This window comes from Pyrus communis, chromosome 2 (assembly GCF_963583255.1).
Source record: "Pyrus communis chromosome 2, drPyrComm1.1, whole genome shotgun sequence".
Lineage (NCBI taxonomy): Eukaryota > Viridiplantae > Streptophyta > Magnoliopsida > Rosales > Rosaceae > Pyrus > Pyrus communis.
In genome coordinates this window covers 14,718,229-14,790,317 of record NC_084804.1, presented here as the reverse complement: position 1 = coordinate 14,790,317, position 72,089 = coordinate 14,718,229, and the positions used below count along the sequence as shown (strand labels likewise).

Genomic DNA, 72,089 nt, shown 5'->3' with positions numbered 1-72,089 from the left:
TACCCAATAAGGCATATCAAAGCCTCATTGCTCTAAGGCCCATGTTTCTTGGGGCACTTTGTTTTTAGATTAAAGATGAAAATGAAATTTGAACTTGATTGACAAAATTCAAACTCAAAATCTCTTTTAAATATTAGAGAGAGAAATACTATTATATTAAAGGGAATTATTATTGGCACTCTAAAAATTTCATTCTACACTCCTCACAGGTATATTTTTCTTTCTAAATATAGAAAGTTTGGAATGTAGAATGAGAAATTTGGAGTGCCAATAACAATTCCCTATACTAAATGCTAGATGTTTCTAGCGACACCTTTTAAGTTGATTAGTCAATGAAATTGAATTCATTTATTTAGCTTTCCAAATTCTTTACCTTTGATGACTATTTTGTTTCACAATACATATTATGAGCTTTGTTAGGCAATATGGTAAGTCCAAATTTCATGAATGATAGTTGTTGCCATTATACCATATGTAGATACGGCATTGAATTTCTTGAAAAGTAACACGGTGTTAAAAAACCTTGTTAATACAGAGTCCTCTCTGACTTCAACTTAGTTATAGGCTGCATGATTATCTTTACATTTTGTAATCATGATAGGACTTGTATTAGATGTTATACAGTCCTTGTACCCTTGTAGGACTCTCTATAACGTCAGCATATCTTGTATATTTATACCTGATTATGAGCAGTGGAAAAACATAACTTCCATCAATATTATTATTCTATAATTACTGTGTTCTTCCTCTTATTATATATTTCTACATGGTATCATCCTTTTGCCCGGCTTAACCACCCTCTTCGATCCTGCTTTTCTTCATGTCCTCTTCCTCCTCGCTTCCCGGCCTTGTTGTGGCGCAATTTCTCAAACTCAATGATTCTAACTATCTCACCTGGCTTCTCCAAATCAAGCCCTTTCTCATTGGCCATGACTTATGGAAATTTGTTGATGGCTCCTACCCACCCCCGGCGGCTACCCTTACCGTCACTGTCCATCATCCCACTATTGCATCTGAATCCAACAGCTCCTCGGCTGTCACTGCTTCCACCACTCCCAACCCTATTTTCGCCCAATAGTACCAACAAGATCAATTGTTCGTCAGCTACATCACCGTCACCTTGACAAAGCCTGTTCTTGCTCTCACCGTTGGCCATGACTCAGTTTATGCTGTCTGGGCATGTCTCCAAAGACGCTTTACTCACGGCTCTGTCACCAACTCCGCTACCCTGCGTTATCAACTTCTTGATCTCTCCAAATGTTCTAAGCCTGTTAATGAATACCTCCAACATGCCAAATCCCTCACTGACAAACTTGCAACCATTGGTCGTCCCGTCGACCCCGAGGACTTCATCATTGCCATTCTTCGTGGCCTTGGTTCTGAGTACCTTACCCTCACCACTGCCATCATCAACGTCACTCATCTTCCTACCTTTAAAAAGCTGCGCTCCAAAATTGAAGCCTTTGATCTTCAAAACTCTCTCCCTTCCCTAACTTCTACCGCTACCTAAACTGCACTCATCACAACCCAGCAACCTCGTGCTTCATCTCAGCCTTCTGGTACTCGTAGTGGCACTTGGACTAATCGCTCCCAACACAACTCTGGTGGTCAGCAACTTGGCTGGCGTCCTGGCCGCAATCAGCAATCCCGCAATTCCCAACCTTAGAATGGACCCCCTCCTCATTCTCAGCAATCTTGGCCTAGGCAGACTGCTCAACACCATTAGCCCGACCCACGTGGCTTCTCTAGTCATCCCACCTCAGGCTTATTGGGCCCCGGCTCGTGGTGCCCCACTTGCTCCACCTTGCAGCACAGTGTTACCCACTGTCCACACCGCTATGGAGGCCCAGATTCCTTTCTTCCTTTTGCAGGCTCTCAGGTGGCTTACTACCAGGATCCCAATACTTGGTTTCCCGACACCGGCGCTACCCACCACATGACGGGCGATCCCAAAGCTCTTATCCATCCTCAACCTCATCGTGGTCCTAATTCCGTTCAATTGGGTAATGGTGATTCTCTTAACATTACATCCACTGGTACTATTCCTATTTCTCTCAACTCTATTCTGTTTACTCTTCGTCATGTTTTTCTTGTTCCGTCTCTCCGTAGATACCTTTTGTTTGTTGCTCGCTTTACATATGACAACAATGTTGCTATTTGTTTCTTTCCTTTCTTCTATCGTATTTATGATTTACGCACCGGTTCCTTATTGTTTTAGGGCCCATATATAGATGATCGTTATCCATTGTCGCTTCCATCACCCCAAGCCCTTGCTGCGTCATCCTCCATACTCTGGCACCAACGTCTCAGTCATCCTTCGTCCTCGGTTGTGTCTCGTCTTAGCTCTAGTTTAGGTTCTAAGTCGCTTTCTTCTAAGTATTTTTGTACAAGTTGTGCTTTAGGCAAGTCCACACAACTTCCTTTTCCATTGAATAATACAAGGACTACTCATCCTATTTTTATTATACGTTCTAATGTTTGGATGTCCACTACTACCTCCACTTCTGGTTTTCGTTACTATGTCTTGTTCACTGACAATTATTCTCGCTATTCTTGGATATATCCCATGAAAAATAAGTCTGAAGTTTTTACCCATTTTCAAACATTTGTTGCAATGGCTCACAACCTGTTTAACGTTTCCATCAAATATTTTCAAAGTGATGGTGGCACTGAGTATGTTAATCACTCATTCTCTATTTTTCTTCGCCAATTAGGTATCCAACACCATCTTTCTTGCCCACACACACCTTAACAAAATGGATTTGCTGAGTGCAAGCATCGTCATATTGCTGATATAACTCACACACTGCTTGCCGCAACTTCTACCCCGCTCACCTTGTGGGTTAAAGCTGCGCTTACCTCTGTCCACCTCATCAATCTTCTTCCCACATCTACCCTTCAATGGTCCACTCCCTACACTCTTCTCTTTGGTCGCCCACCCATCTACTCCCACTTGCGTACCTTTGGATGTATATGTTTTCTATACCTTGGGCTTTATGTTCATGATAAACTAATGCCACGTTCTATTAAGTGTGTTTTTGTGGGTTACAGTGCTTCTCATAAAGGTTACAGGTGCCTTGATCGTGCCACTGGTCGTGTCTATATTTCTTGTCATGTGGTGTTCAATGAATAAGCTTTCCTCTTTGCCACTCCTCTCGGCTAGCACCCAAATGCATATATGGAGCTCGACATTCATCCCGTCGTTGCTCCCTCGCCAAGTAACCCACTGCCCGTTCCTGCCACTATTAACCCTGTGGGCTCTCCCATTTCTGCAGGCCCGTCCATGCCCCACGACACTGGGCCCAGTCCTTCACCTCCTGCAGCCAAGTCTCCAGCATAGGGGTGGGTTCAAAAAATCGAAAACAGAAAAAAACCGACAACCGAACCAGACCGAGGTCGAAAAAAATTGAACCGCAAAAAAATCGAATCGAAATTGTCAAACCGAACCGAACCGAATCTGGCCAGTTCGGTTTCGGTTTTTGAGGTTCGGAAACCGAACCGAACCAAACCGATATATATATATTTTTAATATTTATAAATAGTTTAGTCATACAATCATAACAAAACAGAACTTGTTGCCAAGTTGGTTTTATTGAAACTTTATAAGCTGGAGGCATGGGTTCGAACCCTCATGCCTCCAGGATTTCTGAGATTTTTTTTAATTTTTATGAGGAAATTAACAAAACCCTGTAACGGTGTAACCCTCCTCCTTATTTTTCATTCCCTTGGCCTCTTTTCTCTCGTTCCCTGCCTTCAGTTCAGAGTTCTTTCATGAACCCTAGGGCCTAAACCTAGTAGTAACCCTCTCACACAGCCTGAGCCTCCTCTCTCTCTCTCTCACTCTATCTCTCTCAATCTCTCAGGCGACCTGCGACGGCGCGACCCTTTTCACTCTTAATCTCTCACACCTCACCCTCATCGTCAGTCTCTCTCTCATCTCGCTGTCAGATTTTTCTTGCCGTTTCAAGTCTCGACAGCAAAAGGTTAGCCTCTTCTCTCTCTCTCTTTCGGTCTTCAACTTCAATCACTATCTGTCTCTCTCAAACTCTCTGTCTCTCTCAATCTTAAATCCCAGGTGATCCGCGAGTTCGCGATCGGCGAACCTTTCTCACTCTCAATCTTTCACACCTTGCCCTTGCCGCCAGTCTTTGATCTCTCTGTGAGCTTTTTCTTGCCGTTTCGAGTCTCGACTGCAAAAGGTTGGTCTCATACTCTCATATCTGGGCTTTTGCTTCTGCTTACCGATTCTGGGTTTATTGAATTGTGAATTTCACACGGTGTGCTTATTTTCAGTGTGATTGTTTCTGGGTTTCTTTCTAACTATGAAGGCGTCCATTTCTCTTCCGTCAAGGCCATAACATATCTTTAGGTCTTTACTAAAACAATCATTAAAACTGCATGCAGAATCAGAGAATACCCATGTTTCAGAAATTGTAATATTTGATTAATTATTCTTTGTCGTGATTGAAGATTTTGATGGTTTTCTGGGATTTTGAGAACCTATTTGTGGTTGTGGCTATTGCTTTGAATTTCAGAGAATACCCATGTTTCAGAAATTGTAATATTCGATATGTTCTTTCCTTGTTGGTTATACATGTTGATTTTGATTTGATGTTAAAGTTATTAACTGCATCAGAATGAATGGTTGGTTTGGGATAAACTAAGTCATTAATTGCATCAGTAAAACTGTGCTTGTTGTAAAACTGTGCATCAGAATGAATGGTTCTTTCCTCTTCATGTAAAACTGTGCTTGTTGTGTCTGTCTGGTAGATATGTTAAACCAGACTGGATATCACAAATTCCACATAGAAAATTAAAAAGAACATAAATGTAAACCAGACTGGATATTACCATCCTCAGATATTGTAGAGTAGAAGATAGAGATGGAGAGAGAGAGATGGATGTTGGAGCCTGGAGATGCGGAGAAGATGGGGAGAAGACGCGGAAATGTTTTCATTGATTTGTGTACGGATGTACATGTCAATATTTGATGTTAGTTTTTGTTTGCAGTTATTTTTGGGTTGATGAGGTTTTGATAATGGTCAACGGTCAGATTTTGTGAGGTGGTTTTAGTGTTAAGTGGATTTTACATATCATTTGATATATGCTTGATTTCATTTGGTTTATCATGGTATACACCTCATAGGCCTGTTCTGTCTTATTCTTGCTGCATTTTTGTATCATTGGCCTTGAAAAATGATCACATAAGATTAAATCATAATTTTTTAACTTTTATACCAAGGGAACCGAATTTGCACCAATTTACTTTTGTATAAGTTTGTAGTACTAACTACTATCCTTTTATTATTTTGTGTGAATTAGACGAAGTCAAAGGCGTCAAAGGTCTCAAGGGCCTCAAGCTTAAGTTCAAACTCAATGAGATCAAAATCAAATAGCCCTCAGGATCAAACAAACTCATCTTCGAGTATACCATTGGAAGTAAGTAGTCCTATCTTTCTATTACTTTTGCCCTTGTGTTTAATAATTAATTCATTAATTGTGATGAATCTCCTATTTGAAAAATTAATTGTATGATTCTCTTATTTTAGATGGACATTGTTGGTGAATCAACTCCGTCTCAAAACACCATGGTGGCACCTCGACAAACTCCTAGTTGTCTTGGTGGATCCGGAAATCCCGCCGATGCAACTCCAAAAGAAGGTGACCAATGTGACCAAGTAAGTAAAGAAGAAGCTCTTTTAGAATCATTAAAAAGTCATGAAAGGTCTACAGTTTGGGAGCACTTTGAAAGAAAAATTGAGGGTGGTAGAGTTAAAGGGTTGTGCAAGTATTGCGCTCAATCATATATGGCCGACCCAGATAAAAATGGTACAACTAATTTAAGAAACCATACAGCAAGATGTAGAAGCTATGGTCCTAATAAGGAAATATTTGCCGCAAATAGGCAAAAGATCTAAACCTTTGCCGGCACGAAAAATAAGTTGGAAGCTATAGGATTTTCTCAAGAGGAAGTAGCTAAGGCTTGTGTTGAGATGATAATTATAGATGAGTTGCCTTTTACTTTTGTTGAAGGAGAAAGTTTTCGCCGTTTTTGCATGCAAGCATGTCCTATGTGGAGAGTGCCTAGTCGTAAGACAATTGCTAAGGATGTACTTAGCTTGTTTTATTCCGAAAATGATAAATTGAAGAGTCAATTGAAGACATTTAGGGTGTGTCTAACAACGGACACATGAACTTCTATTCAACAAACCAATTATATGGTTCTCACCGCCCATTTTATTGATGATGATTGGATGTTACATAAAAAATTTTTGAATTTTTGTGTCATTCCAAATCATAAAGGAGAATTCATCGCTCAACTTTTAGAGGAATGTTTAGTGGAGTGGGGTATAGAGAATGTGTTAACCATTACGGTTGATAATGCTTCCGCAAATGATTCCGGTTTAAGGGACTTGGTGCACCGAATAAGTGGGTGGGGGATTCCTAATACTCTCTTGCATGATGGAAAATACTTGCATATGAGGTGTGTTGCTCATATCCTCAATTTGGTTGTGAATGATGGGATAAAATTGTTGAATACGGCTATACAAAGCATTTGAAATGCGGTTAGGTACATAAGATCTTCCCCTCAAAAGTTGGAAAGCTTTAAAAGGTGTGTTGAGAAAGTGAGAATAGAGAGCAAAGGGCTTGTGATTTTGGATGTCCCTACTGGGTGGAATTCCACATTTTTAATGTTGGAATCGGCTTTAAAGTTCAAGATGGCTTTTGATAGATTAAAAGTAGATGATGGTCATTACCTTCCGTACTTTGTTAAAGACAATCATGATAATATGAGGAAGGGGCCACCTTCGATGGATGTTTGGAGTGAGGCGGGGATATTTGCAGTCTTTTTGAGACCTTTGTAGGAAGTCACTTTAAAAGTATGTTGTTCTAATACTCCAACTGTTCATACTACTTTTGGTGATTTGTTTAAGATCAAAAGTCTCTTGCATGAAAACAAAGATGATGAACTTTTGTCTATGATCTCCAAGTTGATGCAAGAAAAATATGACAAGTATTGGGGTTCACTTGAGGACATGAATCAATATCTTTTTATAGCACTTGTGCTTGATCCTTGCCACAAATTAGAGAAAGTCGTTGATTATTTTGAGATACAATTTGGTGAGGATGAAGAAAAGGTTGAAAGTGCCACAAATGGGGTGAAGGACTTGTTGATTGATCTTTACAAGATTCATGAAGATATGTCTTTGAGTACACAACAAAGTATAAGTAGTGGTGGTAGTTCTCAAACGATAAGAGGAGACTCTTCATCAAGCATGACCGAAATAGAAAGAAAGTTGAAAGAAAAAAGTGAAATGAGAAAAGCAAAGAGAGCTCGGGTTGTGCATAATGATGTAGACAAGTATCTTTCCGATCCTAATGAAGGAGAAGAAGAAGAGAACTTTGATGTATTGAATTGGTGGAGAGTGAATGGGGTTTCTAAGTACCCAATTTTGGCACGTGTTACAAGAGAGATTTTAGCTATTCCCGTATCAACCATTGCTTCAGAATCCTCCTTTAGTACAAGTGGACGGATAATTGACCCATATCGTAGTTCTTTAAGTCCAAAAATGGTGGAGGCTTTGATAGGTACTCAAAATTGGCTTAGGTCCATTCATGTTGCATTACATCATAAGCCAACCATTGAGGAGATGGAGTTTTGTGAAGAAGTTGAGAAAGGTAATTTTATTTATTGCATTTGATTTTGTTAGATTATTTTAAATAACATTTTAATTAGTATCTTTTCTTTTATTATTTGTATGTAGAAATGGCAAGTGGAAGTTCAAAAAAAGGTGATATGTTGCCCCCTAGGCCACCCAAGCGTTAGCAAGCAAATTGTCATTGAAAAAGCACGTGGATCACTCTCATTGTGGGGCACCTTCCAAAATCACTTCAGCACATAAAGAATGCTATTTTAGGTGTGGAAGACTTGAAATTTGGAATGTTTATTTTAGATGTGGAATACTTGAACTTTGATGTTTATTTTAAGTTTGGACTTTTGGAAGATTTAAACTTTGATGTTTATTTAACTTTGGACTTTGGAACACTTGATTATAATTGACCTTTGAATTGAATGTTTATTTTCATTGTCTTTGATTATATTAGAAATTTGGTGAAATAGGACTTATTACAAAATGGCTGCAAGTTGTTTTCATATACTTTTTTTAAGCTACTTGGAAAAAAAAAAAAAAAAAAAAAAGACCGAACCGGGCCGAAACCGAACCGAATACAAACCGATAGAAAATCGAACCGAACCGATCCGAACAGTAATTTCGGTTCAGTTTCCAGTTTTGGCAAAAAACCGAACCGAACCCACCCCTACTCCAGCGCAACCTCTCACTGCCCAGTCACAACCACCGCCACATATGCTTCCCTCCCATCCCATAGTCACCCGATCCAAAGACGGCACCTAGAAACCTAAGACTTGGAATGATGACTCCATTCGGTATCCTCTCCATCATGCTCTTTCCGTTTCGCTTCTTGCTGATGAACCTACATGTTTTACACAGGCTAATCGCAAACCCGAATGGCGGGCTGCCATGGCAGAAGAAATTAATGCCCTTCTTAAGAACAACACTTAGGTCCTCATTCCCTCATTCCTAACCCAAAACAAAGTCGGTTGTAAGTGGGTTTACCGTATCAAAGGCAACACTGATGGAAGCATTGAACGTTACAAAGCACGCTTGGTGGCCAAGGGCTTTCATCAACAACCGGGAATTGACTATGGTGAAACTTTCAGCCCTGTCGTAAAACCGGCAACTATACGCACTGTTCTTAGTCTTGCTGTTTCCAACCATTGGTTCGTTCGTCAACTCGATGTGAAGAATGCCTTTCTGCATGGTCACTTACAGGAGGAGGTGTATATGTCTCAACCCCCGGGCTTTGTTGATCCCCAACGGCCCAATCATGTTTATCATCTCACCAAGGCACTCTATGGTCTTAAGCAGGCTCCCCGAGCCTGGTTCCACCGCTTTAGCTCTTATCTTTTTCACTATGGCTTTCTTCAAAGTAAAGCAGATAGCTCCCTCTTCATTTATCACAATGGTTCTTCTCGTATGTGGTTATTATTGTATGTTGATGACATTGTCCTGACTAGTAACAACCCTTCTCTATTGCAACATTTTATCACGGCATTAGGACATGTCTTTGAATTAAAGGATCTTGGACCCCTTCACTATTTCTTGGGTCTTCAAGCTAGCACCAGTGCACACGACATGCACCTCACTCAGGCCAAATATGCTTATGATTTATTAACCAAAGCCAACATGTTGGAGTGCAAGCCGTGTTCCACTTATGTTGCTGCCAAACTGTCCTTATATGTCCATGATGGTGTCCCTTTATCATCCCCAACTGAGTATCGCATGTTAGTGGGTTGTCTACAATAACTCACACTAACACGTCCGGACATCTCCTTTGCTGTCAATAATGTTGCTCAATACATGAGCAACCCCCTTTCGACTCACCTGATGGCCGTTAAACGCATTTTACGTTACATCAAAGGCACCATTAGTCAAGGCTTATTACTCTGCCCCCAGCCCACCTCCTCTCGCATCTCCGCATTTTCAGACGCGGATTAGGCCGGGTGTGTTGACACACGCCGCTCCACCATCGGTTACCTGATCTATCATGGGGCAAACTTAGTGTCCTGGTGTTCCAAGAAGCAACCAACTGTATCGCGTTCCAGCGCCAAATTTGAATATCGGGCCTTGTCTCATGCCTGTGTCGAAACCACCTGGCTCATCTACTTGCTCCATGAGCTTGGCGTTACCACTCAGTTCCCTGTCTATCTTCACTGTGATAATCTCAGTGCGACATACATGGCTGCCAACCCTGTTTTCCATGCTCGCACCCGTCACATCGAACTTGACTATCATTTCGTACATGAAAAGGTTGCTCTCGGCAACCACTAGGTTCGCTTTGTCCCCTCTGTTGATCAACCTGCCGACCTGTTGACGAAATGGTTGCTCAAAGTGTGCCACATCTTGCTACGATCCAAACTTGTTCATCCTGGGATGCCCAGTTTCCCGGGGGGGGGAGTGTTAATACAGAGTCCTCTCCGACTTCAACTTAGTTATAGGCTGCATGATTATCTTTACATTTTGTAATCATGATAGGACTTGTATTAGATGTTATACAGTCTTTGTATGACTCTCTGTAACGTCAGCATATCTTGTGTATTTATACCTGATTATGAGCAATGGAAAAACATAACTTCCATCAATATTATTATGCTATACTTACTGTGTTCTTCCTTTTATTATATATTTCTACAAACCTAATACAAATACCACTTGATTACTCTTTCTTCTTGTCATTTTCTAATCAATCAAGACGGGAAATTGGAACTTGAGATCTCTTCTAATATTGGGAAGACAAAGTCACTGGACATATTGTAAGAAATGTGAACTGAAATCATTACAAATCTTGATGTTCTTGTGTTCTAATTTCTAACTTCTATGTGTTTACTATGACAAACGGAATTGAAAAAAAAAGGGTTTGGATTTCACCTCAAGGCTCGTAATTAAATACCTAAAAATTAGGATGAGATTAACTAAAAGTACCGGTTGATTCAATTTATATTTATTTTTAGTTTTCTCAATTCGTGTCTTCTCACGTAGCATTGGACGTAAAAACAAAATCAATCATTTCAATTAAATCCCCTTTTTGTAGAAAAAAAAATAATTCCAATTAAATTGCGCCTAACGTAAGTACCACTTCCCATTCTCATTTGGTTTTGGTTTTGAGGCAATCACAATATATATCCAAGACAAATAACATAAATATTTACATATAAATCACTTACAAAATACACAAGTGGAAGATTGTCTTGATGAATACAACATTCTATTTCGACCTGCTGAATTTCGAATCCATACATTTTCCTCTCCACATATGGATTCGAGTAAAATATCAAAGAGGGAACGAATAAAACAAGAAGCAAAGGCCAAGCCACCATCTTCTTGTTCTTTCTTTTCACTAAGTCTTTCCCACTCCTTCCAATTCAAATTATAGAGTTTTAATGAAAATGGCCTAGCACTATTCATTCTTAACCAAAATGACGTTTTGTGTATGAAAATGCCCATAATGGGTCAAGTTTTTTTTTATATATTTACTCTTATGCCATTAAAAGTGGTCTACAATGATGTTGACATTTATGTCTGGAAATACATTATTTTACTTGATGCTATTCAACTTATACTAATTTGCTGCCAGCTCTTCATGCTTTCATCATGTTGTCGATGTTGTGTAGCTCTTTTTCTGTCAAATTATTCCAGTACTGTTCATCGCCTTCTACTAGCTCTGCATCTCTTCCTCTATCTTCTTTCAACTTGTAATACATATCTTCTGTTTCTCCTTTGAGATTTTGAGGCTTCCAGTATGGCTGATGACGGGCTTTTGACTTTCTGTAAATATGAATTTTTTCTTCTTCTGCTACTAATATCATATCATACCTAAAATCTTCAAACTCATATAAGGAAAACATTTGGATCCCTCGAAATTTTAGAATATTGTTGTATGAAGGAGTTCATCTATGTAGAGAGATAGGGGATTGTCAAAAGGACTTTTCATTAATCATGGACATATGCCTAACTTTCTCCTTATGCATATGTACATACCAATTTAGAGGCCTACTAATAAAACTTATACAAATTTCCTTCCACTTTTCTAGATAATCTTCTACCACTTTTATAAGTTTTTCAGGAAATAATTCTAGTTGGGAAACATGGTTAATGAATATTTTATCAAGATAGCCAAACTCTAATAGTAAGGTTGGGGTAACTTCTACCATATTATGCTTTTTCTAATGCTCATAACTAAAATGTCATGATCTAAAATCTCTCATATTAATCCTGGCCACAGCTATGCTAACCTCTGGTTTACAAATACAATTCTCTGTACTATCACAAAGACATGGTGAATACATCTTTGTAATAAAATTCATCCCTGGTTTTGGATCAAAGATTGATTGATACAAAGCACATTGTAATTGTAATTGTAATTCTTTTATGAACTGTGATGCTCTGCTCAGAATTTCATTTTGCATGTCTGATGGCATTATTCTTAATTTCACTTTTGAAATTTCTTCTAATAAAATATCATCTAATATTAAATCTAAAGGTAAATTCCTAAGAAAACTTTCATGTTTTTCTTGTTTTTCTTTGTCACTCAGATACTGATGCTACTCATTATTTTGATGCTGCTCCATTTCGATGTCTTCTTCTAAGAGCTCAATCTTAATCTCTTCCATGGGCTCATTAGTCTTTTGTCTTATGGGTTCAATAACCTCTTTTTCTTTATTCTTATGTTGATCAGTTGTTTCCAAACCTATTTTCAATTTTCTTTTCAGGGTGTCACTTGTCTTTTGCTGCATTATAAGAGATTGGAGTTCTTGGTTCATTTTGGTAAACTTACTAAGTAATGACTTATGGTCTCTAGAAATGACCTAAAGGTTGTGCTCAATGGAATGAATATGATGCTGGCTTTGATGGAAATTGAAATTAAAACTATCAAACTCCTGTTCAAATGCTCTAATTAGTTTTTCACGACCTAATCTCATGCTTAACTGTAACATCTCGTCCCGGAATTATTAAAACGTACATGGAAAATTACAATTTTACCCCTAATCTATTCGTTTACGTGTAGTTTTGTGTTGTGTGGTGTGTAGGACCACACACACACACTCCTACACCTCGTCTCACTCCCCCGGGATTCCCTCATTTCCTGTCTCTTCCTTGTCTCTCTCTCTCACTCTCCCCGAGTTCTTCTTCTTCTTCCTTCTGCAAACACACGGACACACACACAAATCTACTCAAACCTTCACCAATCGAGAAACCAAGACCACCATCGTGTTCGTGGAGCTGAGAGGAGTCCAGTGGTGCCATTTTCAGGTAAGGATATAGTCGTTTTCACGTCGATATCACCATGGCCGAATTTGAACACTGTTCATGCAAGATTAATCTAGCTTGTTTTAGGAAATTCTAAGCTTGTAGTTGTGTTTGTGAGGTTCCTAGGAGCTTGGGAGTGTTTCGTTGGACGAGTTTGGACGTCGGGAAGGCTAGGTTCGAAGTTGGCCGAACTTGGATCGTTGTTGCAGGTGAGATTCTTTGATTTTTAGGCCTTAAAACTAGTCTATCGTTGTTCTACTAGTCCTAAGCTTCATTTTGGCTTTTGAATCGTGAGAAATGGTTGAAAAACGAAGGAGAAAACAAAGTTTGAAAATTTCCCAGTTTTCCGGCGACGGCGACGGCGACTGGCCGGAGAAGGAAGGGGAATATTCCGTTAAGTTTAACGGAATATTCCTAACGGTAGTGACGGCGTCAGTTAACGGCGTCAGTTAAGGTTAACGGAATATTCCGTCAGGTTAACGGAATATTCCTGACGGCGTCTGTTGACACCGTCAGTGTGCAGTGCACGTGGCTGCGCGTGGGGGCGCGTGGGTCCGTGACTGTTCAGGCGCGTGGGGGCGCGTGCGTGGTCCAAAAATTATTTTAAAATTATGGGTGTGATCCTGAGGTTGTGTAGATCACGTTGGTATATTCAATTGTCCAATTTGAGCAATGTATGAGAAGTTATTACGAGAAGTTGCTTAGGTGCTTTTAAATTAATGTTTTCGTAACTTTGTCGCGTATAGGTGATTCGTTTTCCGAAGACGAGCGTTCTTACTCAAGGCAGGGGGGCTACGACCCTTCTAATTATCAGTGAGTGGGCTTTTGTTTTCCGTATATACCTATATACATATTAATTCCCAGAAATTAAATAGAAAAGGTTAATTGTTTTATGCCATGCATCATATGAATATTGTTTACTCATCATCGCATGTATTAGTAACGGCATACCTTTATATATGTGTATTTGGTGCTGTGGACGCACAGGTAAGTGCCAGGTAAGTGGTATTTATGTTTGTATGCAATGGTAGTTTGAGAGGTTTAGAGAACTCATAATCTGCACCCCCGGTGTTAGTGCTCCCGCCCGAGGCCAGGGCCCAGCCTTCACGTGTATGTTCACCAGCACCGCATGCTCGCCTTGGATCCAAGATAGGTGCAAGCCTGTCGTACAGACTACATTAGGTGGTTCCGACTTGTAGGTGACCCGCGATTTATCGCCCAGCTTCACGTGATCGTAGCACTAGAGCATACATATATATTACACCCAGCTTGTCGTACAGACCACAATAGGTGGTTCCGACTCGTGTGCAGATTCAGTATTGAGTTGAGCGTGGAGCTCTAGATGCAGCCGTACAGGTCACGTTAGGTGACTCCCGGCCGCTAGATTATATGTTATTGATGTGATTTACGCTTGAGCATTTATATTTGATTATGAGATTCTGATGTGGTATATTCTCAAGCATGAATGGCATATTGTGAATATGAATGGCATATCATGGAGCATGATTGACATATCTATACATACGTATATATGTTCATTTTCTGGGAAGTATACAGGTTTTACGGCGAGGGGTTAGAATGTATTTTGCTAAAAAGTTTTCAAAGAACTTTGTTTTTGCCCACTCACGCTTTTGTTTTTGCGCCCCTCCAGGTTCTAGTGGTCTAGCAAGTTCGGTGGTTTATCCCAGAGGGCGTCCCGGCATTTCTGACAGACATTCACCATTGTAGGGTCACCTTCGGGTGTAAATACGTCGTATCTTTCCTTTTGGACTGTAGTAGACTTGCTCTGAATTGTGTCTCACATACACTAGTACTTTGTATGCTTTTAGGTTTTTAATTATTCGTACTTTTATATTACTATCTTAATAGCTTCCGCACGCGCACATGGTTACGTCACCTTCGTGTGACGGCCAGCACGCCCTGATCTCGGTCGGGGTGTGTCAGCTTGGTATCAGAGCCTAGGTTTGGCAGTCCTGTGTCTTTGTGAGTATTCTAATAGTTGGTGTCTTCTGTCAGAATCATGCCGCCTCGTCGGGAACCACGTCGCTCAGATGAGCCTAATTTCCCTGATCTTACTCAGTTGGGGGAAGTGATTGCTACAGCCCTTCAAACTGTGATGCGCCCTCCCCAGAGGACTCCTCTGGAGACTATGTATAACTTGAAGTTGGATAAGTTTAAAGGTAATGAGGGTCATGAAGGCGCAGAACGTTGGTTAGAACACATAGAGAAGACTTTCCGTGTGTTGCATAACCAAAGGAACCTTCCTATGGAAAGGTGGGTCGAGACAACGTCATGGTTTCTGGAGATGGAGTCTGCAGCTTGGTGGGAGCAAGAACTTCGTGTATTGACTCCAGCTCAGAGGACCGATTGGAATGTTTTCAAGGATGTGTTTCAGAGGAGATTTGTACCCCCTGAGTATATCGACCGTAAGAAACAGGAATTCACTGAGTTGAAACAGCGAAAGTTGACGGCTAACGAGTATTATCGTAAGTTCACTGATTTGTCTCGTTACTATCCTGATGTCGCTGGTAATCCGGCGGAGATGCTTCGTCGTTTTCGCTTGGGCACTAAGAAGAAATGGCGTTCTATGGTGACTACTACTCACTGTGAGTCCTACCAGGAGTTCTATGAGATATTGTTGAGGGTAGATGACTCTGAGAATATGTCAAGTGATAGTGACGAAGAGAAAAACGGCAATCAGAAGAAAGACGACAAAGGAAAAGGTCAAACATCGCTGGGGCCTCGCCAAACTCAGAACTTCAAAAGGGGTGGTGCGAGTTCGAGTTCGTCTAGTGGTGGTTTCAGTGCCTCTGGACAAGGACGTGGAGGTAGGTTTTATGGAGGTGCTCGAGGCCAGAGACAAGGTGATGGTGGCCGAAACCGAATTCCATTTTGCCGTAGGTGTAATAACCGACACTTCGGCGAGTGCAGGCAGATTAGCAGTAATTGTTTCACTTGTGGACAGGTGGGACATAGAGCGGTGAATTGTCCCCAGGGTCAGCAGCAGAAGCCGCAGCAGACCTTTATGCCGCCACCTGCACCGATTCGGCAAATCCAGGGTCCGAGTAATTATGGTCAAGCAGGTAGAGGTGGTGCCTATCACTATCAGGGTGATGCTGTTCCCTATGCCCCGGGACCGTATCAGTACCCTCAGGAACCGTATTCACAAGGTGGTTATCCCTCGTATCCCAGCAACTACATGCCGTATCCTCCAGCTCCGATGGGTGGTTCTCAGTGGTACCAAGGAGGACAGTATCAGCAGAGTGAGAATGCTACTAGTAGTGCAGGGTCTTCGAGACAGATGGGTCAGCCCAGTCAGGGGCGTGGAGCTCAAGGTCGCGGTGTTCATGCGAGCAGAGGTCGTGGCGGACGACAGCAGGGGCAGGGGCGTATTCACAATATTTCCCTGCAGGATGCTCAGAACAACCCGGATTTAATAATGGGTACGTTAAATATTCTTGGTTATTTTGCTAGAGTCTTAATTGATTGTGGAGCTACACATTCCGTTATTTCTCATACATTTGCTCAAGTAACGCAACCTCGCCCCACACCTCTAGGGTACGATTTAGAATTCGCTATGCCTAGAGGAGAGAGATGTGTTGTAGATTGTATGTACCCAGGATGTCCAGTGATAGTAGAGGGTGTTGTTATGTCAGCTGATCTTATCCCGTTAGATATTGTCGATTTTGATGTGATTTTGGGCACGAATTGGTTGCACTTCTATCGTGCTAACATTGATTGTTACGGGAAAGTAGTTACGTTTCACCGTCCTGGATTACCTGAGGTTACTTTTGCGGGTGAGCAGAGCGGAGTAAGACACGGTGTTATTTCGGCTTTGCGAGCGAAGAAGTTGTTGTCTAAAGGTTGTCAGGGGTATCTAGCTCATGTGGTGCTAGAGGAGACTGTTCCTAGCAGAATTGAGGATGTGAGAGTGGTTAGACACTTCCCTGATGTTTTTCCTGAGGATTTACCTGGTTTACCCCCGGATCGAGATGTGGAGTTTAATGTTGAGTTGCTTCCAGGTACCAATCCTATTTCTTTAACTCCTTATCGTATGGCTCCTGCTGAGTTAAGGGAATTGAAGGTTCAGTTACAAGAATTAGTGGATAAGGGATTCATTCAACCTAGTACTTCACCTTGGGGAGCTCCAGTGTTGTTTGTGAGAAAGAAAGATGGGACTTTGAGGCTGTGTATCGACTACAGACAATTGAATCGGGTGACGATTAAAAACCGTTATCCATTGCCTCGTATCGACGATTTGTTTGATCAGCTGAGAGGTGCTTGTGTATTTTCTAAGATAGACTTGAGGTCTGGGTACTATCAGCTGAAGATTAGTAGGGATGATGTTCCTAAGACAGCGTTCAGGACTCGTTACGGTCATTACGAGTTTCTGGTTATGCCATTTGGGTTGACGAATGCACCAGCAGCTTTTATGGATTTGATGAACCGGGTATTCCAGCCTTACCTGGATAGATTTGTCATTGTCTTCATTGACGATATTCTGGTGTATTCTAAGTCCAAAGCGGAGCATGTTCGACATCTTACTTTGGTGTTGAAGAGGTTGAGAGAACACCAATTGTATGCTAAGTTTACCAAGTGCCAGTTCTGGTTAGATCAAGTCGCGTTTTTGGGGCACATTATTTCTGCTCAAGGTATTCTTGTTGATCCTCAAAAGGTTGCAGCTGTGGAGAGTTGGGAGCAACCACGAACCGTCACTGAGGTAAGAAGTTTCATTGGTTTGGCGGGATATTATCGGAGATTCGTTAAGGATTTTTCGGTGATTGCCTTGCCACTGACGAGGTTAACAAGGAAGGACGTTAAGTTTGAGTGGAATGATAAGTGTGAGCAAAGTTTCCAGCAGTTGAAGCATTGTCTTACTAATGCACCTGTTTTGGCACTCCCGGACGATAGTGGTGATTTCGAGGTTTATAGCGATGCTTCCTTGAATGGTCTGGGATGTGTATTGATGCAGCATGGTAGGGTGATTGCTTATGCTTCGCGGCAGTTGAAACCCCATGAGATGAATTACCCTACACATGATTTGGAGTTGGCTGCTATCATCGTTGCGTTGAAGTTGTGGAGACATTATCTTTACGGAGAGAAGTGTAGGATCTTCACAGACCACAAGAGTCTTCAGTATCTCTTCACCCAGAAGGAACTTAATCTTCGTCAACGGAGGTGGTTGGAGTTGCTCAGCGATTACGATTGCACGATTGATTATCACCCAGGTCGTGCGAACGTAGTGGCCGATGCACTTAGCAGGAAGTCACAGGGCCGTATTAATGCGTTGTACGCTAGTCGTATTCCTCTTTTGATGGACTTGCGTGCTACGGGAGTAAGGTTAGAAGCAGAAGATCGAGAAGTGGCATTACTTGCTAATTTTCAAATTAGACCAATCTTGGTTGATCGGGTGCTTGAAGCTCAGGTAGCTGATGAACAGACTCGAGAACTAATTCGAGCTCGAGATCAAGGAAGGAGGCGAGATCTCAGAGTTCGTGATTCTGATGGCATGTTGATGTTAGAGGGTAGAATGTTCGTGCCTAGTAATGCGGATTTGAAAAAGGAAATTCTCGATGAAGCACATATCTCGGCTTATGCTATGCACCCAGGGGCAACTAAAATGTATCATACCATTCGACCATTTTACTATTGGCCGGGTATAAAAAGGGAGATAGCTGAGTATGTGAGCAGTTGTGCTGTTTGTCAGCAGGTTAAAGCAGAAAGAAAGAAGCCGTTTGGATTGTTGCAACCGCTTCCCGTTCCAGAATGGAAATGGGAAAATATCACTATGGATTTTGTGTACAAGTTGCCGCGTACACATAATGGCTTTGATGGCATTTGGGTGATCGTTGATCGGCTCACTAAATCGGCACATTTCATTCCAGTGAGAGAGAAGTACTCTTTGAGCCGGTTAGCAGAATTGTTTATTTCGAAGATTGTAAAGTACCATGGTGTCCCTGTAAGTATCGTCTCAGATCGTGATCCACGATTCACATCGAAGTTTTGGGTAGCTTTTCAAGAAGCTTTGGGTACGAGACTACTTTACAGTACGGCATATCATCCACAGACGGACGGACAGTCCGAGAGAACTATTCAGACTTTGGAAGATATGTTGCGAGCATCGGTGTTACAGTTCAGTGATGCTTGGCACCAGCGGTTAGATTTGATGGAATTTGCTTACAACAATAGTTTCCATTCGAGCATTGGCATGGCGCCATTTGAAGCCTTGTATGGTAGATCTTGTCGCACTCCGTTGTGTTGGTCAGAGGTTGGCGAAAGAGTCTTGGTAGGTCCGGAGATTGTCGAGGAGACTACCCAAAATGTTCAGGTAATTAGGTCTAACCTGAAAGCAGCTCAGGACAGGCAGAAAAGTTTAGCCGATCGACATGCTACGGACAGAACGTATGAGGTCGGAGATTGGGTGTTTCTGAAGCTTTCACCGTGGAGAGGTGTTGTGCGGTTTAGAAAGAAGGGGAAGTTGAGTCCCAGGTACATCGGACCGTACATAGTCATAGAAAGAGTTGGTGAGGTAGCTTACAGGTTGGAGTTGCCTCCGGAGTTGGCTAAAGTACATAACGTTTTTCACGTGTCTATGCTCCGACACTATGTTGCTGATCCATTGCATGTGATACCTCCTCAACCGTTAGAGATAAATCCAGATTTAACGTACGACGAGGAACCGTTAACGATCTTGGATTGGAAAGAGAAGGTTCTGAGGAACAAAACGGTGAATTTGGTGAAAGTTTTGTGGAGGAATCACTCGGTTGAAGAAGCGACATGGGAGACGGAAAATAGGATGAGGGATTTATATCCTAGATTGTTCTTTGACCGTTAGGGGTGTAATTAGTTGTTTTGAATTTCGGGACGAAATTCTTTTAAGGTGGGTAGGTTGTAACATCCCGTCCCGGAATTATTAAAACGTACATGGAAAATTACAATTTTACCCCTAATCTATTCGTTTACGTGTAGTTTTGTGTTGTGTGGTGTGTAGGACCACACACACACACTCCTACACCTCGTCTCACTCCCCCGGGATTCCCTCATTTCCTGTCTCTTCCTTGTCTCTCTCTCTCACTCTCCCCGAGTTCTTCTTCTTCTTCCTTCTGCAAACACACGGACACACACACAAATCTACTCAAACCTTCACCAATCGAGAAACCAAGACCACCATCGTGTTCGTGGAGCTGAGAGGAGTCCAGTGGTGCCATTTTCAGGTAAGGATATAGTTGTTTTCACGTCGATATCACCATGGCCGAATTTGAACACTGTTCATGCAAGATTAATCTAGCTTGTTTTAGGAAATTCTAAGCTTGTAGTTGTGTTTGTGAGGTTCCCAGGAGCTTGGGAGTGTTTCGTTGGACGAGTTTGGACGTCGGGAAGGCTAGGTTCGAAGTTGGCCGAACTTGGATCGTTGTTGCAGGTGAGATTCTTTGATTTTTAGGCCTTAAAACTAGTCTATCGTTGTTCTACTAGTCCTAAGCTTCATTTTGGCTTTTGAATCGTGAGAAATGGTTGAAAAACGAAGGAGAAAACAAAGTTTGAAAATTTCCCAGTTTTCCGGCGACGGCGCCGGCGACGGCGACGGCGACGGCGCCGGCGACGGCGACGGCGACTGGCCGGAGAAGGAAGGGGAATATTCCGTTAAGTTTAACGGAATATTCCTAACGGTAGTGACGGCGTCAGTTAACGGCGTCAGTTAAGGTTAACGGAATATTCCGTCAGGTTAACGGAATATTCCTGACGGCGTCTGTTGACACCGTCAGTGTGCAGTGCACGTGGCTGCGCGTGGGGGCGCGTGGGTCCGTGACTGTTCAGGCGCGTGGGGGCGCGTGCGTGGTCCAAAAATTATTTTAAAATTATGGGTGTGATCCTGAGGTTGTGTAGATCACGTTGGTATATTCAATTGTCCAATTTGAGCAATGTATGAGAAGTTATTACGAGAAGTTGCTTAGGTGCTTTTAAATTAATGTTTTCGTAACTTTGTCGCGTATAGGTGATTCGTTTTCCGAAGACGAGCGTTCTTACTCAAGGCAGGGGGGCTACGACCCTTCTAATTATCAGTGAGTGGGCTTTTGTTTTCCGTATATACCTATATACATATTAATTCCCAGAAATTAAATAGAAAAGGTTAATTGTTTTATGCCATGCATCATATGAATATTGTTTACTCATCATCGCATGTATTAGTAACGGCATACCTTTATATATGTGTATTTGGTGCTGTGGACGCACAGGTAAGTGCCAGGTAAGTGGTATTTATGTTTGTATGCAATGGTAGTTTGAGAGGTTTAGAGAACTCATAATCTGCACCCCCGGTGTTAGTGCTCCCGCCCGAGGCCAAGGCCCAGCCTTCACGTGTATGTTCACCAGCACCGCATGCTCGCCTTGGATCCAAGATAGGTGCAAGCCTGTCGTACAGACTACATTAGGTGGTTCCGACTTGTAGGTGACCCGCGATTTATCGCCCAGCTTCACGTGATCGTAGCACTAGAGCATACATATATATTACACCCAGCTTGTCGTACAGACCACAATAGGTGGTTCCGACTCGTGTGCAGATTCAGTATTGAGTTGAGCGTGGAGCTCTAGATGCAGCCGTACAGGTCACGTTAGGTGACTCCCGGCCGCTAGATTATATGTTATTGATGTGATTTACGCTTGAGCATTTATATTTGATTATGAGATTCTGATGTGGTATATTCTCAAGCATGAATGGCATATTGTGAATATGAATGGCATATCATGGAGCATGATTGACATATCTATACATACGTATATATGTTCATTTTCTGGGAAGTATACAGGTTTTACGGCGAGGGGTTAGAATGTATTTTGCTAAAGAGTTTTCAAAGAACTTTGTTTTTGCCCACTCACGCTTTTGTTTTTGCGCCCCTCCAGGTTCTAGTGGTCTAGCAAGTTCGGTGGTTTATCCCAGAGGGCGTCCCGGCATTTCTGACAGACATTCACCATTGTAGGGTCACCTTCGGGTGTAAATACGTCGTATCTTTCCTTTTGGACTGTAGTAGACTTGCTCTGAATTGTGTCTCACATACACTAGTACTTTGTATGCTTTTAGGTTTTTAATTATTCGTACTTTTATATTACTATCTTAATAGCTTCCGCACGCGCACATGGTTACGTCACCTTCGTGTGACGGCCAGCACGCCCTGATCTCGGTCGGGGTGTGTCATTAACTGTTTGATTTGGATGTTCTAAAAATTATTTAAGAGAACATGTTGCTTATCAGAGAGTTTTGGTACCCTTGTCCTATACCTCAGAGTTGGATTTATGATTCCTTCAACAATGTTGTCATTAAAATTGAAAGTGGGTACTGGTGGTGATGTTGGTCTGCTTATGCTATTTTGGAATCCATTGAATGGTGGAGGTCTATGGTGCATCATTATGCTATTGAAAGGTGCTCTTCTGCCTTGTGATCTTGTGCTATTTGAGGATGATGGTCCATCATATTTCATTCTTGTTCAAAGAATTAATCTTGATAAGATATCAGCTAATGTATTGTCGTTACCTTTTATATGTTCAAAAATTGGTTTAAAACTATTTCATGTAATTGAATCAACAAAATTAACCCATCTTCGGGCTGCCTGTTTATTAGCATGTATTTTGTTATAATGAGAAACTATATTTTGACAATATATTCTAATCATAAATACTTCATTATGTAAAAATAAAGAGAATACTTCAAGTGAGTTAATTATTCCTAAAATTCCTAAGTCTGTTGATAGTAATCTTGACTGTACATCACTAAATTTTCCTGATGAATATTTACAAACTTGTTCGTCAGACTTTGGTAAATCTTTATGCTTTTTCTGGTATAGTATATCTGCCCATCCTAATGATAAAGCATTTGTTTCAACTATTTTGTAACTATTATCTAATGGTAATATTAATGGCTTAAGTTGAATAATTTATTCCTTTATATTTTTAACTAATTTAATATCTTCATCATTAAAATATTTTTGTCTAGTTTTGCTAGTTTTACTGTGTAATACTGCTATTTTTTTTCCTAAATCAGGGATAAAATTTCTTGCATAATTTAACAATCCTAAAAATGCTTATAACTGTTTTTTGTCTTCTAACTTATCTAGAAATTCTAAGACCTTTTTAGTTATATGATCTTGTAATTGTATTGTACCTGACTTGATATACATTTCTAAAAATTCTATATCTTGCTTTTCTAATGCTATTTTATTTTTGCTAATCACAATTCCATTATTGATAAATTCTTGTAAAACTATCTCTAAGTGCTTCCTATGTTCATTTCTATTTTTACTATGTACTAAAATATCATCTACATAAACACTGCAAAATTTCTCATATTTCTTGAAAATTTGGTCCATATTTCTTTGAAAGATTGATGGAGCATTTTTAAGTCCAAATGACATAACCAGCCACTCAAAATATCCTTCTTGACAAGTAAAAGTTGTACACTCAATTGATTCTTCTGCTAATCGTATTTGCCAAAATCCTAATTTGCAATCAAATTTGCTAAAATATTTACTCTCTTGAATTTTATTTATGAGCCCATCCTTATTTGGTAACTTATAACTATCTTCGTATGTATTATCATTTAATCTCTTGTAATTATAAACTATTCTAGTCTTTCCTTTCTTTAATTCTAAATGTTTTCTCACAATAAATGTTGTCGATCTATATCTAGACTTGGAAGGTCTAATTACTTTTAAATTTAACAACTATTTTATTTGATGCTCAAACTCTTGTTTATCCAATAAACTACAAGACATATCAGCTGTCTTAATGGTTAAATCTAGATTAATTATATCTAATTTTGTTAATATTTTATTTTTATTCCAATGCAACTGAGGGTCTTCCTCTATAATTCTAGTTTGTTCTGCTAATTTTAATAATTCTTCTAAACTCTTTGGTCTATCTAACTGTAATATTTCTATACGGGCTTTTTCTTCTAAAATCGGATATTCATGTTCAAATATTTATTCATCAAACTCTTCTATATTATTATGCTCATCATCTTCTTTTGAGTTTTCTAAATAATAACCATCTTGACTACTAACTTCTTTTATACTTATGCTTTTATATGTTTCTACAGTATTACTTTGGTCAATTATTGTAATATCTCTTTTGAAAAATGTTATGCTAGGATTTATAAATAAAAAACCTTGTAAACTTGTCAAAAAATTCAAACCTAAAATGAATGGATATGATTCTACTAGTGAAATAAATGTTAATGGTAAATTAAATTGTTGTTTTTCTACTTTAATAGACTCATTATTAATGCAATGTGTTAAGTAAACTGGTCTCTCATCAAATTGTGTTATTCTCACTGGTTTTGCTAATTTTTGTCTATATTTTTTTGGTACTAATTATTCTCTTATGACACTCTTTTTACTAACTGTATCTATCATAACTGTTATTTGTGTCTTATGTTCTTTTGCTAATTCTATTTCACAATTTATGGTAATTAAGAAAGTATTTTTTGGGTTTTCTATACTATAAACAATGTTACCTAATATTTTAGTATTTTCTTGTGATTCTGCTGAATTAACTTCTAATAACCTATTACTATAACACTTTTCACATAATATTAAATATGTATTATAGTATTTATTTGCAACTAATTTACTACACTTATGATATTTTTCTGGCCAACCTAAATTAATGTATTTATATTCTTCTTCATGTTGTTCTTCTATGAACGCACACATATACTCTTCTAAATTGTTATTTGTGCTACTTGAATTTTCCGAGTCTAAATCTATCATATTTATATTTTCTATACTATAAATACTCTCATTATCACTCAAAGCATCTAAACTATATATTGACTGTATGTCTTCATCTTCTTCTAACTTAAACAACTCCATTAAATGTACTTTTTCTTTCAACTGTTTACCTAATTTTGGACATTTAGGTCTAATGTGTCCAGCTTCTCCACATGAATAACATTTACAACTACTCTTATCCTTTGGTGCTTTATATTTTCTAATCCAAGGTTTACCACTCTTTTTCCTAAATTGTTTTGGACTATATTTTCTATTCTTATATGTTTTTGAAGGTCTTATGCTGAAATTCTTATGTTGTTTGTATGGTTTGTATGATTTATATTTCTTTTTGTATGTTTTCTTATGCTTATTCTTCTTATGATAATCATACTGTTGCGGTAAATCTATATTTTTACAACTCATGTAAAATTGTTTCCTAATTTATCTCTTAGCTTTTATTTGACTACACTATTGTCTAAGTATATCATATACATGTTGAATTCTAGGTCCTATTGCAATATCATTTTTCTTTGGGTAATTTTGCCATTCATTCCAAATCTTTTCACCTATTGGTCCTTTTGTTTTTGTCATATAAGTGTCTAATAAATTAATATCACTAATTCTACCTGTTCTTTTTATATATTTAAAGAAATTTGTGGTATATTCAGCTATATACTTCCATGTGGTCTACTTGTGCTCCTTTATTATAGTGCTCATTTGTTTGTCTCAAAAATTATTGATCAGTTCTACTTGCATGTCTTGAATTTGGATTTTCTACTCCTGATGTACTACTTTCTTCTGCTGGATTACATTCTACTTTGAATTCTGCTCTCAATTTTAATAAATTATTATATTCTTTTGGTCCTAAAATATGTTATACTCCTATTTCTAAAATTAAAGTTTTCATCTCTTCATCGGAAATTCTATGTGGTCCTAAATCATGTCTTATATTTTTCTAAGTATTGTTCTTCATCTAAATGATTAATATCTTCTATGAGCTTATTTACAATATGATCAAAAATTTTCTCAACTAAATTAATATCTAAATTATTAAAAGTCATATGAATACTCTCATTTTCGATCTCGCTTTCAACCTTTTTTTATTTTTTTCTAGTTGCTTGTAATTACTAAACATAATTGTTGCTTGACCTGTATTGGTTTCATATATTTGTACTTTATCTAGTTGTCTATTTTTTGCTACTTGTAAATTAGATAATGCCCATTGAGTTTCTTCTAAAAAGTTATTATCTACATGTTTTGTTTCTATCATATTTACATGTTTACTACCAAATGTTTGAACTAAATTTTGAAATTCTAAATTAAACTTATGATTATATCTATCAGACACTTTACCAATATACATTAAGTTAATACACAAATTTTTATACTCTCCCTTCATATTATAATTTTTTGTTCTTATGCTTACTTTAATATATTTACTAAATTCGTTTATTGTTATAACATAATTAGGAATACAACCTATGACTGCTAAATTTGAACTTAAGTCTACTTCAACTGTTGCTATTGCTGCTTGTTGGTGATTATCCTAACTATCGTCATATATGTATACTAAAGTTTTTGTACCCACTTGTGCTCTGGTCAATCCTGCTATTCCAATTAATATTGTTTCTATATGAATTTGACTAAATTGTGATTTTCTCAAATGGGTAACTGCTTCCTTACTAATTAAATTAAGTGTAACTTCTTAATCAATACAACTAACTTCATGTTAACTGATGCTACTTACAATTCTACTTCTATTTTCAAATAAACCTAATTGGTACAAATTGTATTTATTTTTCTGTGTTCTCTCAAAACCTCTTCTAATAAATTCTTATGTTTCTTCTTCATTTGGATAAATATCTTCGGCTCTAACTACTTCTTTTTCTTTTTTCCTATAGAGTTCAATTTTCTGTTATCAAAAGGATTTAGCTTAGGTCTTCTATTATTATTTGCACTTAAAGTTAAATTTTCTAATTTATCTATCAAAGATGGTGGAAGTGATGGAGATGCGTTATGTAAAATTTGGTTTATTTCTGCTATTTGTTCTTCAACTTGATCTAATTTTTCAGCCAAAGTTAAAACTAATTGAATAATTAAATTATTTTGCCTAATGGGAATATTACTACTGGCTACTTGTATTGAAAAATCTGTTAAACCTATTGGTTACTTGTCTAACTTACTAATTTCTTTCAAAGCTTGTATATATTTTCTGTTAGTTCTAGAATCAGTCATTAAACTAATAATTTATCTATTTTATTATGCAACTTATTTATTTGTTCACTTAACTCTTTTTGCACTAATTGAATTTTTTGGACTTCTAATTTTAATTGCTCAACTACTTCTAATGATCTAAGTTCTACTTGCTTAGGTTTACTATCTATGAGGTCAACAAGCTCTTTTATCTCTCTTTTGCTAGGAAACTTTTGAATATTTTTATTATTATCTTCTAACTGAGATGTAATATAGTCTAAATTTTGTCTAATTGTTTTTATGGATTTTTTCTGAAAATACTCTAACAACTGATTTAACAAATGATTATGCTTATTATTTTCTAATTTATATTTTTTGCTTGACTAATAATAAGATCTACAATACTATTGGCTAGAGGATTTTCTTCACTATGCAAAATATGATTATGTTTTCTCAATGGAAAATAACAAACTAAACTATTTTGGTCTAAGGTTTTTTTTTTTTTTTGAGGTTTACTAATTTCTAAATTAAGGTAATCTATCATAAACTACAGTTTATCTTTTTCTAAAGTTACTGTTAACTGATTTCTTAGAAACTCTCTTTCTTCTCTCAAGGTTTCTAAAACTTGATCTGTTGCTCTTTTTGCTTCTAAAAATTTATGCTGCACTTTTGTGTTATTATATTTACGAATAAATGAAGGATGTTCAAGATAACCACGATAAAACTTTTGCTTCTTCAAAGTCTTGCTAATTCTTTTGGATATGTATGCTAATCTTCTCTTTATGCTATTTATAGTTGGATGTCTGGGATAATAAATACCTTGTGGTTGTGGTTGACAAGGTCTATAAGGATAATAATATATGTTGTTCATACAAAATAAACAAGTGTGATATCAGTTGTATCAATGACTTCCATCCTCAAGGTACTTTACTATTATAATTATACTATTAAAATGCTAAACCTGGCTTTGATACCATATTCGCAAAGCAGACCTGGTTAAATAGTCGGATGACCATTATAACAACTAGACATAAAACCTTGCACATGGAACTCAACATGTTTCAGCATGATAGCCACTCACAGTACAAGTATAAGGTCTTAAAGGCTGCACTCAAAGTTATGAAGGACTCAGAGGTACCCTGGTTAATGTCTAGTTATTTGTATGGCAAACATTCAACTATAACAGAGTGCTCGAACAAAGTATGACCGTCAGTTTAGTAGGTTAATAATATAACTACAATAGTGTTTTCCTGTTTTGGACTAGAAGTCTAATTAAACAAACACACTAAAAAAAGAAAAGAAAACTTACTTAAGGCTTGGAGATTGCTTGAATATGTACACTTGAACTTTTATTGATATATAGAATGTTTACAAAGAGAAGTGTTTACAAAGAAATGTTTACAAGGGATGCTAGGAAGATTTTTGGATGCTTGAGTGTATGAGGATTGAAGGATGTTGTGAGTATGGTGTGTCTCTGCAATGTTGTTTTCATGTGTTCTACATGGGAGGAAAAACTCCCTTATATACAAAAGCTAGTTCCTAAACAACAAAATAATTTTTCAATATTTACAACTTTTTGGACAACACACTGTTTCTGAAAGCTGACTAACTTGTCTTTGTTTTAATGAAGGTCATGTGAATCCATGTTGTCTTGGCTGCTCCAATGTTTGCCACCTTGATTTTAGCATTCCAATGTAATCTGAAGGTGTTAGTCTTCTTTTCTCTTCTTTTGGATGTATTCCTTGGTGAATTCATGTGAATTTTGCTGAATACTGAGCAATCTTGTACATATGTGGGAAGGATAGAATCGGCATTTTTGAAAATTTTTATCCTGATAATTAAAAAGAAAGTTTTTTGGAATTTTTGATTAGTTTTCCATTCAAATTAAATCCAAGACATTTCCTTTCTTGATTAAATAAATCAAATATAAATAAACCAAAAATAAGGCATTTTCCTTGCATTGATTTGATGCCCTACCCGCCGGTTTAAAACGGACCCCCCAATAACCCCAAGCCCAACAAACCAATCAGAAAATATATAAAAAGTTCCAATTTTCGTCTGAAAAATCTGGTTTCCGCCGACGATGGACACCGGCGGCAACTCTCTAGTGTCGGGTGCCGACGGAGTGAAGAGGAAGGTGAGCTATTTCTACGACCCAGAAGTGGGAAATTACTATTATGGGCAGGGACACCCGATGAAGCCCCACCGGATTCGGATGACCCACGCCCTCCTCGCGCACTATGGCCTCCTTCAGAACATGCAGGTCCTCAAACCCTACCCAGCCCGCGACCGCGACCTCTGCCGCTTCCACGCCGACGATTACGTGGCGTTCCTCCGGAACATCACCCCCGAAACGCAGCAGGACCAGCTGCGGCAGCTCAAGCGGTTCAATGTCGGCGAGGACTGCCCTGTCTTTGATGGGTTGTACTCGTTTTGCCAGACCTATGCTGGTGGGTCGGTCGGCGGCGCTGTGAAGCTCAACCATGGGATTTGTGATATTTCGATTAATTGGGCCGGTGGTTTGCACCATGCTAAGAAGTGTGAGGCTTCTGGGTTTTGCTATGTGAATGACATTGTTCTTGCAATTTTGGAACTTCTTAAGCAGCATGAGGTTAGTTAATTTGATTGCGTAGTGTTAAAGTTTTGAACTTTTTGATGTTTGGATTGTTCGGTTTGTTATGTTTTGTATGATCTCTGAATTGGGTTATCAAAAATGTTAATTGCATAGTTAAAGTCTGAACTTTTTGATGTTGGGTTTGTATTGTGCAATCTCTGAAATGGGTTACTGAAATTGTTAAAGTTTTGCCCGAACAGCGCGTTTTGTATGTGGACATTGATATCCACCATGGAGACGGTGTTGAGGAGGCATTTTACACGACGGACAGGGTCATGACGGTTTCATTTCACAAGTTTGGGGATTATTTTCCTGGCACGGGGGACATTCGTGATATTGGTTACGGGAAAGGGAAGTATTACTCCCTTAATGTTCCATTGGATGACGGGATTGATGATGAGAGCTACCATTACTTGTTCAAGCCCATCATTGGGAAGGTGATGGAAATTTTTAAGCCTGGGGCTGTGGTTCTCCAGTGTGGTGCTGATTCCTTATCTGGGGACAGGCTTGGCTGCTTCAATCTTTCCATCAAAGGCCATGCCGAGTGTGTTAGATATATGAGATCCTTCAATGTCCCGCTCTTGCTTCTAGGTGGCGGTGGCTATACCATTCGCAATGTTGCTCGTTGTTGGTGCTACGAGGTATACTTCTCATATTCTGTTCTACCTTTTAATGTTTCCAAAGTATTTCACTTATGATATAATTGTGCAAATATAGCATGATTTTTATTGCAAGTTATAATCTCTTTCCAGATAGCATGTTAATGTTTTGTGATTGCATAATACGACTATAGTGCCTGGCAGATGACTACTCTTTAATACACTGTTATAAATGGGAGATGCGTAGTTTCACAGCATCTGTATATGGTGCATCTAATTTTTGTTTAGTCTTGTGTCTTTGGAATTTGTTTGTTTTTGATATGTTGTTTGTAATACAGACAGGAGTAGCACTTGGAGCAGAAATTGAGGACAAAATGCCACAGCACGAGTATTATGAATATTTCGGTCCAGATTATACTCTTCATGTTGCCCCGAGTAATATGGAAAATAAGAATTCTCACATGTTACTAGAAGAAATACGGTCAAAGCTTCTTGAAAACCTCTCCAGTCTGCAGCATGCACCCAGTGTCCAGTTTCAGGAAAGACCTCCTGATACTGAGCTTCCGGAGGTATGTTTCTGCAACTAATCATTTTCTCAGCTAATTTATTTTTCCATCTTCTATATTCATCAAAACATAATAATCATCTGACTGAAATTATTTCTTCTGATTTGACATGATACAGCTAAAGTGCATGAACTTTTCTTCTGTCTAAAGTCTAAATTAGTAACTTGTAATAGACAACTTCTTGTTCTCAAGATTTCTAATAACATAAGCTAACTGGTGCCCGCATTTACTCCAAAGCCACATTGTTCCTGAGCAGAAGATCCAAATTTTTGTCTTTTTCTTCCATTTATTTGCTATCAAGCTTACATTTTGACGTTCCTATGTTTTCCACTTCCTTCCTGTAATATGATAGTTCTTGTTCCATAACTGGTAGAATACTTGATGGAAGTTTCATAGACTTTTTTAATGAGTATAGTGATGATCCAAAGGGAAAAGTTGTGTATCTAAATAGCAGCAAAGCTCCAGTCTGACTTTTATTAATCTATGTATAAAGAATGTTGCTTGCTAGTTCAAATCTATCTAAATTAAGTTGTTATTTGTACTCAATATTTAACTTTGTTATATGGGCTTGTATTCAATGTTTTAATATTATTCTTTGTGAAATTCTTTCAGGAGAATGAGGAACAGGATGACCCAGACGAGAGGTGGGATCCAGATTCTGATATGGAGGTTGATGATGAACGGTACTTCAATTTATTCTCCTAATTTGCTCTCATTATCTAGCACTTTCGTCTTTGCAATTTACTATTTATGGTTTATACAGTAAGCCTTTACCAAGCAGAGTAAAGAAAGAGATCATTGAACCTGAAGTTAAAGATCCGGTATGTCACAAATCATCTCTCGAGCTCAACTTTTTTTTGGGTGTGGAATCATTTAGACTATAATTCACTGTATTTGGCTGCAAATTCATTTGTCTAGTCTTAAACACTACATCAACAACAAAGCCTTTTCCTACTAAGTGGGGTCAGCTATATTCTTAAACACTACTGCATTAAATTTCATGTATAGTAAAACTGTGCTCATTGTCTGATAAAGGACAAGTGGTTATATTGTTTGTCCATGGCAAAAAAACAGAAACATATTGACGAAAGGCTAAAAGATGAAAGTTACAGGAAAAACAAAATCTCTTATGTACACAAGTTAAATAATCCCCCTGGAGTTTACTGTTTCATTCGTTTAGATGATGGCATGATGCAATGAACCAACTCAATATGCACCATTCTTGACGGCTCCAACCATAAACTTACTAACACCTGGATTTGACTAGAATCTATTCAAACCATCCAAATCATATATAAAGAGGAAGCTTGTCTCTTCATAGTGTTCTGTTGCTCCCCTGTTATCCTGTCTCTTGTTTATTGTTACGTGAAGCCTACATTGGTGATTAGTAATGTTCCCTTTCTTTCTTATGAGAATATAATGTTGCCAGCTATGGTATCTACTGCTGTTTATGATTATATGTTTATATCCTGCACGTAGCATTACTTTCTTACGATGTGCTCATTTCCTTTGCTGTGCCGCATTTTAAAACTTACATAAACATGGATGATAAACCTATTTGTTATGTTTATTTGCCTCAACATTATCTAATTCTGGTTGTTGTGGCACACTGGAGATCCAGAAAGGGACCTCGGAGAACGCTAGAAGCTCAGGCTATGATCCAGCAGTAGATGAGATAACAACAGGCGCAAAGGTGAAATTAACACATAAGTCCATTAGAATCAGGTTCCTCTTTCATAAGAAAACCATCCCACTAATAGTTTTCTGACATTGATATTTGCAGGCTTTGGATATGGGATCTGGATCAGTGGATGAACCACCAACTGTGAAAGTTGAACAAGACACTATGAATAAGCCTGCGGACCAGATATAAACGTTATCACAATCAAATTTATTTAGGGTAACTTGATCACAAGCAAAGTCATTCAAACTTAACCGTCCTTCGATTTGTGAAGTTGGTAATTTATCTGAGCAGTAGCATTTCATGTTTCTTAGCATTTCTTGTATTTGTAAGAATTCAACGCTTGTTTAAACTATCATGGATAAGTACCCAAATTTGGCCTCTTGTACATGTTTTTTTCTTCACTGTTTTGAACTATTAAAAGTTAAATAGGAAGGCATGGAACTGTCATTATACTGTTGTATATCGTCAGTTCAATCGGTAGTCCACTGCCCCTGATTTTGATGCTCCAAAATCCAATTTTCCTCTTTCATTTGGGAAGAAGATGGGATTAGAAATTTAGGATGTCGTATGATGTTCATAGAGGAAGCATTTATTACTAGACTCAAACCTGCGCTATCATGAATGATTGGGCGCAGGTGACTGATGTTTTTGAAAAGTTTGGATGTCAGAAACTAGGATTATAATCTGCTGAACTCATTTCTTTACTCAAACGAATTTTCATTTTTCATTAACAAACGATAACCTATACGGTATTGCAGTAAAACCAGTAACTATATTACAAGGCAAAATGGTAAAAGGAAAACCCCAATTTGACGGTTTCTCGTCTAATAACTTTGTATATGTTCCTGTGTCCATCAGTTGTATTTAGATTTGTAGTTGTTCAGGCAGAACCAACTCTGAGCCCTTTTCAGCAATCGAGCATCGACTGGAAGACTTGCTGAGTGTTCGGTATCAGTATCAGTATCAGACCCATCTATACAGAGTGAACTTTCAATTTCACACAGGTCACTTGCATTAGATGTCCTTTCAGCTGAAGCACCACTTGAAGATATCCCATTTGCAGTAGGGGAAAGCACTTCAGGTTGTTGAATGCTACTATTGTTTCCCTGTTTGAGTTTCTTAGTCTTCCCGATAACTTTTCTCCTCGTCTGTCCAGATGTAATCCACGAAGATAACCCCACAGCTCCAAGTAGCGGCAGCACAATACGATAATCTTGTGTCAATTCAAAAAGAAACAGACTCCTGCAAGACTAGCACCCATTCCAACCTGAAAATGGAATCTCTCCGATTGTCAACTCCATCCAGAAAGAGAAATAATATATTCACCGAGAAAAGTTCAGACTTTTCAAGTTTACCATGGAGAATGATATTATGTACACTCCATGTCAATTGTCAAAAGACCATTCGACACTTTAGAACTAATACAATTGCAGGAAACACATTCTACTTCTAAAAAGAAAGGTATTTGCCCCTGAAATCTTGAATAATAACATTCAAATGTGAGTTTTGTTCTCAGAAATTATCAAAAATAGGTAAAAAAACATTATATCAAGCATACTAGTTGAACATTGCCTGATATTTCAATTTTGAAGGTAAACTATCTTCCAGATATGAAAATGACATTATATCAAGCATACTAGTTGAACATTACCAGACCGTATACTTGCGGTGATGGTACTTCCAATATGGAAAAGATGGAAGTATAGGATTGGACTGAGAACTCCAGAACTGATGAATTTTCCGTATGCCATTCCTGTTGCTGCACCAGTAAAAAGTGATGGACCATAGTAGCCTCCAACTAATCCAGCGACTCGACACAATGAGGTTGCACCTATCTTGACCACTACCAACTGAAGAAACTGATCAGCTTAGAGGCCTTTCTCAAGTGGTCGAGATTCCAGCAAAATGTCAACATCTCGAAACCCCGATAAAGAATTTCAGGATATGCCAATGCCATCAGCCAAATAGCCAAGCCACCCACGATAGGGAAAAAAAAAATTTGGTAGGCCAACGGTCTTGTGAAGATTGTCAACAAATACCAACATGTGTGATGTGCACTTTGATAAGGTTAATGAAACCAAGCCACATAGGACACCCAGCAATAGATACAGCGGAAGCTCAGAAAATGATACGAATACGTCTCATTATTAAAACCACACCTTTAAACAATAACTTGAACATCAACCTCTAGATATACTAAAGGTATGCCTGGAAAATTCATCCCAGTAGAGTGAATAAACTAGCGTTGTAACACAATCATATATGAAATTACCCATTTGGAACATGCAATGTAAATCAACTACCCAAATAATGGGAAAATTCAGAAACCATATTCAGTAAAGGCAAATCACATTACCAGGAGCAAGTAAATACTCCAAGATTACGTACTGATGCCATAGTCAATTGCAGAAATGATTTAAATAAAAGAGCCATTTTTTGTTCACTCGGCACATAAGTTTTTATATATATCATTTTGAAGAATCAACAGATAATTCATAGTATACCAGCAGGTGAGCAGAAGTCATAGTATGGGACCTTAACGGCTGGTTCAGAACAAAGACCAGCTTCTGAAACTACAGAAGCTATCACAGCACTAAGTATGACCATAGAAGTGGTATTCACAAGTGAAATGGATGAGGAATTAGGAGGTGATGGACTCTATGGGAAAGAAACAACCGGAAACAGCAGCATTAAACCCTGTCAAAACAGAACAACAATTACAATGAGGGCATACATGTATTGATAACGGCAGCATAGATATACACAAAACTGAATACCAACCGGAAGCAATTCCAGCAGCCACATAAGCGAGCTTTCTTTGTGAACTTTTATCAAACACAGCACCAATACCCTTGGCTATAGAAGTTCCAATCTCAACGCTAGGACCTCAGGACCTAACGAGTTCCCAGTCCCAAGTGTGACACAAGCAGCAATTGCCTTGACAAAAGGACACGATGCTGCCTTGAAACCATCAAAAACTGAAATAGGCACTCCCAATTTCACTAATAAATTCTCTCCTTTTTCTCCTCCTTGCTCATTGCCATTGTTATATTGTGAACCATCCTCAAAAGCATCTCGAAACAAGTTTATTATGGCAACAATCAAACTGTTAAAGGGTAACAGAGGATCACCATATCACAGTGCACTCAAGGCACCAGATTAGTGCTTACCATATTGGTTAAGTAATTAGTAGATAAGACTGTTATGTAAGATTGGTGACTAGGCAATAGACATTTATATCCTTTTGAATAGTGCATTGTGAAAGTTAACAAGAATCATTCTTCACATATTCAATCTCTCTCTCTCTAAATCTCTTGATTACTGCAAGATATTAGACTTCTACACAACCCTCCAAAAGCTGGAACCAGAATCACCTGCTTCTACGTATCTCCCATGTACTCCTTTCTCAGCCATGAAGCTCCCCGTTGCCGCATCCCATCCAGAACACGTCACGTATCTCATGAACCTTCCCATTCATGTCAAAATCTCAGAAAAAGCTCAAAACTTTATGTATAAGCAAGCAAGAAAAAAGCAAAGAAAAAATGGGTAATGAGTGACGGAACCTGAGGTTCCGACCCAAATTGGAAATGGGGGAGTAGCCCCGACTCCTTATAAGTTAATGCAAGGTTCCTTAACTTTCCGATGTGGTACAGTTTTTCATAACCTCACGCGCCCCTCACATGTTGCAGGACTCAAGCCAAACAGATGGACAACACACATCCTAATGCATCTCATGAACATTTACAATTTGTGTAAAATTTCAGATAAAAGCTCAAAACTTTGCAAACAAGCAAGCATTAAAAGGAAAAATGGACAATTGAGTTATGGATAAAAATCAAACATACAGAGTAGTTGAAGAGGACGACGCCGATTCCGGTGAGCAGACCCACCAAGCTCGACACTATCGTCCAGTTCCCTCGGCCACGGCCTTGTGCTCTGTTTTCATCTTCCCCTTCTTTTGTTCTTCTGCTTTGTCATCGTCATCGTTTTGTTGTTTTTGTTGCTGGGTTTGTTGGTTTTAAGGGAGGGAGAAAGGAGGTCTGAGAGTCAGATCTCTGCCATCTTCATCTTCCCCTTCTTCTTGTACCCAGCACTGGCATTTTTGGTGTTGATTGTTCTAGTTTGGGTGTTTGATGTGGGAGAGAATAGGAGGAGGGTTTTTGCCGGCGGTGATGAAGACGGAGGAGGTGGAGAGGCCAGGGGACATAAATGGCGGTGGAAGTGGGCGTTGGGGAAGCGCCGTATGCAGTCCAGGCCTCCCATTAGCTGCTACACCAGCTAATGGATAAATGTCTGACAAAATAATTAAGTAATATTCATATTAATATAAAATAATAATACCCTAATTTCCTTTTCTTTTCATATTAACCAAATCAAGAGTTATCTTTTAATAGTATATTATTAAATATATCTCAAAAAAAAAAAAAATAGTAACTTATAGTCCATGATTGAAAACGGCACTTGGTGTATCAGATCATATTTTCGGTATACTAAAAAAATACTAAACTTTATTATTTATCTTTTAACACCAAATATCCTATTAGAATCCAAGTTATGTCTGTATTCATAACCTACCGTTTACGCACACGTGAGCAACTGTTCTTAATATTTGCAAATAAGAAGGTGTAATTATTTTTACTAAAAAATAGTTAGGGGCACATAAATTGACATGTACTTCATAAAATTTGAGAAATTCGTCTCAGTGATTGAGACATTTTTGCTACAACTGAGAACAAAAGAAGCTCCCACAACGAAGTTGACCATTTCAATCTAGAGTGGCCGACGACATACGCCAAACTAACATATACACTTACAAAAAATGAAAACTAGACAAGGTTGTAGCTCCAATTAAGAATGCATTACATTATGTGTCAATGTTTACTAATTACATCAATTATTAGGCCCGTTCTTTGATTTTGATATGAAACATAGTACTACTTCAAAGATCCCCAATGTTTTATTTAATAGACCTTTCCATGCACATCATGTAATGCAAGAAGTTTCAGGGACTAATTAAATGGCAAAAATGAGGTGATCACAAAAGGGATCAATCAAAATGCCTTAATTGTACCAACTAATGAAGTTATTTGAAGGGTTTATAATCATATTTAGAATGCTAATCATTGAGCGTGCCCTTAAAGAAAAAGAAGACGGGAAACCGACGAAACGTGAACACAAAACCGTCGTGGACATGAGCTGCTTGTCGGCCATGATAAGAGTAGTTAATATGTATGGGTGTGTATAGATTATCAATTAGGTTTCTTCTTTAGACGGATTTACAGAACGATGTCCAAATATACATCTGCAATTTACAGTCTCACAATGTAACATGGCAAATATCCGACAAACAAATGACTCTGATTTCTAAATTGTAGCTTCCTTCTCAATCTCGCATGAATTTGCACCTTTCTATATGTGCACCTTCTCAATCTCACATTAAATTGTAGCTTCCTTCTCAATCTCGCATTAAGTTGACAAATCGAAAACATAAACTTGCAAACCAACTCGATTTCTAAATGGTATATGTTATGGTAGTACCTAATGGGCCGGGCTCATTAGGACCAGTGGTAATTTTGAAATATAACACAAATACAGCACCATTTTTGTCACAAAAAAATCATAACGAAAAATCATCGTTTTTCTACCCCAAACTACCGGCATCGCTCAGTGTCTCCGTCGTCTTTTGATTTTCCTCCGAATCGGAGAAGAAGGGCAACCAAATCATGGTCCTCCGAATTCGTGGTTTTCTGATTCTTCCGGGCGCTTCTTACGCGTACTGCAGCTTGAGCTCGCGGCGCTCTCGATTGATTCCGTGGCCTGATCTCCCGCGAATCGTAATCCGACGGTGGCGATGGCATCGCCACAGAACCAATCGGCGAATATGGATCTCTTTGATGCGTATTTCTGACGGGCCGATTTGGACCGCGATGGCCGGATTAGTGGCAATGAAGCCGTTGCTTTCTTCCAGGGCTCTGGTCACCCAAACAGGTCCTTGCTCAGGTACTCTCTCTCTCTCTCTCATGTATATGCATGTGTGTATATGTATAATTGGATGTGTGTGTATTATTATATTTGTGTTCCGAATCAGATTGATTTTGAATTTGTAGTCTAATTGTAGTTGAAGTGGTAAATGTGAGCTCGGGATGTCTTAATTCTCTTATCTAAGCTGAGATTTTTATTTCGTGTTAGTATAAATGCGGAATTGATGTTCAAATGGTAGAAAATAAGTAGATGAAGAATTTATACTACAGTTAGTGAGGTTGAGAGAGTTATGTTATCAGGTCATTAATATACCTTCTGGTGTATCCGTTCGACCTGAGGGGGTAAGCAGACTTTAGAAATTGTGCAGTAGTGAAAACCTGCAGTATAAGATGACTATGGAGTATTTAGGATTGTCGCATACGGGGGAAATGTTCTTGGGTCAGGATCATATCGACAAATAGGTTCTTAAAGCTGTATATTTGTTTTGCTGAAGGAATTTCTGTATAAAATGATAACCAGGGGCACATTATGTTAAATATTGATTATATGAATGCACTTTCTCATTAGCTTGAATTGCTGAACATAACAGGCTCAATCAATCATATTTTTCTGCGAGATGCTTTGCTGCTGGATGTTCATTCGTTGCATGATGTGTTCGTATTTTGATGTAAAAACTTACATATGCCATAGATATTTTGTAGATATAAAATTTAATTTGTCATTGGGAGTAATCTTTTGCTGGCCAATTGACGTACGAACATCCAGAAATGTATACTTTTAAATTGAGTCATGTCTAAATGTGCAGTCTAGATTGATAGAATGACTACCCATCATGCCGCATTATCTTTGATGGAGTGGTTTAGGGAGGGACGCCCTCTTCCAGCAGTGCTACCAAGCAATGTTATGTTTGATAAATCCAATATTTTTGAACCTGCAAATAATTACTCCAATGCTGGCATTGTAGCCTGGAGACCTGCTTCTGGTATTCATCCATAAAACAAATCACTTTTATATTTTGAAACATGTCTTTCTTTGATGGAGAATAGTTTCTTATTTTTCACTTTAAAAGGCTTTCAACAACAGCAACTGATGCCCGGTCTTGGTGCTCGGCACATGGCACCCCCAGCTGGAGGAAGGCCACCGAAGACAGTTGCTCCTTCTCATGCTGAGGAAAAGCCGCAGGCCAATTAGCGGAAACCCAGAGTACCCGAATTGGAGAAACATCTTGTAGATCAACTGAGTACAGAGGAGGTTAACTCACTGAACTCAAAGTTCAAAGAAGCAACCGAAGCTGATAAAAAGGTACTTAGAACTTTAATGTTTCCCCAATTTTCTCATCTTGAGCAGCAAAGTTATGTGTGCATGTTACTTCCTGTTAAGTGTCAAATCATAACAAATATCCCAGAGACTTGGGGAAAGAAATCTTGGATGCTAGAGAGAAAATTGAATATTTCAGGGTCAAAATGCAGTTCAGTTATCGAACTTGTAATGTATCTTTTGTATTTCATTTCTTTGTGTATGCATCTCGCTTTTTCTTCATTCTTTTCTTCCTTTAGCTTGTAGCACGACGTATAATTTTTCTCCTTAATTTTGGAAAGTTCCTAGTCCTATTGAAGCAAAGAGCCCTATAGTTTTATCGTTGTTACAAATTTGATGATTGTATAATTAAACTAGGGCTGTGCCTTTCTTTTTTCAGCCTTAATACTCTGTAATTTTTTACCCTCTCTAATAAAATTTGTTTCGCTGATCTTTGTTTGGTGCAAACAAGAACACTGAGTTTTGCCGGTGTTAGTCCAATCGGGCCGTTCATATTTTTGGCTCATTGCAGTTCAGCCATTGAACAATCGCATATTTTTGTCGTGTTGAATGTTCAAACTATCGCGCTTGGTTGTGAGATTTTTACTTTGCCCTGGCATGGTGTGTTAATTAATGTCTATGGTTATGATATAAAGGTAAATCAAGTTTTAAAGATAACAAATAGGCTATTATACACTTCCATAACTAGCGCCTTATTATGTATAAAGCATTAACAATACCAAAATAATAAAGCCCTTGCCTAGTTGTTGTCTTATTTCTTGGTCAGACAAGTGAGCTATCAAAGTACAAATTTGCCTTAAAAAGTTTTTCCTAATCACTGTCATTTGCTTCAGACTCATCACTTGATCCACCACCTTTGGAATCATCATCTTGTCTTGTTTCTTCTTCTACGTTTGGTCCCCTCGACTTGAACACATGACCAAATTTGAATTTCTCAGCATCTTCCGCATACAATGGGCATATACCACAGCTTTCCACCTTCATTTCGGAAGCAGAATTTCCAAGTTCCTGGTAGAAGACAACAGAGGCCTCTTTGGCAAGTTTGTAAACATCAGGGGAGCAGTTTTTTCCTACCTCTTCACTTCTAAAGGCCTCATTCCACACATGCACGTGATGTTGGCCGTTACGGTAGCTATTGCCTGGGATAATGTACTTAGAACTGAACAGTTCATGGCTTTCACCCATGAATTTGACAATGAAATTAGCTCTTAACCTCCAGGTTAGAAACGGCACATTTAAAACCCGAGAAACAACAGAGAGAGCGAAACCAAATAAACCTGTTCGAAACCAATCTGGACAAAGCTCGATGTCTACTGAAGATCCCTCATTTTGATAGCTGAACCAATTTGGAATTTCTTTTCCTGGACAAATAATGTTAATCTGAGGCCAGGGATTATGAGGCAAGCAATAGTCCTTTAATGGCGCAACAGTTGCCATTCGCATAATTGCAATCTGTGCTTCATCCATTATGTTGCTCCTTGAATTATTATCCAATTTTGGGCAATTAGTAAAAATTCTGCAACAAGAATTAGGTTTATCCCAACCTTGTGTGAGTGCTGTCCTTGAACTTGACATTATCTTCAGCGACGTGCAGCCTTCAGCGAGAACATCACATAGCACTGGGAGCTCTGGTATAGATTGAAGCTGATCGCACCCGCGTAAGTCAAGCATAGACAACCGAGAAGCTTGTTTGATGCTTGCTGGTATTTCCAATATACCGCTGTCGCTGAGTTCTAGTTTTTCTGAAGAGCGAAAACAGAGAGTGGAAGGCAATTTTTCAAGTCTCCGACAGCCAATAAATATGAGACGTTTAAGATTGGTTAAACTGGAGATACTTGTTGGGACATCCTTAAGTTGCCCGCACCAACCAAGGTCTAAATCTTGAAGCCTATTTAGATTTCCAATTGAAGAAGGAAGCATTTCGACAGCTGTAAACACCAAACAAAGAGACACCAATTGTTCCATTGGCTTCAAGATTTCAGGGAATTTGGAAAATCTAGAGCACCCGGTGAGATCAAGACTCTCAAGATATTTCAAGTTACAGATTGATGAGGGTAGCTCTGTAACTGCTGTGTAAAATAATCTTAAGGACTTCAAATGTTCCATTGGCTTCAAGATTTCAGGGAATTTGGAAAATCTAGAGCACCTGGCGAGATCAAGACTCTCAAGATATTTCAACTTACAGATTGATGAGGGTAGCTCTGTAACTTTTGTATCAATTAAACTTAAGGACTTCAAATGTTCCATTGGCTCCCAATTCTCTGGGAGATTTTCAACGTTAGAGCACCCATCGAGATCGAGTTTCTCGAGATTTTTCAACTTACACCTGCTGCTTGGAAGTTTCTTAAGGTCTTCGCAATGCTTTAAATTCAAGTAAGAAATATTTTCGTTAGACCAAACTGATTCAGGCAACTCCTTTATACCAGTGCATTCTAAATTTAAGTATTGAATACTTCCCGGCATCTTTGGAAGATACTTGAGACTCGTGCAGTACTCCAGATTAAGATGAATAAGCTTGTCAAGATGTTGAAAATACGAAGGAATTTCAACCAAACTTGTACAGCCCCTGAGATTTATCTTCACAATTTCTAGACTCCCAGAGAGACTTTTCAACTTACACCTGCTGCTTGGAAGTTTCTTAAGGTCTTTGCAACGACTTATATTCAAGTACGAAATATTTTCGTTAGACCAAACTGATTCAGGCACCTCCTTTATACCAGTGCATTTTAAATTTAAGTATTGAATACTTCCTGGCATCTTTGGAAGATACTTGAGACTCATGCAGTACCCCAGATTAAGATGAATAAGCTTGTCAAGATGTTGAAAATACAAAGGAATTTCAACCAAACTGTCACAGCGACGGAGATCTATCTTCACAATTTCTAGACTCCTAGAGAGATTTGGAACTTTAGATAGATCCTTAGAGAATGACAGATCGATAACTTGTAAGTTGACAAGTATCTGCAACAAATGAAATAGAAATATAAAGAATTAATATAATTTCTACACTTGATTTTATACAATAATTAAAATAGGCATATAATATAATATACCTGCTCTTCTTTCCAAAGCTCCTTAACTCTGCTATCTAGCATATGAAGCTCAACTAGATTTTCCGCTGAAAAAGTTGACGGCAAAGATTCCAATGGATAATCCCACCACTCAAGATAACGAAGAGAATCGGGAAGGTCTAGAGAATAGGGAGGGCCTGGAAAACAGCATTGTACAATTAGCATTTCTAGGTTAGACATCTTTTTGAAGTCTACATGTTTCAATGATCGCTTTTCAATGTAACGCCAATCAACCCTTATGACTTCAACATTTGGAGTTTCCTGAGAATAAGAAGAAAGTTTAAATGTGAATATATATGTTTTCAACATGTTAAAATGTAACGCACATTTGGAACAAAGAGTATTTGCAATGGTAATCATGTACAAGTGTCTTAGTCTAGTCAAATATCCAACATAATTGTATCCTCCTCTACTTGTCTAAATAAACAAACATTTGTTCATATTCCAAACACTTCCTAACACAATAAATATTCAATCAAATTCATCTTTTAACCATCTCACTTCTTTATTATAAATTAGTTTTACTTTGTTGTGTTATGATCTCAAGTTTGTAATTTTTATTTTCTAAAAAAAAAAAAAAAAAAAAAAATGAATACATTTGGCTCTTACCATGTTACTGCTCAATACACGATAGACATCCCCATCATTGAACAACCTAGTCCGTTTACCGGGATCTTTATTACCTTGTTCTTGAACAATTTTCCAACCCATTTCTTGTAGCAAATCGTGCATCTCTATGGTTTCCCTTCCCATTGATATGAGAGACATCTCAATGAGAATTCTAATTCCAGATGTCGCAAAGAATCCACGAACATCTAACATTCGTTTTACCTCAACGACAAACTGCCCTTTATGAAAACATGCTATCTCCAGAAATATCTCCTTCTCATTTTCTCTCAATCTATCATAACTTATTCTCAACACTTTCTGAATATCTTCATTGGGAAATCGTTTCAATTTGTTGAATTCATCTTCCCATTCTTCTTTGCTCTTGCAATTGAAGAACAAGGACCCCAGAACTGTAAGAGCTAAAGGAACGCCTTTGGCATAAGCCACCGCCTTTTCTGCCAACTCCTTATAATCTGTTATACGCGTACTGTTATTCTTGAAAGCACGCGAACAGAAGAGATGAAGAGCGTCATCCGGTTTTAGTATCTCAACCTCGTAGATATCATCCTCTTCAACAGTTTGCCCAAGTGTGCCCCTATCTCTAGTTGTGATAATGATTCTACTTCCAGTGCCATACCGAAGACGATCTCCAGCTAAACGTTCTATTTGCATTGAACTACTCACATCATCAAGAACAATGAGGACTTTTGTGCGGCTGAGCCTTTTTCGAACACTAGTTGATCCCATGGATAGACCTTCTCCCTTTAATATCTCCTTAAGAAGTGTTGTTTCCAAGTGATCTGGTCCATCTGCTTTTTCTGAGTTCTCCCTAACATTCTTAACAAAACAAGAAGCTTCGAATTTAGAAGAGAGTTTGTGAAATATAGTTTCAGCAAGGGTGGTCTTGCCAATACCACCCATGCCCCAAATACCGACAGTGATGCAAGCATCCGATGAATGAATGCGTAATAGCGATTCGACCTGCTCAATGCGGCTTTCAATTCCAACAAGGCCCTTTAAATCGCAGGATGATGCGCGACACAATTTGGTCCAAATATCTTCAACAACTTTCTTAACTAAATCAGCATCCGTCCTGGCATATATACGTAGGAAAGTAATAGTTAGTCTTAAATGTTCATACCTTACAAAATCTTAGCACAATAAAATCATCACAAGTTTAAAGAAAATTTATAATTTTATACTAGTTAAAAGAATTAGTTAGTTACCCATAATTTTTTGAATCAAACCCAGATATATCTGCTGCCTTCGTCAAAGCATCCCTCCACTTGTGCACCTTGTCGATACTGTTCTGGAAACGTTGCTCAAGTTGAGCAAATGCAACCTCATAACTCCCCCGTTGTTTTCGTATATCCGATGGAAGGGTGTCGTAAAAAATGGGTATAACCAACTGGCCATGTTTTTCCTTGCATGCTAGGATATGCACAAGCTCATCCAAACACCACGTGGAAGAAGCGTAGTCTTTCGAGAAAATGATCACTGAAAGCTCTGATTCCTTGATTGCTTGGAGAAGGGCAGGTGCGATTTCATCTCCTCTCTTAAGTTTGTCATCAATATAAGTTGTGATTTTTTTCTCAAGTAAGGCAGCGTGGAGGTGGCTGGTGAAAGTACGGCGGGTGTCCTCACCTCTGAAACTAATAAACACATCGTACTTTTTGGTATCATCAGCATCAGCAGTGGATGAAGAAGAAGAAGCGATATCCACAACATCTAGTTTTCAGATCCAGCAAAAAGATGTAGTTGCAGAGAGATTATTGTTAATTAAAGAGAAATAATATTATTACGTTGCACCGAATTAAGGAGAATTTACTTAGAATTGGCTTTTGACTATATGCACAAAGTTTCAATGAGTGAGAGATGAACGAAATAGGCACATATTTTCTTTAAAAAAACTATAATTTAAAGAAAGATACTCATATATTCTTTAATATGAAAGACGTCATCTCAGCATGAAAAACTACCAGTAATTGAAAACCATAAAATGATATATAAGTGTAAACCTTGTCTCCTTGCTTTGCTCCCCTCACAATCAGTATCATCATCGTCACCTGATCGATTCCTGCAAGTGAAGTTTTGGTTATGTTTCGTATAGTCAATAAACATAAATCAGATTATTATGCATACCAAAAAACACCACACAAAAAGGATGCAAAAAATCAACTTGAGACCTTTGTCTTCGGTTCTCTTCCTTGTTTTCTATTTCCATTGGCGCTTTCTCTTTCAATCCTTTGTAATGAAGCTTTTCAGAACCTCTGTTAAGAGAACCGTTTAATCCAAACGTCAAAAGGAAGACAATTGATCAAGATGCAAACAAAACAAAGTGAGATCCGGTGACAGGTCACTAGCAAAGAAATTAACAGCAGACATAACAAAAATTAATTAGCAATTTAAATGCCAGCACAACATAACACCAAAACTTATTAATTAAAAATAAATGACAAAAAATACAGTAAGAGCCTCAAACAGTATCAATAAACACCGACCAACCTCTGACGAGTTACCAATTTGACAAGGGCTTGTTTATTTTCTCCACCTTCAAAATAATATCCAAAACAATTACTTTTTTGTATCAGCAGCGGATGAAGAAGAAGAAGAAGAAACCATATCCATAACCTCTAGTTTTCAGATCCAGAAGTAGTTGTGCAGAGAGATTAATTGTGAATAGAGTAGAAAGAGGGACTGGTTCAAAATTTAGGAGGATCCAATAAAGCAAAGCAAGAGAGAGAGAGTAGTTAAGAATTGAGGAGGATCTAATGAAACGAGAGAGAAGGGAAGACTAGTTCCGAATTTTACTTGAATTGCATTTGAGTAAATGCACGAAGTTCCAAATGCTCTTCCGGAAAAGCGATTAGTAAGAGATGAACAGTTGCAAAAGCATAAAAAAGGGCACATGGGATGGGGCCTCTCTTTACGCGGTTTGTGTACGCATGGTTTTGAATTTTCCCAGTTAATTAGTCACCAATTTCTTCGAAGAAAAATTTCCAAGCACCTTTGATTGCGACATTTTGTTAATTTTTTATTTTACAAAAAAGTGAATTTTAGGGTAAAGCTCCCTATAGCCTTCTCATCCCTCAAATTATCTCCAATGGTTGGGCTAAAAGTCAAATTTTTTAACCCGAAAAATTTAACTTTTAGTACAGAAATAGTTTTTCTGCTCCAACCGTTCTAGCCTAAAATTTTAGCCCGGAATTATTAAAGAATGAATTTAGGCTTTTTTTTTTTGTTAAATTGATTTTTTTTAAATAAATATGTAGATCATCGTAAATTAATTTTATAAACATTTTAATCTAAAAAAATTTAAATTCCGATAAATATTGGGTAGAGTCCACTCCGATTTATAGGCTAAATTTTGGGAGGAATTTGGCATTGGTTTAGCATTTAGCATAACCCAAAATTATCCCTTAGGTTGGAGTGGGTTTGGGGGGTAATTTGATTTTTAGCTCACCATTGGAGTTGGTCTCAGAAGAGATGGATAGTTGCGAGTTGCTCCAGTTGTCTTTATTTTTCAAAAAAAAAAGTATATAGGTGTTCATGGATGGAGATTGAATAAGATTTGGTATCTATCTTTCTCAGCACATGTGACAAATCAAGTCATTGGAGTCTCAAACTCATTTAGTTTGACTTACACAATCATTAAAATTATCAATCTTACCGCTATGTTATGTTAAAAATCAAACTAAACGAGTCTTAATAGTTATTCATTAATAATTTAATGAATTAATTTACCACCCCTACTTTCAAAGCTATCGACTTGGCTTTTGACTAAAGTTCCAAAGGCTCCTTTAGGAATATCGATGAGTGAGAGATGAACGGTCGTAAAAGTATAAAAGGGCCGCATGAGATGGTGCCCTCCCTTTACGCTCTTTGCGTGCACGGTTGTAAAGTTTTCCAGTTTAGTGATCAGTTTGAAGAAATTTCCAAGCAACTTTGATTGAGGACATTTTTATAATTTTCACACTACAAAATTACTGAGAGCTAAGAATATAGTTATTCACCGATTGAGATTGAACAAGATTTGAACTCTAACTTTCCGAACACCAGTGACAAATCAATTCATTGAATTATAGAGTCTCAACCAATTTAGTTTGATTTCACCATAAGAAGAAAGACAAAAAAAAGGCACATCCTCACGGGTTCATTACTTTCATTAAAGCTTACAAGTCACAACTCACAAGTCATGTCATCTCTGCATATTTTTTCTTTTACTTTTTTTGACAATGTTAGGAAAACTAAATTTATAAACTAAACTTTATAAACTAAATAACATGAAAGGTGATGATTTGATTATTACTTAAGCATTGATTAACGCATTTCTTTTTTATTGATAATACGTCATTTAGTTTGCAAATTTAATATACAAATTTAGTCTCTCTAACGTTACTCTTCTTATTTTCCATCCACTAATTTCAGCTTTTGATCAGTAGACCATCAATAAAACTTAATCTTGACAGAGACAACTAAACTACACCTAGTGGGTCTCTGTAGCACTCAGATTATGTACTCGTTTAACCATTACGGGGTGGATTGCCTTTATAGTTGGGGGCATTTCTCTTTAGCCCATTGTGTGTCAATTCAAACCCTTCGCCTTCTCTTAGACCTCCAATGGTTGGGCTAAAAGTCAAATTTTTTAGCCTAAAAACAGTTTTTCTACTCCAACTATTCTACCCTAAAATTTTAGCCGGGGATTATTAAAGAATGAATTTAGGCTATTTTTTTTTGTTAAATTAAATTTTAAAAATAAATAAATATGTAGACCATCGTAAATTAATTTTATGAACATTTTAATCTAAAAAAATTTAAATTCCGATAAATATTGAGTAGAGTCCACCCCGATTTCTGGGCTAAATTTCGGGGGGAATTTGGCATTGGTTTAGCATTTAGCATTTAGCTCAAAATTTCCCCTTGGGTTGGAGTGCGTTTAGGGGGAAATTTTAGGGGGTAATTTGGCTTTTAACCCACCATTGGAGTTGGTCTTAATATAGACTAATATAGAATATTGCTTGTAGTTTAAATAAATAAATTTAATTTAATTAAAAAAAAAAAAAAAAAAAGCTCGCTCTTTCTCATTCAATTTTTGTATTTTGCACGTTTTACGTACAAAGCTTTGTACATTCACAATTAGTGATCAATTTATTTCAAAGAAATTTCTAAGCACTATCGATTGATTACCATTTTATAATTCCTAAAATAATAAAAACAAGTCAATTTTACACTACAAAATCACTGAGGGCTAAGAATATAATCCGTCACTATTAGATATTGCCTAAGATTTGAAATTTATATTTCGAAGCTATCGAGAGGTCATGAGAAGGCCTAGAACTTAGTTGGAAAGTAAGTAAGAAAAACTTGTGTGGAAATGACTAATCATGTTATCTATACGAGAATAATTTTTATGCCAATGTAACATTCCTGTGATGAATCGTATTTATAAATGTATATATAATTATTAAAAAGAGTTTATCAGCTTGCCATCGAAACCAACCAATTAAAAATCAGCTACATCAGAATCGGCCGCAGAAGATGAAGAATAAATGTTAATGGTCTGCAGTCGATGTAAAACAAAGTTCCGACGGCGATGACAATAATGTTGAAAACTTGAATACAATCAACTCCATCTCTCTACGTCAGAAAACGTGTAAATACATAGAAACATTAAATTCGTAGTCCTTATTAGGTATGGGGACAAAGTTACTTTAAAGAATATTTGATCATTGATAATGCTACTACGGGGCTTTATGCTAGTGGCAAGCACACAGGCTTTATTGTAGTGGCTAGTGGCAAGCACACAGTAGCCAGTAGGCCCACCTTCCCGGCCTTACGCGCTTTTTTATCCACAAATTTAACTTTGTTGCTCCATCCACTTATTTCATCTTTAACCACCGGAGCATCCAAAGCAATTTAATCTTGACAAGAACTGACCAGCACACCACACGTTACCGTAGCATTTAGGTGACGCACTTAGTGGTCCATCATCATTGCTTGTAATTATACAAAAACAAAAAGAAAAAGCAAGCACTTTCTCATTCAATTGATATATTTTCACGTTTTACGTACAAATTTTTAACATTTTTTATTAGTGACCAATTTCTTTTACGTAGGATTTTTAACATTTTCAATTAATGATCAATTTCTTTTAAGAAATTTTTAAACACTTTACCTTTTTATAACTCTTAAAAAATAAAAACAAGTGAATTGCACACTAAAAAAAAATCATAGAGGGCTAAGAATATGGTCTTTCACTATTAGAATATTATCTAAGATTTGGAATCTGTCTTTTTAAGGTTATCGGGAGGTTATAAGAGAGCCCATAACTTACCCTAAACGCTAAACCTTAAAAAAATAAAGTTTCCCTATACTTATATAATGACACATTGTGTATTACCAGTATTTCCAGCACATTGAAAATTTTCTCAAAAATTTGGAGTGACAAGGATTAGTCACTTTCACGTACCTAAAAAAATAATCGATAATTGATAATGCTACTACTTTAAAATTTTCTTCTAAAGGTAATGCTAAGAGATAAATTTGTAAATAAAATTTTGAAAACTAAATAATATGGAAGTTGATGATTGATTTATTACTTAAGAATTGATAAATGTATTCATTTCTATTGATGACACATTATTTAGTTTTCAAATTTTATTTCCAAATTCAATCTCCATAACATTACCCTTATTTTAAATAAGAAAAACTACACATAAAAACTTTGAATTTTAACTATAAGGACAAAATAAAGGGTAAAGTGAATAGTACCAGAATTGACTTTTTAATGTAAAAATATGATTTTTCGTTAAAGTGAACAGTACTAGGAATTTTTCGTTAAAGTTTCATTTTAAATATGCATTAAAAGAAAATTTTGTCCAAAAACATTTACTATAAGGCACCTTTCAATAAAAGTATATGCACGTTCCAAGAAAATCATCAAAGTTTACAACAAGAAAAACATAGAAAAATATAAAGACGAAATTGCGCAGGCACTTTCAGAAGAAAAGTTTATAATATATCCCTAGAGGAAGACATAAACAAAGAAAGGTGAAATTAAGAATGCTCCTCCGAGGAAGTTTCCTAGTGCAAGCGGAGGACACATTCAGCCAATATTAGTAAATGTGTAATAATGAAATTTAATGGCAAATGGTCAAAAAAGAGGCACATAGGATGGGGTCTCCCTTTACGCGCTTATTCTTTTTAGACATAGCCAAAGAAAAATATATATATATATACACACACACACACAACCCATTGAAGAGTCATTAAAACAGATTTGGATCTTTTTCTGAGTTAATGGAGAGAATCCTCCTGACCAATCATCGTGAATCGTTGGATTTTTATCCGACGGTTACAATCATTATAATTTTAAAGAGACCCCTTGTTTATAGCCGTTGGATAAAAATCTAACTGTTCACGATGATTGGTCAGGAGGATCCTCTCCATTGGATCCAAATCCCACTAAAACAGTTATTGTAAGTCAATCACACATTTTTAATTATGTCATAAAATCTCTTGGTAATTATGTCGTTTTCTTTTGTCAAAATGGTAATTATGTCATTGCCTTTTGCCCAATGAACAGCTTTATAAGCCACTGACTAGAATTAAAACCTATTTTTCTCTTCTTTTTTTTTTTTCTTTTTTAAATAAAGATTTGTTGTAAACCTATTTAACTGAACTATACTAAAAGGTAAAGAGAGGGGCCGGCCATAGCAAGAGAGAGAAGAGAGATTTAATTGTGAGGGTGTGTATCACTCCATTGTACCTTTATTTATAGTAATATAATAGGTAAAAATCTTACCCTATTAGGATTACAACTCTTAATAAGTAATCAACTCCTAAAAGAAATACTAGAGATGCTCCTAGATTTACTAGGATTTACACAATCACATTCATATTCTAAATATGACTGCAACCCTCCCTATTAAGTGTGTAAATACTTAACAAACCAGCGCATCAGATTTTCAACAAATAAGGTAGAATAGTTGATGAAGTCGGCGACACAACGGGTGAACGCGAGTCTCAAATTTAAGAAAGTATGCATTGGTACTAAAACTCACAAAACTTCGTTATGGTAAAACCCAAGATGGGAGAAAAACCCATAGACTAAGAAGAAAAGTGAGAAGTATGCATAATGTCTAAAACAAACGTCAAACATGACAAAAGTAGTGAACTCAACAGAGTATGATCATCCCAGGATGGGTGACTCATTAAAACCTCGTTAGGTAGAAAAAAACCCAATGGGAAAAATGCTCTTAATAGTAGGAAAAAGAATACATTAAAATCAAGTAAGTATGCTTCTAAATACCCTCATGAGTTAGACATAACTTATAAACAAGAGAACTACAAGCGATTCAACTCAGATAATTTATGCATACCGATTCCTTAGACGAGCTTCTGAAAAGTAGATTTGGGCAATGACTTGGTGAAGAGATAGACTAAAGTTGTCCTGGGAACGGATTTGCTTGACTTTAATGTTCTGATGTTGTTACTGCTGATGAAAAGAAAAGAATTTCGGCGCTATGTGCTTGGTGTTGTCTCCCTTGATGTTTCCGATCTTTAATTGCTCGATACGTGCTGCATTGTCTTTAAAGATCGTCGAAGGAAGGTCAACGACGGAAGTAAGACCACTAGTGCTTCGAATATGTTTCACGACTGCTCTCAACCAAAAACACTCACACGATGCTTCATGCAGGGCGCTTAGTATGGTTCAAAGAAGTCGCAACTAGCGTTTGCTTAATAGACCTCCAAGATATAACGGTGTTTCCAACGGTAAAGACATAACCCATTTGAGAGCATGCCCTATGTGGGTCAGACAGATGTCCAACATTTGCGTAACTAACAAGGCAAGAATCAATCCGAGAACCAATAGGGGCAACAACACTCGAAGATTCGCGGGCATAGAACAAGCCCAAATCCGTTATACCCTTGAGGTAGCGGAAAATGTCTTTAACACCATTCCAGTGCCAGTGTGTAGGCGCCTTGCTGTATCTTGCCAAAAGATTAACAGCGAAGGAGATGTCGGATCTAGTACATTGAGCCAAGTACAATAAAGCCCCAATTGCACTTAGGTATGGAACTTCGGGTTCCAAAATCTATTCCTCATCCTCCTTTGGACGTAAGGGATCTCGTTTAGCATTTAGAGTCCGAACAACCATAGAAGTACTCGAAGTCTTCGCTTTATCCCCATTAAAACATCGCAACACCTTTTGGGTATAGTTCGATTGATGTACTAGGATTTCATTCGAACAATGCTTGATCTCCAGGCCAAGACAATATCGAGTTTTCCTAAGATCTTTCATCTCAAATTCCGATTTCAAGTGTGCGGCAATTTCCTCAAGCTCTGCGGGAGTTCCAATGAGGTTCATGTCATCGACATAAACTGCAACGATTGCAAATCTGGAATGTGACTTCTTTATGAACACGCATGGGCATAATTCGTTGCTCACATAACCTTGACTTGTCAAATATTCACTCAGATGGTTATACCACATCTACCCGGATTGGAACTACACAATCTACTTTCACACAACAAAATAACGGAGAGTTGTCATTCGCTACTAGAAATTACCTAAGATTAGGAATATGTCTTTCCGAGGCTATCAGGAGGTCTTAAGAAGCATATAACTTAGCCTGAAAATAAGCGAGAAAAACAAGTGGTGAACATTTCTCTTCAACTCATTGTGTCTCAATTCAAACCCTCCCGCCTTCTTTTAATAAAGATTAATGTAAGAATATTGCTAGTAATTATAAAAAATAAATAGATAAAAAAGCAAGCTCTTTCTCACTCATTTCACGTATTTACACGTTTTACGTACAAATTTTTGAATATTCCTAGTTAGTGACCAATTTCTTTCAAGAAATTTCCAAACACTTTCGATCGAGTACGTTTTTATAATTACTAAAAAATAAAAACAACTCAATTTCACACTATAAAAATCATGGAGGGCTAAGATTATAGTTCTTCGCTATTGGAGATTGCCTAAGATTTGAAATTTGTCTTTTCGAGACATCGGGAGATCATAAGAGAGCCCAAAACTTAACCTGAAAGTAAGCGAGAAAAATTTATGTGAAAGTGGCTAATCATGTTATCCATACGAAAGTAACTTCCATACTAACGTGCAGTGATGACCAGTACTTTGAAAATGTATTTACCATGATTATTAAAAAGATTTTTTGCGTTTATTATTATATATATGTATACAGGAAAGTTGGCATGAGATTTCCACATGAGGTGCTTGTAAATAGTTAGTCGTACGGTTTGTTCAAAGTTTATCAGCTTGCCACCCAAACCAACCAATTAGAAACCAGCAGAAATCAGGTACATCAAAATCAGCCGCATAAGACGACGAAGAAAATGTTAATGGTCTGCAGCACATGTAAAAAAGAGTCCCTATGGCGATGACGATGATGTTGAAAACTTGAATGAACCCAATCAACTCCATCTCTCTATGTCTTATAGATCAGATAGCAGAAGGAGAATCTTCACTACAGTTGCACCTGAGACTAAATCAGAGTTTACCCTATAAACATTGAAATCGTAGTCCTTATTAGGTATGGGCGCAAAGTTACTTTAATAATGCTACTACGGGCTTTATGGTAGTGGCAAGCACACAGGCGCTTTATAGTAGTGGCAAGCACACGGTGGTCAATAGGTCCCCCTTCCCGACCTTACGCGCTTTACGTACAAATTTAACTTTGTTTGCTCCATCGAATGATTTCATCCAAAGCAATTTAATCTTGATAAGGATTAACCAGCACCCAACACGTTACAGTAGCATCTAGGTGACGCACTTGCTGTTGCATTATTAGTTTAAAATGTTGGAGTGGCAATACCGGATGTAATTGAAGATAAAACCATCTAAAACATTTGAATTTTTAGATCAACGGACCCGAAACCTTGAAATAGAGAAAGCCCACGCCCAAACCGGTTTTGGTCGAGTTTGATTTTGAAAAGCAATGTCCTTCCCATTCAGAAGACTTGATTTCAAGAGTCATCGACCTAATAAGAAGAGTAAAGTGAAGGAAGAGAGATCAAGGGGAGCCTGGTCTTAGCTGCTGGTTTTCCAAAGTTGTTTTTTATTTTATTTTTTCTTTCGAAATGGTTTATATGGAATTTACACCGGCAATATTGGAGGAGATGGGAATTAGACCTCAGACTATGTCTGCAATAACTGAACTGAGTATAATACTTAAGCACTCATCAGTGATTATTTTACATATTCACCCAATTTACCCATGTTCTTTGTTTTTTTAATGCCCAAGAAAAATTAATAACTTGTACATTATATTTTAAAACAATAAACACATCGTACTAGGAACATTCCAAAATTAATGAGAAAAATTACACGCCGCGTTACAAGCTAAAGGAAAAAAAAACTAATGAAAATGGCTTAAAAACTTTGAATGTTAATAAATAAATAAATTAAAAAAAAGGATCTTTTGATATAGGTGCCTCAATTTTGAATTTTTTTAAGATCAAACATCCATACATTTTAATAATTTGATTAAACTTTTTTTTGTCATAATTTTGGTGTTATATGCACATTATATCGTAACAAATTTCCTATAATCTAACATTTTGATTACACTCTCCTCCATTAGAGATAATTGTAAAAAAAAAAAAAAAGAAAAAAAGAAAAAAAAAAGGGTTGGTTTGATTCAATTTATTTTCACAATAATGCTACAATTTAGCAATAATTATCTACGATTTAAGATTTCTTTCCAAAATAGTTTAAAATATTTTTAAATCCCACAAAATCAAACATACCTCAATAAGTTTTTCTTTTAGTATGTTAAGAGAAAATAGGATTGTGAATAATATAAACGTACCAATACACAATGTATGCAAAATAAAATGTACCCATATTAACAATATGTATCAAATCATACGTATCAAAATTGCAAATAAACGTACCAATTAATGATTTTTGTAAATTCAAACGTACCCGCAGATAATATATACGTAATGTATTGTATATAATAATAATTCGTCAACAACTATACTTAAAAACACATAAAAAAAATATAATTTCACAAAAAATTGAAAAAATTACACGGAGCTTTTATGTTGATCACCAACTATTTGAAAGAAAAAAAAAACATTTGGAAAAAGAAATAATATTAAACGTTTTCATAACAAAAAAAAAAAAAAAAAACTGTGATCGAAAAAACATATCAAGAAAAAGAAAATATACTTTAATTACTAATATCTCCACTAAATAAGGAAAAAGTGCATCATGCAAATAAAAGGATAAATTCAAAAATTATTTTAGTTTTAAAAAATATAATCATGACATGTAATTTAGCTTGAGGTGGCTATTTGTCAAAACACTTTAATCAAATTTTAAAAAGGCAAATATGTTTAATCTAAATGATATAGAAAAACTGTAATGGATTCTAATTTTCTCTACAAAAAAATGCAATAATTTTATTTAATGGTTAGGACAAAGCCCAACACTAAACCAGTCCAATTAAAATGGCTCAAACAATGAGTTTCCTATTTTGTCCATGACGGCAAGCCTTTGTTCGTTATGGATATCTCTGTTATGCTGTGTTTCCCCCATTTTTTCATGATTGACGACAGATGATCTCCTCCGGAAGAAGGAGAGGATAGGAGATGAGAGATCGTTGCTAGTGACCCAACACCAATCATTCTCTTCTCTGGCCACCCACCTCCAATCCCTCTCTTCTACAGCAATCACGATTCGTCGTCCTCCTTTGTAAACACAACCGATTCTTAAGGACGACTTTCAGTGATGGACGTCGTCGTTTCGGAAAGTCTCGTCCCGCGATTGTTGAAGCGATGGCTTTAATCTTGCAGACAATGGCTGAGTCGTCCCATTAAACTGTCAAAAACCTTCTTCTAGCTCTCCCTTTCATTTTGTCTTTTTTCCTTTTTTTTTAATTAATAAAAAGTTGCTTGTTTGATTTTTCATTTTATTATTGGTTAACTTTTGCCAAGCTGGTGGGCATTAGCAAGAATTGAGGACGCACGGCCTCATTATCTTGTGCAATGTATTAACCTTTTTGGAGAAGTTTTATTTGATTTGACTGAAATTTTGCCTACTTGGAATTTTCTACCGAAAGGCAAAAAGTTAAAAACTTTTGTCATGTAGATGGTTTATATGTTATGTTAGTGATCCAATATTTTGTGTTTAGATTAGTTGGCTTTTTACCATTAGTTTTGGTAGAAGGTTGGATACTCATATTCTAACGCAAAGTCATAATATTTGGCTCAAGACATATATGTTTGTGGTAAGTTTAGTGTTTTTGTGCAATTAAAACACACAATATGTAACGAAACCCCTTTAGTTTAGTGTTTCGTTCAATTAATTTCAAATTGAATCATCGCATTCTAATTGTCTTTTAAACTAATTACATGAGGAAACCATGTATCATGTATGTACATTTGCTTTAGAACTTTATAGTATTATATAGGTTGATCCAAAAGTTGATTACTTTTGGTTGGTTATTTTTCATGTAGGACTTTTTTTCTTTCTTGGATTTGATAAATTACAAAGGTATGGATTTGTAAATGAAATCTATGTGTTGCATTTGTGGGTGCCCTGAAAGTGTGTTTTTATTTCATGCATATCACACTATTTATGAAACAACAACAAAATTGCACACTATTTTTGAAAACTGAAGCACAATAACTCACATTATTTATGGAAGGGAACACAATAAACACTATTTTGGAATTACAACAAAATAACCCACACTATTTATGAAACTGAACTAGAATAACCTACTACTTTTGGAACTGCAACAAAATTACACACTATTTCTAAAAACTGAACCAAAATAACTCATAGTATTTCTGGAATGGAACAAAATAAACATTATTTCTAGAAATACATTAAAATAACTCACTCTATTTATGGAAATACAGTAAACTATTTCGGAAATATAATCAAAATAACTTACACTATTTATGAAAACATAGCAAAATAACCCGCACTTTTTTGAAACATAACCAAAATAACCCACGCTATTATGGAAACATAACCAAAATAACTTACACTATTTATGAAACCATAGCAAAATAACTCACACTATTCCTGAAACATAACCAAAATAACTCACACTATTTATAGAACCACAACAAAATAACTCATAATATTTCTTAAACATAACCAAAATAACCCACAGTATTTATGGAACCACAACAAAATAACTCACACTATTTTGAAACTGAACCAAAATAACCTACACTATTTCTAAAATTACAGCAAAATAACCAACACTATTTCTGAAACTGAACCAAAATATCTCACATTATTTTGGGAACTAAAGCATACTTACACACTATTTCTAAAGACTGAACTATAATAACTCAAACTATTTATGGAACTACAACAAAATACGCTACACTAATTCTGAAATTGATCCAAATAACCCATTATTTCTAGAACTACAACAAAATTACACACTATTTTTGAAAACTGAACCAAAATAACTCACGCTATTTCTAGAACTACAACAAAATAACCCACACCATTTCTCGAACTACAGCAAAATAACCCACAGTGCTAATGTGGAATTTGCTTTTCTTGGAAATAAAATGTACAATGTTGGATTCAATTACAAAGAGGGCCCCTTAAGTTTCAGAGTGAAATTTGGGAATTCAAGAACGGTAAAACTTTAACCTTTCCATATGAGGTAAAGAAGGCATATGCACTAACATGATGGCTCTGAATTTTAAAAGATTCTCGATCGGTTTCTTTTCCCTCCCAAAGTGTTAATGGTATTGAAATGTCCACCCTAACTAATTTCAAGTTCAGTTATCCTTTTTAAATTGTTTTGGCCTCGGTCAATTGATTCTTATTTTTGGTCGAAAGGGATTTGGTTGCAGGGTCAATTCTGTCTCAAAGAGATTTACTTATACACTCAAAAGTTTTAAATTTGATTTTTTTCTTTCTATATAATCGGTTTGTGTATAAAAAGATCATGTAAATTGAAAGGGAAGTGAATTGTTTTTATTCAATCAAATATCTAATGATGTTAATATTTATAAAAAATCAATTCAACCTTCGAAGTTCGCAAAGAAAGTAGTCAATAGACAAACTTTTCTTTTATTAGTTTTCTTCTATGTTCATGCCTTCTCTTCCGTATTTTTCTTTTTCTCCTCTTCTCACATAGCAGATGGAATTTTGATTAGTTTTGAGAAAAATTGAAGCATCTTAAAACCTGCAGCAGCAACTTGAGTTACATGATAAGCCTGGAAGAATTTGGTTGCTTTGTCAAATTTTACAAACTTAATTTTTTTTTCCCCAGAAAACTAACCAAGATTCCATGCTTCAAATTCTATATATCAAAAAACCACCAGCAACGTGATAATCCTTGTATATAACCTCTAGATTGTTGGGCATGAAAAACAAAAATGCTCCAAATCTGTGTAATAATAGAACTTAATTTTCAATCATAGTTGATTTGAATAGGATAACTGGCTTGGTTGGATTCCGTTAAGAGCAAGTTTGTAAAAAATATTTATTGTTAGTTGGGCTTTTAATGCAGTGCGTGAGTTGTTATGTTTGTTATGTTTAAGATGATTTTTGGTTAAATTAAAGTTAGCTCAACCTCTTTTCATTAAAGCTCTCAACAAAAAAATTGAAGAAAAAGCGAGATGCATACACAAAGAAATGAAATACAAAAGATACATTACAAGTTTGATGGCTGAACCGCATTTTGACCCGGAAATAATCAATTTTCTCTCTAGCATCCAAAATTTCTTTCTCCAAGTCTTCGGGATATTTGTTATTGTTGTGCTAGGATAGCACCAAATCAATTGGAAACTAGCTCAAACTACCCAATAGGATATTACCAAATGAAAAGCAAGAATAAAATAGAAAAGACACTAAGATTTAACAAGATTCCTCAACAATCAATGCAACTGTAGTACGTCTTCAAAGCAGTAGAAGCTCACCAATAATTCACTATCAATCAAATGAGAGTGTATATCAAGTGTTTGGCAATATCACAACCCAAAGCCTTAATACACTCAATATCTTTCACTCACCAAAAAAACAAACAAAAAGGGAAATATAGTGAATAATTTCCTCTCTATACAAAGCTCAAAGCTAATTTACAAACTAAAACTTTGATAGAGTGATTACTAACCAGAGGCGGGCAGCAGCTCTCTTCTTTTTCTCTCACAAATTGGGCAGTCGGCTGCCTTTCTACTAAAGGCAGCAGCTGCTGCCATGTAAAAACCCTAGCCACATAACGTGGCCTTCACATGTGGACTAAATAAAAGGCTTATTTAATGGGCTGGTGGGATCAATTAAAGGTCTAAAGGAATTCAGCCACAAAATCAACAGTTATGATATGACACTTATCAGGAAGTAACATGCACACATAATTTTGCTGCTCAAGAATGAAAAAATTGTGAAACATTAAGGTTTTAAGTACCTTTTTATCAGCTTCGGTTGCTTCTTTGAACTTTGAGTACAGTGAGTTAACCTCCTCTGTAGTCAGTTGATTTACAAGATGTTTGCCCAATTCTGGTACTCTGAGTTTCTGCTGATTTGGCCTGCTGCTTTTCCTCAGCATGAGAAGGAGCAACTGGCTTTGTTGGCCTTCCTCCAGTTGGGGGTGTCATGTGCCTTGCACCAGGACCAGGCATCGGTTGCTGTTGTTGAAAGCCTTTTAAAGTGAAAAATAAGAAACTATTCTCCATCAAAGAAGGACATGGTTTCAAAAAATAAATAGAAGTGATTTGTTTTATGGATGAATACCAGAAGCAGGTCTCCAGGCTACATTGCCAGCATTGGAGTAATTATTTGCAGGTTGAAAAATATTGGATAAATCAAACATAACATTGCTTGGTAGCACTGCTGGAAGAGGGCGTCCCTCCTTAAACCGATCCATCAAAGATAATGTGGCATGATGGGTAGTCATTCTATCAATCTAGACTGCACATTTAGACATGATTCAAGTTAATAATATTTAGGCTTTTTAAGCAAAATAGTTCCTGAGATATGCATAACTTCTCACTTAGATCTCTGAGATTTCAAATCGATATAATTGATCATGAGTGTGAAATCCCGTTTCCGGATTTCACTGTTATAATCTACGTATTTATATTATTGAGATTTTATATTATTTTTCGAAAAATTATATTAATTTATTTGGATTTAGATCTTAATTAAATTAGTTGCAAAGTTTGAAGTTTGGAAAGTAATTATCTAAAATTCGTTGACCTTTCGAGGTCACAAGTAACTTATTCGAATAGATCTTGAAACTATGAGCGCCTAGACGAAAGCCGTTTGCGAGTCCGGATTATAATGGTATAGATACGAACATTTGAAGTTGTGTTACTAAATTATAGATTTTAAATTTATTTTAAATTCCCATCTTGTGGGAAGGAGGCCAATCATATTTATGTGACTTAAGGGGAATTAACCAATCAGCAAGGAGAGAGGGGAGAAAGGAGAGGTGGGAGAGAAAAGGAGGAGGAGGGGGGGGGGGGCCAATTAGAGAAAAGGGGAAAAGGAGGGGAAATGAGAGACCAAAAACGGGTCAATTTTCACCCGCGAACCACCATGTTTGACCGGACCATATCTTCTTCATCTGACTTCCGTTTTGGGTGATCTTGGTGTCCATAGAAAGCTCTTGACGAGTCCTACATCCCTGCAGTGTTAGATTCCATTTTTTCCTTTCCATTTTTCTAGGTCGAAGCCACAAAGTGCCGAGGGTTTTTGGCGAGTTTTCTCATTGTACGGTGATTCCGACAATGATTACCGTCGATCATCACTACCAATAGACTCCCTTCAACCCCTGGAGCAAGTCCTAAGCCTTGGATGAGGCGTCGGAGTTCGTTTTGGTGATGAATCGAGGAACACCCATTTCTAGGGTCTCCGGCGAGTTTGGATGAAATTAAGACACTTCCCTGCCGAATTGGACTTGGCCATAGGTATAAAAATTGCTCCCCTAACTGAGATATATTTGCCTGTAAATTTTGGTTATTTTAGAAATAGTTGATTTTTCCGGCGAGTTGAGGCGGTCGACCGCCACCCACGGCGGCAGATGTGGCAGCACTGGCTAGTGGGCCGCCGATGCTATTTTATGCTAAATTGATATCTTGATCTCAGATTTGAGATACGTATGATGTGGTTTGATTATTGTGAGCCTAGTTTCATTATGATACGCTACTTGATTATTGTAGGAATCGATGATTCGACCGTTGGATCGTCACCAAACTTTATAGAACCTAATATTTGAAGATAGCTGGAATTGACGGATAGGAAATCCGAAGTATGGATCTTCCAGATCGAATTACGTGAGGTTGTAGACCTTACCGTTGACCAAGAGTTGACTTTTGGTCAACAGGTCTCAAAACGTTTTAAATACTAAATCTAGTACCACGGAATACTAAGTGAAGTCTAGTGGGGCCACTTTGGTTTGGGAGTGACTTGAATATATGTGATACAATTATTGCCTTGATTTCTTATATTAATGTCATATGTGAATATGATTTGGGTTATAAATGAAATTTCTATTGAAATGTGATTATATATATATATATATATACATATTTAGCTGTAGACCTATGTTTATTAAACATGATTTGGCTTGTGTACTGATGATGATCATGATATGTGATTTGACGTGCATATTTGAAAGGTGGTTGATTTGCATAGATGGTATGATATGATGAAATGTGAGTGACTTTAATATATGTGAATATGAAATGGTTTTATAATTATGTTTCCTATACATTGTTAATTTTTATATTTAGCCATCAATGTAATTTTATGAAGTGGGATTTGACATGCATATTGGAAATATGGTTTGTTTTGTATGATTGGCTTGATTTAATAAAAGGTGAGGGTTAGTGGTGGACCATTAACCCATCGTCATGGGGTTTGTTGCTTCAAAACGTGTTTCACCCCTTGTTTCATTATTTCATTTCTTGTTCCGTTGAGCCTTTATAACTTGAGTAACTTGATTCATGTGTTGTTTCATTGATTGGTTGTTATGCATTGTGCTCCACGATTCCGTTGAGTGATGGTCCGGAATCGTGTCCTGGTTCAGATTCCGTTGAGTGATGGTCCGGAATCGTGTCCTGGTTCAGATTCCGTTGAGTGATGGTCCGGAATCCTTCCTACTCCACTCAGCGATTCTGTTGAGTGATGGTCCGGAATCCCTTTTACTCTGCAATTCCGTTGAGTGACGGTCTGGAATTGTATCCTGGTTTGGATTCTGTTGAGTGATGGTCCGGAATCCCCTTTGATATCTTAGTTCCGTTAGGTGGTCCAAAATCCCCTTTTTCTAGAGATGTAGTCTTCAGTCGAACTGTGTCGCTCTAGCCTCGCATTTCGACGTGTTGTATGTGTTATTGATGATGTGATGGTTGGCATTATTGATTGATGTGATTAAGGAATGATGTTGGTTATGGTTATGGTAATTATGATTAGACTTGTTGACCATTGTGACTAGTGAATAAGATTGTGCTCCGTCGTTTATTCCTTCTAATATTGCATGTTATGCATTGTGATATATTGTTGAGACATAGTGATTTATGTGATGAATATTCGAGTGTAGTGAAATGATGAACTATGAATGACTTGATCATTGTTTAGGGTACGTAGGCAGTTTAACGAGGAGGTTAGATGCAGCCATAAAATATACGAAAATTACGACGCAATTCGAATATTGAGTTATGCTTTGTACATATCCCGGAGGCGGGGTATGTTAGAGATTCAGAGATTTGGTGACGTCACGTGTCGATTCTGGACGTATGTTGGGATCGGGGCGTGACACTGAGTTTGTCCACTATCAATCATTTTGGTCATTCCATGAAAAATCTCCATAAAATAAAGATAAAATGATAAAAATACCCTCAATTTTTGTCAAATTATTTTGGTTTATTGTTTATTATATGAGGGTAATTTTGTCATTTTGATCTTTATATAACATAATTTTTCACCGAGGACTAAAATGATTGATGGTGAACAATCTCGGGGACTAGGGATAGGCAACGGTTATGGTGGGTGGGTAACCGTGGTTATTTATCCATAACCGTTTATGCTCATACTTGCATAACCATTTACCCATTGGGTAATTGCCTAAACAGTTATACTCATACCCATAACCGTTTATAAACTGTTAACCATACTCATAACCGTGTACCTATTTAACCGTAACCGTTTAGTACACGTTTACCCATTTATCCTTTTTTAACCCGTTTATCCTTTTCTTTTTTTGCCAGTTACTCCTTTTTCACCTGTCTATGTGTTTTTTTAACAACTTGAAAATTAAAAAAGAAAATTTTTTCATAATTTTCTTTTCCTGACAATTAAACACCATTATAGGTATATTCATCATACATTTTTGCATTTTAATTTTTTAAGTCCTTATATCATTCCAATAATTGAAATAATAGTTTACTTACGATATTTTTAACTGTTATCAGTAAAGGTAATATAAAATTTGATAAGTATTTTTGGGTTACAAAAATTGTTAAAAAACAGTATTCTTGGGTTATTTAACTCAGAATATAAAGTATTAACACACACACACACACACACACACACACACACACACACATACATACACACATATATATACACACACATACATACACATATATATATACATACATACACATACATGCACATATATATATATATACACACACACACATACACATATATATATATACATACATATATATATATATATATATATATATATATATATATATATAATGGACCATGATCATAAAATTCCATTGATACCTGGTTCAAAGCCTCCTAGTATTTGTTCGTACCACTATGGCCCTATGCAAAAGAATGAGATTGAAAAGGCTATGCAGGAACTCTAAGATGCTGGATTTATAAGACCAAGTCATAGTCCATTCTCATTCCCAGTCCTCTTAGTAAGGAAGAAAGAAAGAACGAACCTGAAGACTATGTATGGATTACAAAGAATTGAATAACATCACCATCAAGGATAAATATTCAATTCCACTAATGGATGACCTGTTGGATGAATTGCATGGAGCTCAATATTTCTCTAAGCTTGATCTCAGGGCTAGTTATCACCAGATAAGGATGTACCCTTTAGATGTGGAAAAGACTGCATTCAGAACTCACCAAGGGCATTATAAGTTCTTGGTAATGCCCTTTGGGCTTATTAATGCACCAGCCACCTTCCAATGCCTCATGAATGACATCTTTAAGCCATACCCCAGGAAAATTCATATTGGTGTTCTTTGATGACATCTTGGTGTATAGCAACAACTGGGAGGAACATCTTTCACACCTGCATCAAACTTTTGAGTTATTGCAAAAGCACCAATTGGTAGTGAAGAAATCTAAATGCTCTTTTAGACAATCATAAGTGGAGTATTTGGGGCATATAGTGTTTAGAAGTGGGTAGCAGTAAATCCTGCCAAGATTCAAACTATTTTGGACTAGCCAGTACCTAAGAATGTCAAAGAACTAAGGGGATTTCTAGTACTCACAGGGCACTATAGAAAATTCATACCTACTTATGGTAAGGTGTGTCAGCCTTTGTACCAGTTAACCAAAAAAGATGGTTTCCATTGGTCTAATGAAGCTATGACAACATTCTAGGACCTAAAAAGAACCATGACCTCTCCACAGTTGTTAGCTCTTCCCAATTTTTCTATTCCATTCACTTTAGAGTGTGATGCTTTTGGAAATGGGATAAGAGCTGTGCAACAACAAAATGGCAGACCTATAACATTTACAAGTCAAACTTTGGGACCTAGGAATCAGGCACTGCCAACATATGAAAGCGAGTTGATTGCCATTGTTAGTGCAGTAAAAAAATGGCAAAACTACCTTTAAGGGCATCATTTCATTATAAAGACAAACCATAGCAGCTTGAAATATTTTCTGAGTCAAAGAACCAACACTCCATTCCAACAGAAATGGGTGGCAAAATTGTTGGGATTTGATTATGAGATACAATATTGACAGGATAGTGACAATATAGTGGTTGATGCATTGTCTAGAGCGTCTGGATCATCCCAATTACAAGAAGAACCTCTCAGTGAACTAGTGGAGTGCAATGCTATAACCTACCCCTATTTTGGGTGGTTAGATGAACTTAGGAGGGTATTGGAGCAAGATAGTTGGATCAAACACAAAGTTCAAGAAATGACAGCTTGTAATCAATCTACAACAGTTGATACCAGTATATCCAAATACCATTTTGACAATGGTTTCTTAAAATACAAGTCCAAAATTGTACTTAGCCCAGAATCAAATTAGAGGAGGAAAGCTTTTGAAGAGCATCACTCTTCTCCAAGTGTAGGCCATGAAGGGGTTCTCAAGAATTATCAGAGATTGAATAGGGGATTCTATTGGATATGGATGAAAAAGGATATCAAGTCCTGGGTTGTTGAGTGCAGAGAATGCCAGCCAAATAAATATGAAAACATCTTTCCACTAGGGCTGCTACATCCCCTGCCAATACCTGAGCACACTGGTTTGCCATGGTGCAAAGGTAAATCAGTAATTATGGTGATAATGGACATGTTCTCTAAGTATTCACATTTCATTCCATTAGCACACCCATACACTGCAAGCATGGTAGCTCATGAGTTTGTTGACAATGTGTTCAAGTTACAAGGGATGCCCTCCACAATTGTGAGTGACAGAGACACCATTTTTTTTTTTAGTGCATTCTGGAAGGATTTCAATGTTCCAAATTGTGCACGAGTTTTAGATACCATCCACAGAGTGATGGCTAGACAGAAGTGGTGAATAGATGCCTTGAAACCTACCTGAGATGCTTCACAAGTTGCTAACAAATGGCTTCAATGGCTTACTTGGGCTGAGTGAAGTTATAACACCTCTTAACACACTTCAGCCAAGTTCACACCCTTTGAAGTGGTTTATGGCTACCCACCACCACACATTGCATCCTATGAACTTGGTACTGTTAAGTTAGACATAGTGGAACAAAGGTTGATAGCAAGAGACAAACTCTTGTCAATGTTGAAAACAAACTTGCAAGTGGCCCAGAATTGAATGAAAATGCAATTTGATAAGCACATGAGCGAGAGGGTCCTTGAAGTGGGAGACTTAGTGTATTTGAAGCTGATACCCTACCAATTGCAATCTATGGCATCACATCCTTACCATAAGCTTCATCCTAAGTACTATGGTCCTTATGCAGTGGTGGAACAGATAGGAAAAGTGGCCTATAAGTTGAAGTTGCTTGAGGGTTCAAAAATACATCCAGTATTTCATGTTAGCTGCTTGGAATTAAATAAAAAACACATAACTCTTTCTCATACAATTGACGTGTTTTACACCTTTTACATGCAAAGTTTTGAACTTTCCCAGTTAGTGACCAATTTATTTCAAGAAAATTTCAAGCACCTTCAATTAAGTACCTTTTTATAATTCCTAGAAAAAAGAAAAACAAGTGAATTCCAAACTACAAAATCTACTTTCACACTACAAAATCATGGAGAGCTAAGAATAGTAATTCACTACTAGAGATTGCCTAAAATTTGGAATCTGTCTTTCCGAGGCTATCAGGAGGTCCTAAGAGAGCGTAGAACTTAGCGAGAAAAACGAGTGGTGGATTGCCCTTATGGTTGGGGCATTCATCTTCAACTCATTGTGTATCAATTGAAACCCTCTCACATTCCCTTAATAGAGATTAATAATATTGCTTGTAATTAAAACAAAAAAACAGCTATTTCTCATTCAATTATCAAATTTACACGTTTTATGTACAAAGTTTTGAACATTCACAGTTAGTGACCAATTTCTTTCATAGAAATTTCCAAGCACTATCAATTGAGTACCTTTTTATAATTCCTGAAAAAAATAAAAACAAGTCAATTTCACACTACAAAATCACGGAGGCCTAAGAGTAGAGTCCTTCACTATTGGAGATTATCTGAGATTTGGAATCTGTCTTTCGAGACTATGAGGTCATAAGAAAGCCTAGAACTTAGTATGAAAATAAGCAAGAAAAACTTATATGAAAATGTCTAATCATGTTATCCATACGAAAGTAACTTCTATGCCAATATGGCATCCTTGTGATGACCCGTATCTTGAAAATGTTATATAATTATTAAAGAGATTTTTTGCGTTGCTTATATATATATATTATGTATATAGGAGAGTATTGGTTTAGCATGAGATTTCCGCGTGAGGTGCTTGTAAATAGTTAGTCATGCGGTTTGTATCTATCAGCTGATCAAAGTTTATCAGCTTGCCACCCAAACCAACCAATTAGAAGCCAGCGGAAATCAGCTACATCAGAATCAGCAGCAGAAGATGAAGAAGAAAATGTTAACGGTCTGCAGCACTTGTAAAACAGAGTCTCGATGACGAGTGTGGATGCAAATTTCTTCTTTTTTTGATATTGGACAAAATTGTACCTATAAAACAATTAACACCTTTGGTCAAGGCTAAGAGCCTTACGCACTCACGATGAATGAAGGAGCTTTGGCCGAAGAACCTCTGATGTCAAAGTTAGAATTTAGAGAGAAAGTGTTTGAGAATTTTAAGAAATGTTGGCAAAAGAATTCGAAGTCCACTTTGAGGAAAAGAATGAGGTTTAAATAGGAGAGTGGCCGGCCTCCTAGGGTGGGAGAGGACCGGCCACCTAGGCTTGTTTGTGGCCTAGGTTCTTGATTTGTGTTAATTTGGGAGTTATGAAATAATTACCTAATCAATATAATAAAAAGGGAAGATTTTGGGAGTTACCTTGCGGAGAATATTGGACGAGGATGGATGAAATAGATTTTGAATTGTTACCTATCTTGGGCACTTTTGACTTGGTTGAGGGATGATTGCCCGTTGCTCGTGCGTAGGTATCCTGGTATGCCTCACAGGTATTTTTATCCTCTTTTATTCAAAAATCTACGTATCACTTTGTGATTATTTTTAACTCGACAACTATGACAATGATGTCGAAAACTTGAATGAAAAAATGGGGCAGACGGCTGCCTTTCTTTTCCTCTGTGCTGACTACTAAAGGCAGCGGCTGCTGCCACGTAAGGTTAGCCACATCACGTGGCTTTCACATGTGGGCTAAATAAAAGGCCCATTAATGGGCTGGTGAGATCAATTAAAGGCCTAATAGAATCCACAAATTCAATAGTTATGATGTGATACAACAATTTCAATGTGTAAGGACTTCCAATGATAATAGGCAATTGAATCCCCCTCCAATGAATAATAATTGCTCTTAACAAATAGTAATTACTTTTTGCATCTCGATTCTTAAATTGAATAATCATGACAATAGGTAATAAAATATTAGTATTTTTTATTTTATAAAATAATAATAAATAATTTTATTTGTAATTTTGGATAGGATTTTTATCCGGCCTCGTCACGCCATGTGTCATTATCTGAAAGTATAATTTTTGGTGATAGATTTCGATAAGATTTTTATCCAATTTCATCGCACCACATGTCGTTACCTTTTTAGAATAGTTGAAGATAGATTTCTGATAAATTTTTTAACCAATCCTGTCGTACCATGTGTCACAATCTGTTTAGAATCTTTGACGATAGATTTCGATAAGATTTTTAATGAATCATGGCGTGCCACGTGACATTATCTACAACCTAATCTTTTTTTTTTCTCCATATAACCCACCATCCATCCTAATAAATCACACACCAAAATCAAAATCTCTATCTTTATTCATAGTTTCTCTTTCCTTCTTACAATGTCTTCTTCAAGGATGTTGTGGGAAATCGATGAGCAAGAGAAATAATTGTCTAAGCAAGGGGAAGAAATGTTCAATCTCCAAGAGGCAGAAAATGAGATGGAAGAGGATGAGGAAGATGAAGAGGATAAAGAGCATAGAAGGTGAGATGACGAAGCAAGAAGCCAAAGAGCCTCACATTCCCGTCGAGTCATCCAAGTTGTGGCTAAGATTTCCAAGCTCAAGCATTCTGTAAACATTGATAAAAGCATGCAACGACGAGGTAAGGATCTCTTGGATGATTATTTTGACCGTAACAATGCATTCCATGATGCGTACTTTAGACGTCATAATAGAATGCAACGACATTTGTTCAACAAAATCATGAGTGTTGTTTGCAACCATGATTCTTACTTTGTGCAAAAGAAGGATGTTTTTGGTGTCATAGGTCTCTTTCATGATCAATAAATTACTACTGCCTTGCAGATACTTGCATATGGAGTATCTGTAGACCAAGTGGATGAGATAGCAAGGATGGGGAAATCAACTATTCTTAAGTCCCTGATGAGGTTTTGCTCTGCAATTGAATCTATCTACACCAAAGAGTACCTCCAAAAACCCACGACAATGGACTTACAAAGGCTTCTGAAGAAGGGTAAGATGCGAGGTTTTCCTGGCATGATTGGAAGCATCGATTGTATGTACTGGACCTGGAAAAACTGTCCAAGTGCATGGCAAGTAGCTATGGGGACAGAAAATGAGCCAAAAGTATCATTTTGGAGTCGGTGTCATCATTTGATACATGGATTTGGCATGCTTTTTTTCGATGTTCCAGGAGCTCAAAATGACCTTAATGTCCTTGCTCAATCCCCAGTGTTCAACGATGTCCTACAAGGAAGAGCTCCTCAAGTCACATATACAATCAATGGAACCATACACTTAGGGGCATACTACCTAGTAGAGGGTATCTACCCAATGTGGACATCGTTTGTCAAAACACTATCACGTCCACGAAGTGAAAAGGAAAAACACTTTGCCAGATGTCAAGAGGGGTGTAGGAAGGATGTGAAGCGTTGTTTTGGTATCCTCTAAAATCGTTGGGTGATTGTCAAGGGTGCTACCTAATTGTTTGATTTAGAGTCGCTTCGATCCATCATGATGATGTCTATCATTCTTCACAACATGATTGTGGAAGATGAGTATGATTATGATGCCATTGATGAATTTGAGCCAGACACGATGAACAATTCCAAAGCACATATATATTGTGCTCATGATGCCGTCGAATAACCCGTGCAACACAAGCCATTACAAAGGGATGGACGTTACAACGAAAGACTCATTCAGCGATATACTTCACTCCAATCCTCATACTATCACAAAGCCCGGCAAAGTGACTTGATAGAACACTTGTGGGGATTGAAACAAGTTCAAGAAACTTAAAAACAAGCTTGTGGTGGAAGAAGAATGCTCTTAGTTTGTTTGGTGTGTCTTTTAAGTTCATTTAGTGTGTTTTTCTTTTATTTAGTGTGTTTATGTAATTTTATTTGGTGTGTTTTTTAAGTTCATTTAGTGTGTGTGTTTTTTTTTTTGTTTTTTTTATTTGGTGTGTTTATGTAATTTTATTTGGTGTATTTATGTTGTTTGAATAAAGATTCTCTTAGTTTAAATAAATTACCAAATTAAATAAAGATACTCTTAGTTTAAATAAAGTACTAAATTATATAAAGTACTAAATTCAATAAATACGAAATTACATGAAGTACCAAACTAAATAAATACGAAATTACAACTCAAAATGATTGGAAAATTATGGGCTCCGATTATACAACAAATTCCCTAGTCCCTCATGAACGGAAAATCATCACCTAACCAATTTGTGGTGCTAGGACCATCTCCACTTGCTCCTTGGTCTCTTGCACGCCTCCTTCGCATCATGTCTGCTTTCTCCGAATTCCAAAAATATTTAGAATTCGGAGACATCGCATCTAGAGGCATGTTTATAATGTCACGATCTTGTTGAGCACTTCTTTCTTCTTTAAGCATCTCCCTTTCATGCCTAAGTAGCTCTCTTTCTCTCTTATTAGCTTGAAATAATCTCTTAACAACTATAGCTTTTGCCTCATCTCTAGCCTTATCAGCCTCAAATTTAGCCATTTCCTGCACCAAAGTCAATTCACCTTGTCAAGCAAGTTCCTCCATATATTTTGCATAATCAATCTTGGAAGAACTCCCTTTTTCTCTTTGAAGCCTTCTTACCCTGAGGCCTAAGTGGATAACGGGTCGACCCCGACACTTGTTCAGGGATCGCTTCCGGTACTTGTTCTGTGTCGCTTTCATGAACATGCGAGTCGTGATCTGGTGTAGAGTGTAGAGGGGTGCTGTTCATGACAACTTCTAGACCGACATGCACAACTCTGAATTTAGGACAATCTTTGATGATATTCCAACATTCCCACCGGTTGAATGATTTGTTTTTGTTTTTGGCATTGTACCAAACTTGTGCTTGAAGTGTCTACAAAATGTGGGAGAAGAAATAATTATAATCAAAGTAGCTAATTGAGATTTGGGTATAGTACCAACAAATAAATAATATATTGTTACCTGATCCGCGTAATTTTTCCCACTTTGAATATTAGTACTAGATTGTGCCAAGGCATTTCTCCAATGAGTAAACGATTAGCTGAGTATTCTCCAATGACTTGAGAGCGATTGTTTCGTTCTTTTGCTACCAATTTTCTCAATAAAAAGGGAATGAATATTGCCCCACATTTCTTGCAACTGCATCTCATTACCCGTAGTCGAATCATGAGTAACTTCAACTCAGCTAAAAGACAACGCAACATCTTCAATAAGTGTCCAATTCGTATATGCATCATTAGCCATTTTTTAGAAACAAAAGTATATAGAAACTTTGATAGAAAGATTGGAATGTGGATGAAAGTATTTGAGAAAATATGAAAGTGAGGTGTAAGGTGGAAGATAATGATAAGGAATTTATAGAAAAATAAAATTAAAATTTTAAAATTTTTTTTCTGATTTTTTTTTTAAATAATTTTTTATTTTTATTAACTTAATTAACTTGTACCGTTGGATTACACAAAATTTGAAATCCAACCCTCCAGATTATGACACGTGGCAT

The 72,089-nt window shown here is 37.1% G+C and overlaps 2 protein-coding genes, 1 long non-coding RNA gene and 1 pseudogene across 5 annotated transcripts; 2 read left to right on the top strand and 2 right to left on the bottom strand.

Annotated features, from left to right (window-relative positions):
• The first annotated feature begins 28,798 nt into the window (after positions 1–28,798).
• On the top strand, positions 28,799–32,698 carry LOC137725173 (histone deacetylase 19-like). 2 transcript variants are annotated; one of them, XM_068463764.1, is made up of 7 exons: positions 28,799–29,450; positions 29,654–30,094; positions 30,391–30,621; positions 31,231–31,301; positions 31,382–31,439; positions 32,234–32,311; positions 32,402–32,698. In XM_068463764.1, the coding sequence occupies exons 1-7, from the start codon at positions 28,923–28,925 to the stop codon at positions 32,489–32,491; spliced, it is 1,497 nt and encodes a 498-aa protein (XP_068319865.1). In that variant the 5' UTR covers positions 28,799–28,922; the 3' UTR covers positions 32,492–32,698. The 2 variants fall into 2 exon arrangements, with proteins under 2 accessions (XP_068319865.1, XP_068319866.1); XM_068463765.1 differs by having other exon boundaries at positions 28,800–29,450; positions 32,240–32,311.
• A 437-nt stretch (positions 32,699–33,135) lies between these two features.
• LOC137724835 (chloride channel protein CLC-e-like) lies at positions 33,136–35,437 on the bottom strand (annotated as a pseudogene).
• A 2,553-nt stretch (positions 35,438–37,990) lies between these two features.
• Positions 37,991–40,352, top strand: LOC137725710 (uncharacterized). Of its 2 annotated transcripts, XR_011067539.1 has the most exons (3): positions 37,991–38,302; positions 39,090–39,266; positions 39,354–40,352. It is a non-coding gene; the product is annotated as an uncharacterized lncRNA (long non-coding RNA). The 2 variants fall into 2 exon arrangements; XR_011067538.1 differs by having other exon boundaries at positions 39,090–40,352.
• On the bottom strand, positions 40,277–46,149 carry LOC137725705 (disease resistance protein RPV1-like). The gene is made up of 6 exons (XM_068464475.1): positions 45,787–46,149; positions 45,300–45,551; positions 44,508–45,009; positions 43,282–44,374; positions 42,655–42,933; positions 40,277–42,562 (listed from the first exon to the last, which is right to left on the bottom strand). Exons 2-6 carry the CDS (start codon positions 45,400–45,402, stop codon positions 40,412–40,414), a joined length of 4,128 nt encoding a protein of 1,375 aa, XP_068320576.1. The 5' UTR covers positions 45,403–45,551; positions 45,787–46,149; the 3' UTR covers positions 40,277–40,411.
• Between the last annotated feature and the right edge of the window lie 25,940 nt (positions 46,150–72,089).

Bases quoted from the DNA above. Each gene is read 5' to 3' on its own strand.
- LOC137725173 (XM_068463764.1), top strand. From the start codon at position 28,923: ATGGACACCGGCGGCAACTCTCTAGTGTCGGGTGCCGACGGAGTGAAG. The intron at 29,451-29,653 runs GTTAGTTAATTT...TTGCCCGAACAG, and splicing joins AACTTCTTAAGCAGCATGAG to CGCGTTTTGTATGTGGACAT. The intron at 30,622-31,230 runs GTATGTTTCTGC...AAATTCTTTCAG, and splicing joins CTGATACTGAGCTTCCGGAG to GAGAATGAGGAACAGGATGA.
- LOC137725705 (XM_068464475.1), bottom strand. From the start codon at position 45,402: ATGTTTATTGACTATACGAAACATAACCAAAACTTCACTTGCAGGAAT. The intron at 45,010-45,299 runs GTTTACACTTAT...TCTGAAAACTAG, and splicing joins GAGCAAAGCAAGGAGACAAG to ATGTTGTGGATATCGCTTCT. The intron at 44,375-44,507 runs GTAACTAACTAA...TATATATGCCAG, and splicing joins TTTGATTCAAAAAATTATGG to GACGGATGCTGATTTAGTTA.